This window comes from Alosa alosa, chromosome 16, assembly GCF_017589495.1.
Source record: "Alosa alosa isolate M-15738 ecotype Scorff River chromosome 16, AALO_Geno_1.1, whole genome shotgun sequence".
In the NCBI taxonomy this organism is placed as follows: Eukaryota; Metazoa; Chordata; class Actinopteri; order Clupeiformes; family Clupeidae; genus Alosa; species Alosa alosa.
Window position 1 is genome coordinate 25154447 of NC_063204.1, and position 72089 is coordinate 25226535.

General features: G+C 40.4%; 1 protein-coding gene and 1 long non-coding RNA gene across 5 annotated transcripts; one reads left to right on the forward strand and one right to left on the reverse strand.

Annotated features, from left to right (window-relative positions):
* Positions 1-8136: 8136 nt before the first annotated feature.
* On the reverse strand, positions 8137-18937 carry LOC125310018. Its single transcript, XR_007196227.1, has 3 exons — positions 18821-18937; positions 11022-11185; positions 8137-10650 (listed from the first exon to the last, which is right to left on the reverse strand). It is a non-coding gene; the product is annotated as an uncharacterized LOC125310018 (long non-coding RNA).
* A 685-nt stretch (positions 18938-19622) lies between these two features.
* On the forward strand, positions 19623-34969 carry zc2hc1a (zinc finger, C2HC-type containing 1A). 4 transcript variants are annotated; one of them, XM_048266845.1, is made up of 10 exons: positions 19626-19753; positions 20758-20834; positions 21071-21248; positions 21439-21474; positions 22807-22948; positions 23345-23496; positions 25303-25408; positions 30309-30414; positions 30965-31075; positions 33882-34969. In XM_048266845.1, exons 2-10 carry the CDS (start codon positions 20767-20769, stop codon positions 34018-34020), a joined length of 1038 nt encoding a protein of 345 aa, XP_048122802.1. In that variant the 5' UTR covers positions 19626-19753; positions 20758-20766; the 3' UTR covers positions 34021-34969. The 4 variants fall into 4 exon arrangements, with proteins under 4 accessions (XP_048122804.1, XP_048122802.1, XP_048122805.1 ...); XM_048266846.1 differs by having other exon boundaries at positions 19633-19753; positions 21132-21248; XM_048266847.1 differs by lacking the exon at positions 21439-21474 and having other exon boundaries at positions 19623-19753.
* Positions 34970-72089: the final 37120 nt, after the last annotated feature.

The window sequence follows — 72089 nt, forward strand, 5'->3', positions numbered from 1 at the left end:
GTCTAAACAAACCCAACTGCGTTTCCTAGTAAAACACTTTCACAAGTGTGTTTTTTTTTTTATCTCGTCATGTTTTTCTCCATGCAAAAGAGACACGCTGAGGTTAGCTCCTGGTTGGGAGTCTCTGCCGATATGTTTGTTTATGTACAAGAGAGGAAGAGCACAGATCTGGTCAAAACTGGACCCTAACTAGGGACACCCTAACAGAAGGAGGAGGAGGAGGAGGAGGCAGGAGACAGAGAGACAGGAGACAGAGATTCAGAGGTGTAATTTTGCCCAGAGTCGAGAGCCTCTGTTATTTTCTGTGCATGACAGATTGGATTACTCTTTATAAAGCAAACCAATCTATCTTAATGTGTGTGGTTTAAAACAAAACAAAAAAACTCCAGAAAGGAGCCTGATTTGTCATATGAGCACAAACACTTCTGCAGTGGCAGTTATAATCTCTGCAATGTATTATTGGAGACGTTTGCCTAGTCAGAGCTGGCAGTATAAAACCTTGAATTATAGACTTGCCAGTTGGGTCATGTCATGTAAAAAATATGTATTTTTAAATGTTCCAGATTGGACTCACACACACACTCTCTCACACACACACACACACACACACACACACACACACACACACACACACACACACACACTCACTGACATGGGTATGTCACTGTTTCTTATTTACTCCATGTGAGGTGGGGATGGAAGGAGAGAAAATGAAATTGAACGTTTTAATTATGACAGTTTTGATCTCCACAAACACGGGGCTTTGGGCAAATGTGAGGGAGCAATTAAAAAGTAATTCATGTTCCTTTCGCCAAACGGCGAGGGTTAATTTAAAAAGCGAGGTTTCCAAGGAGTGTCTCTAGCTCCACAGCTTTATGGCACACAATTAGCAGCGGTTACCCAACGACTGCTAGCTGTCTAAACAAACCCAACTGCGTTTCCTAGTAAAAACACTTTCACAAGTGTGTTTTTTTTTTATCTCGTCATGTTTTTTCTCCATGCAAAAGAGACACGCTGAGGTTAGCTCCTGGTTGGGAGTCTCTGCCGATATGTTTGTTTATGTACAAGAGAGGAAGAGCACAGATCTGGTCAAAAACTGGACCCTAACTAGGGACACCCTAACAGAAGGAGGAGGAGGAGGAGGAGGCAGGAGACAGAGAGACAGGAGACAGAGATTCAGAGGTGTAATTTTGCCCAGAGTCGAGAGCCTCTGTTATTTTCTGTGCATGACAGATTGGATTACTCTTTATAAAGCAAACCAATCTATCTTAATGTGTGTGGTTTAAAACAAAACAAAAAAACTCCAGAAAGGAGCCTGATTTGTCATATGAGCACAAACACTTCTGCAGTGGCAGTTATAATCTCTGCAATGTATTATTGGAGACGTTTGCCTAGTCAGAGCTGGCAGTATAAAACCTTGAATTATAGACTTGCCAGTTGGGTCATGTCATGTAAAAATATGTATTTTTAAATGTTCCAGATTGGACTCACACACACACTCTCTCTCTCACACACACACACACACACACACACACACACACACACACACACACACACACACACACACTCGCTGACATGATGCAAAGGACCAGAGTGCAGTCAAGTGTGCTGCAGACAGAAAGTGACTTGGAACAGACTCAACTCTGCGGCCTTTTGGTGAAGGAATGCAAACACACTCACACGGACGATGCACAAAGATGGAAAATAGAAATGAAGAGTGGGTGAACAGATGAATAAAGAAAGAAAAGAGAATGAGAGAGGGAGCTGAACAGAGACAGAGAGAAAGAGAGAGTGAAAGAGAGACAGAGCTTGTGAAGGAGAAAGAGAGGAGAGAGTTGAGAACAAGATTTAGGGGATGAAAGAGCGACAGAGAGGAAGAGAGACAGAGAAGATGATGGAGGCTGACACACTTCATTGGTTCCTCCGTGACCTCTTGTGCTCAGGAGGGGGGCTGTATGGTCCTGTGCTGTCCTGTGCCGTGCTCTTTTTTGGTGCTGTGCTGTTACAGTATATGCTGTGATGTTCTCTGCTGTCCTGTATAGTAATGTGCTGTGCCATGCCAAGCCGTTCTGTACTACGCGGTGTTGTGTTGTGTTGTGTTGTGTTGTGCTGTGCTGTGCTGTGCTTTGCTGTGCTGTGCTGTGCTGTGCTGTGCTGTAATGGGATGTGATGTGCTGTGCTGTGCTGTGCTGTGCTGTAATGGGATGTGCTGCACTGTACAATGCACTATAATACTGTACTGTGGTGTATTGGGGATACTCTGCGGGGTTAGTAGAGTCTCAGAGTTTAACCTTGTTCAGGCCAGCCTGCCCCCGGCCCCCAAACACACACACATACAAAGGCTAGAGCTAACAGGCTCTCAGTCAGTCTGTTTCTGCAGCCCTCCTCTGCCCTCGCGCTGGCCTTGAGAAAATGTGCTACTGCCTGGCCTGTTTCTGCTCACACAAAATGTGTTCAACAACCACTTCAGTGTGTCCATGGTATTTTCAATGGTGTATACACCGTTTGTCCATAAGCCCTTAGAAAGACCATGTATGAATGACTTGGTTTCTGGGGAACATAAATATGTCAAAGATGAGGTCAAGATTCTCTCTTTTTTCTTTTTTGTAAAATATGGTTAATAAAATAAGGATAACTCCTAAAGCTGAAAGATTTCTGTAAACACATAGACAATCTATCTGAGCACCAGGACAAACGACACTACATCGATCTTGAAAGAAATTTAGGATATACATAAAAACATACTTGTTCTTTAGTTTATGATATATTCTGTGACATCATTACACAACATCACAGCTGAAATTATCGAATGATGATTGATGATTGAGCCACCAAATTTGATTCAGTGGTAATGATTGCTGGGCTGTGTTCCTATGAGATTGGAGAATGTTGGGTTTTTGTTATACAACAGCGCATCCTAGTGGACAGGCATGGTTATGAAATAAAGGCGATTACACATTCTCTACACTGCTTCTCCCTATGAACACATGTTCTTCTCCCATGACCAGAGATGCTGAGAAGAGTTTGAGGATTTTACATTTTGTTTTGAGAGAATTTTAACATGCATTGAATGAAAACTAAAAATCCTGCTTTTAAAATCCATATTACAACATAATATGAAACAGTTCAGCATAATTTGGAATATACATACAAACATAAGTAACTCTCACAAGATCACATTCCCCCAGAGGCAAAAAATAGAACCTATAAATCTCTTTTCATTTTATGGGAAAGCATTTAAATGGAGTTTAACCTTTAAACAACATAAGCATTTGCTTTTAATATGCTCCTAAAGTCCACCATATAGAAGACCCTAAGCTCTTGAACTGATGGAGAAGGCCATTGCGGAATCCTAAAGACAGCGCTTGAACCATGAGAATCACGGCAGCAGCTTCTCTCCCAGAGGTCGAAGGTTAATGTCAGCCAATGCCCCTTATTCCTGGGAAGGAGAGATTCATGGCAGTGGCCACATATTCTCTCTGAATTTCACAAGCCAAGTATTAGCTTTATTTATGCAGCTCAGCACACAGTATGGGAATATATAGGATGGACAGGCAAGGGTAACCCGATACCTCATCTTCACGGCACGTTTGTGTATTTTCAATTGGCACAGAGGCAGCTTAATTGTGTTATCGTTTCCCATCCAGACATGTTTATTAGTGGATGGCTTATTAGTCATGGTGACTTGGGTGAGAAATTAAACAGATCATGATATGTTTTCATTGATAATATTGTACGTTTTTCTATGGGATCTTTCTCTTTTCTTCCTCCATCAACACTGGTGTCCTCCCTACTGATGCAGGAGTCCGGAGGTTCAGTCTGATTTACACAGAAATTGCTGCAGCCTCCAAAACATGAGAGCAAGCAGCCACTGTGATGGCATTCTCTAAATCAAATTACTGTTTCCTCTCTCCCTATCACATTACACCTATAGTGTTTTATTAGATGTGCGATTGTAATAAGATTAATCCACATTAATATTGTGAAATGTTTCTCTTGTGTGGCTGTGTTGAAGCTGTGGGCCCTGAAATGCAGCACCTCAAGGTAACATAAGAAATATAACAATATAACAATTTGACAGGACATAATATGTATTATAATAAAGCATATTGGAAATGTATGCTCCAATGTAATTTTATTTATTTGTAATGGGTGCATAGGTTATGATAATTATGTGGTTAGTCCTCAAAGCTTTGTTTTTGATGAATGTGTTTCTTCTCAAGCTCAAAGATTAATAACAAAAAAGTCTTATTAAAAGCATTACATATGATTTATTTGGAGTCTACTGGAAAATAATGCAGCCATGTGTGTCTATGGTGATAGAGCCATACATTACAGTAAAACACTGCAATATGCCTGAACTCTTTTTGGGACTTCTAGAACTCAAATATTTCATGCACCGATTAAATTCAAATTGTGCTGTCTGATAAATCTCCAAAAAGCATTTCTGATTTTATACAGTGATATTTTGAAAAAAATTGTGCTAAATTGCATATCCAAATACACTTTTAAAAGGGTGAGCAATGTGCTTTCACATCTTTCTGTCTATTTCATTTGATGATTTAGACAGATTGTATCCTTCTTCAGACATCTCCACAGAAAAGCATTTGGCACAGGCATTGACTACGTGTGCCCCGGCTTTGCACCGAATCTATTCCAGAATCAGCAGATTTCTGGGATATCAATCAGCAGTGGCTGACTGCACATCGGGAGCACTGGGACATCTCCTGGTGGTGTGCATGATGGTCATTCTGCCTGCCTTAAACAGTCAACTTGACCAGCACCAAAATCACCCCCATTATTCTCTGTTGAATTGCTCATAAAGTACTTGTCACATAGATATCACATGCAAATCACATGAAACCATATGTTTTCTTAGATAGAAAGGCTGTTGCAGGTATGATTACATTATGTGATGCCAGATATCAGTATCCTAAGCTGTCCTATAAAAGGAAATATATAGCATGTATAGATGGTCTTCATAACGACCAAGATAACAGCTTTAAAGTAAAGGTAGTAAAATTACCCTGAAAATCAGGTTAGCCTACAAAAATAGAGGTCTGGTGGTCTGCGTGAAAGGGTGGCCTGGAACAAAGTCAATTTCCTGGCCTGAGTTATTGTCCTACTTTGCTTTTGCCTAGCATGATTATATATCCTTAACTAGCATGATTATCATATATATCCTTAACTAGCATGATTATATATCATTAACTAGCATGATTATCATCTACAGTATATCATTAACTAGCATGATTATCATATATATCCTTAACTAGCATGATTATCATCTACAGTACTGTATATCCTTAACTAGCATGATTATCATATATATCCTTAACTAGCATATATCCTTAACTAGCATGATTATATATCCTTAACTAGCATGATTATCATATATATCCTTTACTATACCAAAGGCAGGTCGGATTGTAGGTCGGATGTCAGCAGATCAGATAATAATAGAATAATAAATAGAATACAACATACCATCACTATACATTTAAATAGGCTTTTTGGATTGTTCTATGAATTGGAATAATATTTCTGCTGATATGTCAGATCTCAGGGTTGTGACCTGGCTGTAGGGAGAGTAGACTACCTTTACACGCTCTCTCACCCCCCCACACACACACACACACACACACACACACTTTCTCTCACTGTCATGTCCATATAATTCTATAAAGTCTTCAGATACAAATGCAGAGGCTGAGGGGAACAATAACAGAACAATAGCAATCATCGTCATCAAGGAAGCAGGATAACATCTTCAACATAAATAAATAGAACATACATACATCTTTCTCTTCTTCTCTTTCTTCTCTCTCTCTCTCCATCTCTACCTGCTGAGTAACACTGAGGCGTCCCATGACCTTTACCTGCTAATTCCTGTGATACATAAATGTGATCTGCTCTCTCCCTCTCTTTCTCCCTCTCTTTCTCTCTCTGTCTCAGTCTCCCTCTCTCTCATCCCCTCCGGCCTGCCTGTCTCTCTCCACTCCTCCATCCATCCATCCTGCCCGGTTTGGTCCTCATTACTGCCGTTCCACTGTCACCTAATGTCACTGTCTAATTACTACGCATCCTGCTTTGTCAGATCATGACGTGACACCTGCAGCTCTCCACAGCACCAGCTGCTGCTGCTGCCCCTTCTGCACATACACACACACACACACACACACACACACACACACACACACACACACACACACACACACACACACACACACACACACAGCCATAGGCATAGACACACACATACTCAGTGTGGACACTCGTCTCTCTCTCTCTGTCTCTCTCTCTCTCTCTCTCGCGTTCTGTAGGACTCAATCCTGCTGTGTTCCGGAAACAGGCAGACGGGCCGAATGGTCATTAGAGAGCTAGCTGTTAACAAGCATCGACACAATGGCCAATTTCACTTCCTGACAGACCCGCAGAGCCACTGGCGTGGGAGGCTGTGTCGTCTCTCAACTTACACAACGGAGAGAGTTGCTGTTGCTCGGCGCATGTGTGTGTGTGTGTGTGTGTGTGTGTGTGTGTATGTGTGTCTGTGTGTGTCTGTCATTTGCACTCCTGTATTCAGTTAATGTTGTGGCTAATTAGACATGTATGTCAAATGGTTGACTTAGAAAAGATTATTACTTACCCTTTAAGATGTGATAGATAGATAGATAGATAGATAGATAGATAGATAGATAGATAGATAGATAGATAGAAAGAAAGAAAAAAAAGGGAGCGAAGGTCAGACAAGGGTTGGAGAGAGACAAAGAGTGAAAGAGAGAGAGAGAGAACCTTTGAGATAAATTAGAAATGATGGTATGCCACTGCCCCATCAGGCCTGAATCCATCACTGTCTGTGTGAGCTGTGTGAACGCAGTCTGTGGAGAGCTCCTCCACTTCCACCGCAGAATCCCTTTCAGTCCCCAGAGACCCAGCATCACGCTGCCCACACATGCAAACCCTCCCACGGCCCCTAGCACATGACTGGGCCCTCTCTAATGGATACATCTGAATTCAGTCCTGGTCTGGTAGTTCCTGAACAGACTGCACATATTGCATTTTTTATATAGCTGCAACCATGATAGATTCCCCAGGTTTGCGGTCCACGTGTATCATGCTTAGGAATGCAAGCGCAGAGGCATGCATAGCTGAGAATTGGAAATTTGCTAGAATTGCTGGAGCCCATCTGCAGTTTCCTAAATTACCACAAGGGGGTGGAATAGTGTGACACCCTGACATGAGCTTTCTCAGTGGTGTGGAGAATTGATGCTCTGCTTGTCAGGGAGAATATTTCCCTTCAGCTGGCATTGTGACATCCTGCCACTACACCAATAGTTGGCCTCTAGTGACCATGTGGAGATCCAGCTTTCAAAGAATGAAGAGGGAAATTGACATGGGGGAGTCTGCACATAAACAACCATGTAAACTAATGACTGAATACCTCCCCTTCCTCTGGAAAGGCTCCGAGTCTTGTTATCACCTTCAGATAAGTTGGCATCCCCCTTTCTTTAAATCTGTATAGGACTTTTGGTTTAAATCTAGTACTTAAAAAGTGGGTAAACCCCATGCAAACACTGAAAGCTGAAACATTGAGGGGCCAACTGGTGTTTTTTGACAAACCATAAATCATAATATTATGTTGTGAACGCATTTCTTACATTCACTGAGTGTTCCACTCACAGTACTAATCACTGAATAGACTGGATGGCTTATGAGAATGACAGCTGCTTATTGGTCATTCTCGTATACCATCAAAATTAATTTGAAGGTCATATAACTATTTGTTTACAGAAATACCTCCAAGAGGCAGATTGCTGAATACTGTTGCTTTAACTCCAGTTTCATCTTGGACTTGAATGCTTGGATGCTTGAACAACAGGGATGAGTATAGCCTGAGAACTGAAATCTGAAGAGAAATGTTCCATTTTTATGCAACTGTTTGCAGCCTACTGGAGTCCAGTTTGATAAATGATTAATGTGTCTGTTTCTGCCACCCAGGAAAGGTCAGCCTGTGGTTTTGTTTGGTCTGAATGCGGCAGGGCTTACATTAAATGGCAAATGTCACTTTCAATGAAGCTTTTCAGAGAATGAAAAATGGTGAAAATATTCTAGCAAGAAAAATATAACAACATAATGTTTGATTTCTATACTTTTTTATTCTTGGTAAAGCATATAACAGCATATTTTTAGGAAGCCATGAAGGAGGAAGTCTATGTCTCCCACTGTGAAAGGTATAAGCTGTCTGTGTCTAAGCATATGGGTCAAGCATCTTAACATTACAGCCTGGACTTTCAGATTAGGCCTGGAGCGAAGGCTGCAGGAACTCCACAATATAGACCTTCATATACCAACCACCTAATCGTAAAAGTGAATTTTGATTCCAAATCGTAAAAGTGGATTTTGATTCCAAATCATCTTTTATTGCCGTATTTGAATCAACTGCCTTGTGAATCCATGATATAATTAATAACATCACCCGGAAATGCCCTGTTACATATATTGAATATCATAAAACACATGGACACTGATAACTTTGAATAGTCAAAATTGAATACACACCACAGATTGCTCAATAGAAGCAGCTGGAGGCGCTGCTGAAAGCTTTATTAAGGGAGACTGTCTTAGTGTCCCTGGCCCAGATCTGGCCCTGGTGTGGCATGGCTGAGAGCCAGGTTAGGGAGCTGGTAGAATAAAGTCAAAGAGAAGGTCAAAAGCAGTTCAACGTGCATATCCCAGCGGCAGGACAGGGTGAATTCAAACACTACTGTAAAGAGGTCCCCACTCAATTCTTTCATTTTTTTGGAGCATTTTTGTATTTATGCTCAATTTTCAAAGAAAACATTGTCTGAGCACAACAAAATGTGTGCAGACTTCTTTCCAGTAGTTGGTGATCTGAAGTGTAAAAACTGCAGGTTAACTTTTTGTCCACAGGGTGGCCATGTTTTCTTGAAGACGGTCTAAGGGAGCCCAATATGAAAATCTAAAAATAGTCCCATCTAGTGGTCAAAACCAGTACAACAATAGCAGCATTTTCAATCATAATTTAGGTTAATCTTAAACCTTGCTCTCACAACAGCAAGCAGTATTCCAGCCATTCTTCCTTCATTCTGACTCACACACAATATTACACAATAACACAGAAATGCATAATTGTGAATTAGAAATTTATAACCAAAACTGCCTGATATGATAGGCCTACTGTATACTGTATGAGTAACACACAGTATTGTATGAAAATATCAAGTCAAGCGATTGTTGGTCTCTGCAACAATAGGCTTTTTACTGCACCTATAACGCACCTTTGCTGACTGGTGAGCTACTTTTCTCAGTGACATTTTGAAATGAACTACTTTATTCAAACTCCTTCACTATTAGTGATAATCACTCTTCATTATACATAAGAAGCCTTCTTGTGGATTTTAAGCACTTTTTATTACCTTTATACACAGTGTGAAAAAAAAGTATCGACCACAAACTCAATGCTTTAGCAGGAGCATCACTGTATAGCTTAAACTTTACTGATATAAAGACTGAATAAATCTCAACCATCCTATGACAGACTGAAACAGCATGAAAAACATGCCTTCTCCACGGTAGGCCTATGTCTGATCACAGTCTTGACTCTTGGTTACACGGGCAGTAGATTGACAACACTGTCAAAACTCTGACGTGGCAGTTATAGCTCTTCCATATAAAAGTGCACATGAATTTGACCTTAATAGTGTTTTTGTTTTTTCACACGATGGTACTAACACACATGCTGGTTGGATTTTTCAATGTGTTACATGGTATACTGCATACACAAAACCAGTGCAAATATTACTATATGATGGCAGCATAAAGTTAATGAATAAATATACCTACACAAAGAATACAAAAGTATTTATCCCTATACATACATATTGGTAAACAGCAGAGGGTAAGCTACAGTATGCCGTCACATACACCTACAACGCCACTGAGTGGAAAATATGTGAAGACTAACAACTTTGGCAGCTTGATTTGTCGATCAAAATCTTTGTCTAGTTATACTGTACTGTAGGTGCGGGTCAACAAGTCCAATCTGGACGACAGAACTGTCCCCCTACTGTATCCCCCACTCGCCTCGTCGCCCAAAAAACAAGTGAGCCTCCCTCGGGGACAAGTCATTGGATATCTGGCGGTGCCGCAAGCAGCCTACTGTGGCGTTTCCTAGTCAACTTTCAGCTACAGAAATGGCTGAGGAGGGGCAGTAGCAAGCCACTGGAGATGTCCACTGCGGCAGTGGAGGTGGTCATGGTAATAGCGGAAGGGTTGGGTTGTCCTCTCAGCCTTCGCCGCAGACCGGTAGCTGCCGCAGTGCTGTGGGTTCCGGCAGCTGTTTTAGGTAAAGCCCTGTTCCTGTGCCTGGGCACACAGCCAGGCGGACAGACATGGACATGTCTCTCAGCGGTTTGACCAGCGGAGCATCCATGGCCTGATCTCACAGATGAGGTTGGGGCTGGAGGAGGTTCACAGCAGGGGAAGCATAAGGGGCGGGGGGGAGATGTGCCCAACAAATGCCCTGATAGGTTTCAGTTAGCAGTTAGGTGCCCTGCTCTTTAGTCTCCTCTGGCTTCTTAGGAGGTGAGCCTGAGGAGTCCTGGCTTTGCTCCCCTTCATCATCACCACCTGAGAGAAAGAGAGAAAGAGAGACTTAAACCGCTTCATTGAACCATTATTTCAAAAGCACCTTAAAAAACAGCCAAGTCCTCATCCTGCCACATCACAATATCACCCCCACTGTTGTGCACTGCCCACCAAAGTGCAAACCAGAGTCCTCTTTAGGTTTTGGTGCATTCTCTGTACAGGTAATTGATAAATGATTGAGCATGTTCTAATTGCAGATAGATAGCTACTTTATTAATCCTGAAAGATGTTTTGGAGTGTTTAGTATATAACACATAAAGGCTTTTAGTTTTGAATGATGTGTCTAATGTATAACCATGCTATTGGCAAAAAGTGTAAAATTACACTAATTTGGTAAGAAACAAACAACCTACCAGTTTTACTGATGTTGAGCTTGGATAGTGACTCAGATAATTCGCTTGATTCGAGGTTGCCTGCGTGGATAGCATTCCTTCTTCCAGTCCTTCCTGAGGCTATGAAGTCTTCATAGGACGATGACTCCACATCAGTCATAGCTGATGCATTTCAGCAAGGTCATCTGAAAGGTAACGAAACATGACACATAATCAGGAGACAAGAAACTACAAAGAAAAATTCAAACAGTGTGGCCTAGTGCAAGGCAGTGTAGAGTAACATAGTATAGAACACTGCGGTGTAACACATATAAGGCCACGGCTTAATTATTTTATGTGTTTTAATGCAGAAAAAGACCCTGGGGTCAATTTACGCTGGAGTTACACTTTAAATATCTAAATAACTTTGCACCCCTGACCAGACGTTTCATATCGCCCCTAAGGGTGTTTAAGGGCGTGATTTTGTGATCAGAGACCAAGCGCATTGTTCGAAAGGGTTGTTCTACTGTTTCTTAATCAGTCATGGGTGCGTTTTGGCCGTGACATCTGTCATTCCCTTTAACAGCAAGCAGCCCAACTTCAAACAGCGCATCAGTATTTTGACAGTAAGCGCATTTGAAGGATTCTGCTTGCACGCGAGACAGCAAAACACGTTACTAGTAGTTTTGGCATTGTGTGCAAATGCCAAATCCTGCTGGAAAAAGAAATCAGCATCTCCATAAAGCTTATCAGCAGATATAAGCATGAACTGCTCTAAAGTCTCCTGCTAGATGGCTACATTGACTCTAGACTTGATAAAAACACAGTGGACCAACACCCGCAAATGAAATGGCTCATCAATGACATCACTGACTGGAAACGTCACACTGAATTTCAAGCAACTCTTCCTCCAGACCTTGATTTACCAAATACAAAATGTATTTTCATCTGAAAAGAGGACTTTGGACCACTGTGCAACAGCCCAGGTCTTTTTCTCCTTAGCCCAGGTAAGATGCTTCTACTTTGACACTATGAATATGACACTTGTAGCTCATTTCCTGGACATGTCTGTGCGTGGTGGCTTTTGATACACTGACTCCAGCCTCAGCCCCTCCCTTGTGAAGTGTCTCCAAGTTCTTGAATCGGCTTTGCTTTTCCTACCACACTTTTCCATTCCAGTAAACTTCCCATGAATATGCTTTGATACAGCACTCTGTGAACAACCAGCCCTTTCAGCAATGACCTTCTGTGGCGTAACCTTCTTGTGGAGGGTCTCAATGACTGTCCTTCTGGACAACTGTCAGGTCAGCAGTCTTTCTAATGATTGTTGCCCCTGTGTACTGAATCAGTCTGAAGGCTCAGGAAACTGACATTTCTGTGTTATACATTGTTTATTCTAATATTTTGAAATACTGTTTTTTTTATGTTTTTATTACTATTTACAAGTGCTATGAGCTATGGCTTGAAATGTTTCACTTTATGTAATTAATCTAGAATTGATTCATCTCCAGTTTGAAATGGAAAAATGTAACTTTTCCACGATATTCAATTTGTTTGAGATGCTCCTGTATTTAGTTCTGTAATCTGCAGACTTCCTTAAAATAGAACTACATCCCACAGAAAAATAATACTACACTCTAAAAAATAATACACTTACTCAACTTAAAAAAATTGAGGTAACAATTTGCATGGATCTTTTTAAGTAATTTCAACTCAAGCCGTTTTTGAGTAAATATTGTGAGACTTATATAGTTAGAACAACTGAATTATATTATATGATCAAATTAATATAATTAAGTTGGTTCAACTTAATTAAGCTTTTAGAGGACAAATCAGGTTGATTGTGCTAAACTAATTGAGTTCTTCTCACTATAAAAGTCTCACAATATTTACTCAAAAACAACTTGAGTTGAAATGACTTAAAAAAATTAAGGTAACAATTTGCATGGATCTTTTTTTAAGTTATAGTAACTTACTTCACTTCTGTCTGAATAAAAGCACACAGCAATTTAAATTTTCTGAAAGCATTGTTTATTTTTAAAGCAATGGCAACTGGTCCAGTTGTGCAATGAATGAATGTAGAGCTCCGCCTGAATTCGCCATTTATCTGTATAAAAAGAAAGGCACAATGTTAGAAAATTTACCTCAAGACAAACAACAAAATGAACAAAATCTACATGGTTTGCAGGGATTGACACATAATATTTCTCAAACTTCAAAATAAATAAATGTTGGCCTACCTATTAGGCCTATGTTCAGGTTAAGCTAAGAATGTCAAATGACCCACAAACCTTCATAAATAGTGACAATGTTAGGCTTAACTAGGGATCTAACCAAATATGATCCTCAAACACGCAGTGTTAGAACTAGCAATGCTAAAATGTTAAGCGCGGAATACAGCTGCCACGGTGAAATTTGAAGACACTAAAATTACACTAAATTTACCTTTACTAACCCAAATGATCAAAGGGCAGGCTGCAGGTAACTTTGAAGACGCCAGCTACCAAAGTCATCTTTTCAAATGGTTTAATTACCGGCAAGCAGCAGCTAGCTTGGAAGACACGATAGCTACTGTCTGTAGATAGCTAAAATCCATCTTTTCAAATATTCAAATTAGCAAAAGGGCAAGCTGTAGCGATTAATTTCATTTGAGTGTCAATGTGACAAAGATTTTGATGCACTGTGTGCCGTTGTTTGATAGCTGTTGCTTTTAAAACAAACACAAAAATAGTAGGCTAGACTACTTTTGCAACGCCTGTGATGTTCGATGCAGGCTACAGGATCCTGTGCCATAATTTCTGTTACTTCTCATGGTCTGGAAGGTCCTGAACGCTCAATCGTGTATTAGCTTTATAAGTTTGGTCAATTAGATTTTACAAGTTTCAGGAACTTAATACTTTCTATTGTTAGGTGAAAGCAAGACTGTGTGTTGAAAATCCATATATGAATAAGTTGAGACAGCTTTCTTTCTTTTTCAGTATTACAAACTCCTTAAAATAAATTGTCAACTCACCTATACATGTACAAGTAGCAAACTTAATTTTTTTATGTCGAAAATGTTCTTCATTTTAAGTTTTATCTACTAACCTCTGAATCATTTTTTAGAGTGTAGTTACTAATATTAGCTACTAATACGAGTATTCTCAGTCAGGAGTCAGGACATTGTCAAAAAAGCACAGTGTTCTTGAAATGCAACAGAAAGAACAACAATGAAGAGTGTCTCTCTCATGCGTGAAATAAAGCTATTAACAGGGTAGGAATTTCTCGGCGGCCACGACGGCCATGGCCGTCGTAGCCCCTTGCGTTGGCCGTGAGGCCCCTTTGAAAATCAGAGGTTTACAGGCCACGGTGGCCTTGGTGCCCCCTTCTTTCAATATTCTGCTTTGCGTCCTACTAATAGCGATTTTTATTTAGCCTGTGGCCTGTGAAAATAATCTTAGCATTCACAGCGCAAATTAATTTAGTCTTTTACGCAGTGGAGAAAGTGACAGCGCAAGAAAGAAAGTGCATCCAAATTCACCCATTCTCAGTTGAACTATTCGCGAAGTAGCCTATTCATCACACACATCACAAGTATCAAACGAAAGAGCTTTTTCTCAGCTTTTAAACGATGTTAGCCGACAATTGCTGTGTTGAACGGTTCGCGAGAAAAGTAAATAATATAATTCAATTTAATCATACATTCTACTGAAGGTTTTGCGTCCCATGTTCTCCCTACCCATTCATCTCGGTGGAATACTTTACGAACCCTTCTTTTAACACATGACTAACCATATATCAGAATAAACAGGAGACCTTACCGAACACAAAGGTGTAAAGCAGTCCCCTGTACCCGTTCCAGAGTAATCCAGTTTTGAATTTGCAGTAAAGTTCGACATACATGGATGTCTCCAAATTTGGGCTTTAAGTTTTACAATGTGTTTAAATTGTTCCACATGATTTCATAACGGGCCAAATACAAAATAAATGTTACAAATATCGCCTAGATATAGGTAAATCAGAGGACAGCTGACTAAGAGTTTGTGAAAGTAGCCTTAATGATCACAAAATGCTAAGCATGCATCTAGGCTATTTGAGTTTCTTAAAGCTGAGCTGTGCTTAAATTGTTCAATACATGATTTCATAACAGGCCAAATATAAAATAAATGTTATATATAGCCTAGATATCTGTAAATATTAGATGATTTACAGTTCTATGTAATATGTCATGTTTCATGTTTTTGTAATGTTTCATACAGTGATGCAGGTCTACTGCAGTGAATAGGCTAAATACAACTTTGATCAACTTTGATCATTCACTACTGTATAGTTAACTTTGGCCTTGGTGCCCTGACATGTGGCCTTTGTGCCCCCCACCAAATATGCCCAACTGAAGGCCAAGTGGCCTTGCCCCAGAATGGTGAAATTCCAAGCCTGGTGGTGACCCACCAATTTTTGCACTTCGGATCTTTCTCATGGTATTAAAGTGCTGATTAAGATTTTAGGCTTTTTAACTTTTATTAAAAAGGACTGTGAAGAAATGACAGGTAAGAGACTGGGAGCGAGAGAGGGCATGTGGGTTAGGGAAATGACCTCCGGTCGGATTCGAACCTGGGTCCTCGTGGCCACTTACACCCAAATGTGGTGCGGGTGCGCAACAGCTCCCCATCCCAACCCCCCACCCAAATAGTCATTCAAATTAGGGCCCGGAGAGGTCTATCCTCTCAGTGGCCATACTTCTAATAGCCACTAGGAGACAACATTTATTTTTATTGATAACCATGAATAAACAAACATGGCAAAACACAAAAAAAAAAACATTTACAAAGGTTGAGCAAAACATGATAAAAGACTCAGAGCAGGGTTATTATATTATTAAATTAAATAAAGAAGAATAGTGATAGTTATCCTTTAAAAACAGTAGAGACTGTTCAAGATCTAAAATTCATTCTGCCAATGAATTATACAGAGTGCCATTTTGAAGGAAACCTATTTTACCAACAAAGCTATGGCAATGACAGCAGATGCCTGTGTCAACAATAAAGTTTAATCTTGCTAATTACTCACATCTCAATACTACCCGAGTCATACCTTTAGAGCCTGATAACTCGAATAGACAAGACAAAAAAGAGATCTCTAACTGAAACTGAAAGAGTGTTTTCAAGGCAATCCCCTAAAGGACAAAAACAAAACATAACTTCAATAATCCAGGTTTAACCTACTTTTTATTGTATTAGCCTCAGTTATTATTTTAGTGTGCAGAAAGGTTAATATGTGTAATCCCAGTTGGGAAAGGGCCAAGGTTGAAAAAGGCATGGTCCATGTGTGCAATAAGATATGCTTCAGGCATGGGAATGCTATCACTGTCATCACAATGGCATTGCTTTGTGTGCTACATCTCTTTCTGTGTGTGTGTGTGTGTGTGTGTGTGTGTGTGTGTGCGCGCGCACATGAATGTGACAAAACTGGCCCCAGGTTGCAGTCAGAGTATGCCCAAGTACAGGAAAAGCACAATGATTATTTCTGTAAGTGCATCTTCGAAGCTTTGTTTCCTCTGGCATTGACACAAAGATGCACTTACAATCTCACTGAGAATAAAAGCGCTGTAGAAATCTCATATTAAGAAAAACACAAAGCATACCTGACCATTATGTTTTATATATATATATATATATATATATATATAAAATGGATACCTAATATTTACATTATTTATCAATAAAATGTCAACTGGAACATGCTAACGAGTTAAAACAACAACTTCTCACGTCTTCCTCTTACCTGTCTACATTTACATAAAATAGCACTATGTTCATACAACCTCATTATTTCATTGAATATACTATGTAATTGACTGGAGGTTTCCACGTTTGTATCCCTTAAGAAAGTGTATTGCTCTGAACTCTGCTCTGACCTATTGTGTGCTTTGTATCTAGCTTAACAGAATTCCTTGAAGCATTAGAGCCTGCGAGATATGCTCAGCCAAAATACAGAACAGCTGAGCTATATTTAGTCTGTGTTATCATCTCGACTCTGTCAGCTGTTGCATTCAAAATGGTGTCACTCGACAGGGTAAACATAAGGAGGTCACCACTATAAAGTCGACCGGCCTGTTTGGGCTGTATGCATATCTAGTAGACACATTGAAAATCTTTGATACAGACTTCCTTTCTACCTCCCTTAACATGATAAGGAGATGACTGAAGAGGTATGTTGGATAAGGCATAAGCAGATGGCTGTCAATGCTGTCACAGGGTCTTATGCCGAGCTTTTGCTGAATAATTTAAAGAGCCGCCTACATTATTCAGTGGCCAACTAATATGGGAAACAATGTCACTTGACCAGGGGAAATTATATTTGAAAACCCTTAACTACCCACTCATGCCATACAGACAATAAGACTGTTTATAAAATAAGGTCAGTTCTATGACCAGAAAATGCTTGACAAAATTGAACTAAAAGCAACTGCAGTGGTAAAGTCAAGGCACAAGTGCAGGGGCTCTCATACTTCCAGGGTCCTCTTTCTTCAGATCCACGTCCAGAAAATCAATATGGACAGTGGGTGGGTGGGAGGAAGCCCACGGGGAAGAGAGACAATTGTGAACATCGTCAGTGAGTACGGTATGCCTGGTTCAGCTGTGTTCAACAAGGCCTTAACAGTAGCCTACACCCTTCCTTCATGGGAGTGCATCTGCTGGAGCACAACAGGACTATTTGACATTATTAGACTAGTTAACAAATGGTCTTGATAAAGCTCATCTACTCAATTCCAAATGTACTCTGAGTAAAAAAACAAAACAAAAAAAATCCTGGCATGATAGCCAACTCTATGGACACGAATGAGAGGAAAGTGACAGGTCAATTTTACCAACTCAAACAAAAGAAGATTGCCTGACCCTACTGTTTGAGAAAGGGGCCGCAAGACTTTTTCAGTTTTCCGATTGCATATTACAGTTACTACTTGCAAGCAGGGATGTAGTGAAGGCTAAACGCAAGTAGTTTATCCACCTCTGAAATTTCAGAGTTTATCCACCTCTTATTAGAGTTTATCCACCTCTCAAGAAGTTGATTCACCAATTGCAACTTTTAACTTAAAAAAATTACACTGTATTATCCACATTCACAATATGTGCACTAACCATTTAATACCACTGGTATTGTTATAAACATTAGACAATAACCTCCACCGTCATCAAACATGTTCTGAATGCTTAAAAAAAAAAAAAATCCAATACCGTATGGCGCAGTCCACCTCACCGAGATTACAGAATTCATAGTTTACTCACCTCTTATTTTACCACTACATCCCTGCTTGCAAGCTGAAGGGTCTGGAAATATGCAGGCCTAATGTCACCATTTGAAAGCACAACAACAAATCAGTTTGTCATAATGTATTCTTCAGCACACTGCCCTCCTAAGTTGCTGACCTTCATAATTGCCCATTTACTAGTAAAACTCGATTGATATTAGACACTGACACGGCTAGCTCGTGTAATCTGCAGCCAAGCTGACCACCGAATCTGTCACTTCACTTGTTTCAGGCTAAGTGCAGCGTTCCAAGCACCAAATTGTAGCCTATGCTACAGTCTCTCAATAGTACGCCATTGAGGCTGGCATTGTTTTAAAAGGCGAAGCTATTGTTATTAGCCTACATAGAGCTAGCTACATTAAATAGCCAGCTTCGATGATGCGTATTTAGATCGATGTCGATGTAACAGGCTATATAAAATTCCTTTGTTCAACATGTCTGAGTAAGATGCTACTACCATACGCATGGATCCGTTATTCTGTGATGAAACGCATGATCAAATATTTCCTACTTCCGACTTAAAAGCTGCACAATTCATTCTGACAACTCCTACCTGTTTTATGCTTTGAGGTATCCGAATGTAGGCATGCAGATCGGCATCAATCAGTTGTCGCGTTCGTTTACACTTCAGAGATATGACGGGACACTTTTAGTGGTGCACACTATCTTGACAGCATGACGTTACTGTACTACATGCTGTCAACAGAAGGGACAGTGTGGGTTAGTGTAGCTAGGCTGTTCCAAATGTTTTTATGTGCCCTACTGTATTATTTTAGCCCACAGAATATTTTTCTTTTATTAAGGTGACGTAGAAATAAATAATAACGGCTATTGAGTACATTGAGGCTCTTCAGTCATTTGGGTTTGATTAATAAAAAAAGAAAAAAAAGAAAAGTTTTTGCTCACATCACTAACATATCATTAAACTGCATTGCCACAGATAGCCAAGCAATATTGGTTCATGGTCAGACAGTGAAGGCATTGTTGTCCCTTGATGCTGACATGGACCCATGGCAAAAATACTTCCACTCCATAGAAAATAGCTCGCTTGTTTTGCAGACCACAAACAAACACATGCCGATTGTTTCTAACGGATTGCATGCATGGGAAACCGACATATGCAATATGCCAGCGAGCAGAGAAGCCAGTGCATGCTTTTTAGAAACAGCTTCTTTGAGTCCCTTTTCTCAGTTCATTAGACTTCAGGCTACAAATTCAGTCTGCCTGTAAGGATATTGATCCCTATTAATGGTATTTGACATTTCGTTTTCAAAATTAGAATGATGTGGAGATTTACTTTTTTGCACGAGGGTAACTAGACCGTATGCGCGTCAAAGAGTTCTTTATGCGCGTCCTCGCCGCCGGAGAAAGAACGACCAATAACATTTCTGGATGTTGGAATGCGAAACGCCTTCTGGGACAATCCAGTTGAAGTATCATCATCGGGGCGCTGTACAGCCAGACTGAGAGATGGAGGATTTTGACGGTGAGCTGATTTTTAACAATAGAGCAAAGTGGAAACGTGAAGTTAGTATTACATGACATTTCACTTCATTTTTAGTTTGGGGCATTGCATTACTGGAATGTCATGACTTTCTCGGACACTTGGATGTTTGTTTTCATGTCCCTATCTATCTAGGGAGACGACGGTCGACCTCCATCTGTGTTCCAATTTATCATCAGACCATATATAGACTAGATGTAGAAATCAGTGGAAGTTAAGTCCACAAACACAACAGACAAGCTATATTTCCAATCCTCAATGGCTGTTCATGAATTAAAAATGAGAATGTCCTAGTGTTGTGAAATCGTAGTTGTGGCAACCGCTTAGCAGTCTTTCAATTGGTTTTGTTAGCATAGTTAGCTATCCGTGGATACCTAGCCAAGGTGTGTAACGTTACATGCAGTAAACCTTCCAGTTAATCAGTCATTCTGTCTGGTAAGGGTCACATTATGTATCTTGTGATTAATTACAGGTCTGGGTGAACATATACATACATGCACGCTGTTTAGTAGAAGCGGATATTTGGGCCAAGAAAGTGTGGCCTCTTGTCCTAAATGTCTGCCATGGTTAGCGTTAGCTTGCTGTTTTTATTGACATCTATATGCTAACATTTGTTATGACTGAAAACGCTCTGCCACAGGAACATTTTATTCTGGGGCAAGTAAGGCCCTGATGTGGCACAGATAGACACTGAGTGCTTAGATAAACACTTGACTGTCGTGATTATTTTGACAGAGCCAATGTGCCCCGCCCAGATATGCATACATATATTCATAAATTAGTTTGAAACCAGATCAGATAAATACGATATTGCAGATAGTTTTGAGCTGTTGTTACATTGTGGAATGATAATTACGCTACTCACTGCCATATGCTGAGCTAGCAAATTTAATAATGTTTTACAGATAGAAGACGTGTACTATGTGAGTGTCCTGTTAACCCATAATTTGGTGATGTGCATTGTGCACCAATCTTTTATCACACAGATCCAGACTATGTCCCACCAAATGATGAGATGGCTCCGTGCAAAATATGTGGCAGAACCTTTTTCTCCAAAGTTCTTGTAAGCATTGTCAAACTTTGCTTTGCCCCTTGTATGTTTAAATGCACTTAATCTGTCATTTAGAAAGTGTAGCATCCCTTCATCTATGGATGTTGTTGACAAATCACTGTAGCTGTTTTGTTAGTCTGCACCACAGCCCCTGCTTGTTTAGTGTATGTGTTTGTTTGAAGGTGGAGTTTCTTTACTTGTCTGTTGTAATGCCTAGCAACCAACGACACTTCACTATAAACACACAGCAGGCCGGTTTCTGCCTGGCTATCTGTAATCAGCCCTTCCCACACTGCCATATCCTTGCAGAAGAAGCATACGCCCATCTGTCAGAAGGCAGCAGCCAAGAGGAGGAAGGTGTTTGATTCTGGCAGGCAGAGGGCAGAGGGAACTGAAATCTCGACTGTAAAACCTTTGAAGCCTAAGGTAAGAGGATAGACAGGTCACAAGGGAACACATAAACAAAACAAAATATACAAACAAACAGCAAAATACACACTAAAGCAGCTGTTTAAAATGTGATGCCCCTGCCAAGCCCAGTACCCTGGTATGGCCCCAGTCTTTACTTTGCCCTGATGTCATGTTATCCCTTAAGCCGCCTTTGATTATATTTCAGTCACAAAGCACATCCAGCACTCCTAAGTCTAATAAAGTAAGTTGACTTTTTTTGACATTGTTTTCATGATTTTAGCACATAAGCCTAAGTATGGCATTTTAGAATGTTTTAAGAATAACACATTGTGATCATCTTAAGATGATCTGTATGTTTGTCTTTAATATTTTACATTGAAGATAGTAGATGGCATATTGTGTAGTCTGCTTCACCCCGTTTTGCAGCCGAAAATGAAAAGTAAACAGACAATGGAAAAGTATGTTTGTAAACATTTAGCTTACCTCAGACTAATGTTACGTACACCTCCCTCTGACAGAACCGTTATGCATCATTTGTAAGAAGGTAATGTTCTAAAGGCAATTACACATGCCAAAATCTGTTTAGGTTTGCTTTGAGAGTTTTCTCTCTGTAGATGGCCCTGTAGACTCTTTTAAAATGATTAGAATTGCCCCGTATTGCTGCTTTGCCTCATACTGTAGACAACTACACTGCATTTGATTGTCCCAAAATACCAATCATGTTAGTGGCTTGATCTTAATAGTACCACTATGCAGGGTTTGATTTTTTGGGGGGTGTTTGCCAAAAAGAAATTCATGATGATGACAAAAACAATTGGTAGATAGATGGTCCTAATATCAAAGACAGAAGTCTTAACTGTCAAGCTCATGGACCAAACATTATCCTCCAATACCATTATACTTTATGTATATTTTCATGTTTTGAGAATGTTGTTTAGTACTAAGACATTTCCAGCAATGGCCTGTAAAGTCAACTTGATCAGCCAGCCATTAATATATGCCATGATTTTACTGCAGCACGCCTTCTTGTTAAAGTCAAGGCTCAATTATCCTTAGTGGTAGTGAAGACATGGAGCTAGACAGAGCTAATTTGAGGTCTTAAAGGAAGTCACATGACAATAGACAGGGATGACACTGGACCTGAACTATTTCTGTCAGTTGCTGTCAGTTTCCAGGGAGGGATGTTTGTTTTCAGTCTCCAGATCAGGTCCTCTTTTATCATTTTCCGAGAGTATAGATTAAGCAGCTCAGGAAATAGACACTCTCCTGTTAGCACCAATTGGTTTTACATACTATGCATACATATAGAATTTACATGGATTTATTAAAAGCCAGATATTTCCAGATATAATGTGTTGTATACTGTATGCTTCATAGAGTTTTTTGTGCTCTTTGACTTCAGATCCCCAGAGAGCAAGTTAGGAGGTTAATATTTTAGGCCTCACAGTACAGTCTTGGCCTATACCCTCTGCTTTCTGTGCATGATGACTCGGTCTGTAAATATTTGAAATGTGTGTGTGTGCACATGGGTGGGCACGTGTATATCTGTGTCTGTGTGTCTGTGTTTCCATAGCCGGAGCCGCCCAAGAAACAGTCCAACTGGCGCAGGAAGCATGAAGACTTCATCGCAACGATCCGAGCAGCCAAGGGGCTCACTCAAGTGATGAAGGATGGAGGTCCGCTGCCCCCTCCACCTCCTCCATCCTATGATCCAGGTAAATCAGGACGCCTCAGGCATGTCAAGGGACTTGATGTTTTACATAGATGTAAATCTATACATCTAGGGATGTTTCAGACTTTATTTTTAAACTTTAGTAGAGTTTATGCTTCAGGTTTGCTAAATATTTGTGGGTTCAAACCAAACCAAAATGGGGTAGGTTTCTGAGCCTGATGCCTTATGCCATCTGGGTGGATAAATTCAAGCCAAAGTAATTGAATGTTTGATATGCACCTATTATTTTATCGGTTTGAATCAATGTTTTCAAATGTTCCAGGATGATGCTTATGACTTCAAATGTGAGTCTGCCTTAGCAACTGGCTTTGGTTAGGAATATTTGGCAAGTAGCGACATCACTTTGCTGGAGAATTAAAAACATCTTTCGCTCACCTAGATTACATTCAGTGTCCATACTGTCAGAGAAGGTTCAACGAGTCTGCTGCCGACCGACACATTAAGTTCTGTAAGGAGCAGTCTGCAAGGATCGCCAATAAGGCAAAGCTTCCAGGAGGTGATGCCAAAGGGAAACTCCCGGCTCGAAGCCAGGTAATCATTCTGACTCTAATCTCTCACAAGATTTCAGTATCAGATTTGCCAATGGAGATGTGTGTGTGTGTGTGGGGTCAGAGACACAGCTAGTGTGGACATGGCCTCAGATTGGTCCCTGTTGTGAAGAAGTTGTAGTTGGCCAGTAGGTCTCTTTAGAATGGTCAGCTTTGTCGGAATGCTCTGGGCAGTCAAGTGTTTTTTGGCTGGTGAAATGTTTGGTAATTTTACATAATGATGGTCAGTCCTGTTGAAACTTGCTACTGTTGTTGTTGTTGACAACAATACATTTGTTGATGCAGAGCGTTCATTTGGCTATACAGAGCAGTTGTACGATTATCACTTTTGTGACAATGCCATGCTAAAAAAACACCTCTGCTTCAGAGACAATTGTCAACCCAAATTGTTTGTTGAAACATTCTGTTTTAACTGTTCCATAATCCTAAAACCCTTGAGAATATGCATATAATTGTGTGAGCCATTACAGGGTTAATTTTTTCATGTTTTGTTGATGTTGCTAACAAATAATTCGCTATATAACCTCTTACTTTTGTGAGTGTGTTTACAGTTTTTTCAGATTGATTGTAACTATTGGCTATTTTTGCAAAACTACACACAAATGGGAAAACCTTTCACCAAATCAGCAAAACATTGTAGTTCTCTTGCAAAAGCTAACACACCTTGCTTAACTCTTCACACCTTCGTAAAAATGGTGTTTTCGTATCAAACAGTAAACACAAGCCATCACAATAATAAGCACACAATGTGCCAACTACACACTGATGGTATAAATAAAAAACACATCTGGTTTTTGCTTTCTCTGTGCACAAGGTAGGCTATGTCAGTTTGAGGTCATACTTTTGTCATAGTTCTGTAAACATACAGGGATCCAAACTTGTGTTACACATCAAAACAAACACAAGTGTGTTTTTCCAAGTCAAAACACAAAATGGCAATTTCACTGAGAAAAGAAAAATCAGTCTACATCGTGTCGTCTCTATTTCATTTCATCTACATCACATGCAATGTCCTCTAGTCCAAGGCACCGGGGAAAATATTCTGGAATGCCGTATCCAGGCCTGACATGATTCCTGGTCAATATCTCCGCATGTAGACTGATTCTTTTGCCTGTAAAAGGCCTATTTCTTACTCTTCTTCCCCTTCCTCTTCCTCCTCCTTGTCCTCTTCCTCTAACTTCACCTCCTTGTCCTTGTCATCCTCTCCCTCTCGCTTCTTCACCTCTGAGTCCTCTTCCTCCTCCTTCTTCACCTCCACGTCCTATTCTTCGGCCTCCTCTAATTCTTACTCTTCTCACTCTTCCTGCTCCCTCCATTGTACCCATTGTACATTACCTGTGGCTTATAGTGCTTAGGCTGATTGCAAAGTGAACTAATTATATAACAGTTTTCACATGAGAAAGTGTGCCAGAGAGTTGGCAAAATAGTGTAAATAATAGCCATACATGTGTATAGATTTGCTAGGAGTGTGTTGATCATTTGGAAATTGAGTGTAAAGCAGTGAGTTGTGTTTACAGTTCTGCAAAAAGAGTGCTGTGCAGTGGATTGTACCTACAGTTGTGAAAGTGTTACACAATTGCAAACGGAGTGCAAAGCAGTGTTTGTGCTTTTAGTTTTGCAAACTCAGTGAGTGGTTTTGCTATACAAATTAATAGTTTTAGAAATTTTGCTATAAGAATCACGGTTAGCATTTGCATTCAGAAAAAAAACTGTAATAAGATTAATTCTTTAATTCATTATTGATTCATACTGAGGTCCCTTTAAAATGAAGCCGTGTGTTTGGTTTCAGTGCAAGCCCCCTCCAGTGAAGAAGGCCAATTCCACAGTGACGTCCACTTTGCCTGCCTCTTCACGGCTACCACAAAGGTCCATGTCTGGTCCCACAGCAGGCACAGGTACAAGTGTGGTTGCATTTATGCCATCCAGGGATGTAGTGGAGGCTAAACGCAAACAAATGCAGTTTATCCACCCCTGAAATTTCAGAAATAGATTTTATCCACCTCTTATTAGTTTATCCACCTGTCAAAAGAGTTTATTCACTAATTGCAACTTTTAACAGTCAAAGATTACACTGTATTATCCACATTCACAATATTTACACTCATCAACACTCTATGAACCATTTTTACCATTGGTATATTATAAACATTCGACAATAACCTCAACCATCATCAAACATGTTCTGAATGCGTTTTAAAAAATCTGATACAGCATGGTGCAGTCCACCTCACCGTGATCACAGAATTCATAGTTTACCCACCTCTTATTTTACCACTACATCCCTGATGCTAACCTCTCCTCTAAAGCTTCTGCTTGCCATGTATTTAAGGTTGAATTATCCTTGGACGTCTATTTGGAGAGAATTACTACTGTGTGTGTATGAAGCTTTAGCCTATCAAACTCGTGCGCTCGTTGTCACTTATATTTGTTTATTATGACCGCTGGTTTAGTCAGATTTTTTTTTTTTTTTTTTCTTTTTCGCATGCCCAAATTTCCGTCAATGATTCCCGGGACACTGAAAGACCGGGGTACACGAAACTTGGTGGGCATGTAACCCCACATGGATAGCATGGAACCATCGTTTTTCGTTTTGATCTGTAGCCCCCCGCTGGACTGGACCCCCGAAGGAGGGTAGGGCAGACACAGTTTTCTGTGAATATCTCAAAACCGTAGGGTTTAGGAGGACCATTTTTTTTGTATGTTGATCTCAAGGGGCCATGTCAACCCATTCCATAACCACTCATTTCATGTATAGCGCCACCTAGTTAAACACAAAAAGTAAAAAATGAGGTGTTGTAATTGAAGGTATCTGTGACCTAACATAGTCAAAACTGCGAAATTGGAATTGTAGGATCATTATGACACCCTCTGTATGCACGCCAAGTTTTGTGGAATTCCGTTCATGGGGGCCACACAATAAATTAATTTATGTTACTATACACCAACTGGCCTGTAGGTGGTCGGAGACAGTTTTCTGTGAATATCTCGAGAACCGTAGGGCCTAGGAGGTCCACCTTTTTTTATGTATGTTGGTCTTAAGGGGCATGTCAACCCATCCCATTACCACTTATTTCATGTATAGCCACCTAGTTAAAAAATTAAAAAGCAAAAAATTAGGTGTTTTCATCACAATATCTCTGGCTGACAAGGTCAAAACTGCCACGAAATTAAAAGTGTAGGATCATTATGACACCCACCGAATGCATGCCAAGTTTTGTGTACTTTCGTTCATGGGGGCCTTACAATAAAATAATTTATGTGTACATTTAGTGGCGCACACCAACAAGGATTCCCAGGACACTGAAAGACCGGGTACACAAAACTTGGTGGGCATGTACCCCCACATGGATAGCATGGAACCGTCATTCTTCGTTTTGATCTGTAGCCCCCAGCTGGACTGGACCCCCCGAAAGGAGGGTAGGGGGCAGACACAGTTCTCTGTGAATATCTTGAGAACTGTAGGGCCTAGGATGACCAATTTTTTCCGTATGTTTGCCTCCAGGGTCATGTTAACCCATTCCATGTGCACACATGTACATAAACAGATACACACGCGCACACACATACATTTACAGTAATCATAATTATGACACATACTCACACAGTAGACATATGCGCATGCATGCACATGCACAAACACACATACGCAGGCAAAACACACAAGCACATACACACACACACACACCCACACACATAAACATAAATTTGTACACGCACACATGCACATAATTCAAGAATTTTTCCGTCATCTACTCCCTGAATTTTTGGTCATTGATACCCAGGACACTGAACCACCGGGGTACATGAAATTTGGTGGGTATGTAGCCCCACTAGACTTTTACGGAAAAATTTCATTTCGCACCGGGGACCACCACCTCCCCCCCACCCCACCCCGGCTGGGCCCCGAACTCAAAAAAAAACAGTTTTTCCTAAATAACTACCTGAACCGTGGCACTGAGGATGAAGAATCTTTTTATGGTATGTTGGTCTCAAGGGCCCACATCAACCTGGCTCATAATCTCATTTGTGATTTGCACCCCCACCCCCAGTAAAAAATGAAAATGCAATATTATTTTTGCTTTAATTGCCCCTATCTTCAGTTAAGATGTTCAGAACTGCACCAAATTTTATGTGTATGATTGACCTGGCATTCTCTGGGGTATGCCAAGTTTCTCATTAGAATTTCATCCATGGGGGGTCTAAAAAAGTGAGGTTGTGTGTACATTTAGTGACTGTACACTCATTGGCCTGTAAATGGCCGGTGCACACATATACACATGCACACACACACAGGCACCCACATACTATCGGTATTAGAACGGCCAATACATAATTACAAATTCAGTAGGATTAAAAGAAAGCCAAAATAAATATTCATCATCATCATCATGGCTGCATTTTCAGTATTGGCGATAAGTAGTCGTTTGTCCACTAGATGGCGATCGTTGCAGTGAGACGTAATTTTGTTGGAAGTTAAAAGTGGGTTGAAAAAAAACAATGGACGCTTCCTACAAGGACTGTAATTTACCCAGCGGACATCTAATAAGGATAGGACGATGTTCACATGAAGTGTAATTCCCATTTCTTCTTGAAGCGAAATAAATCTGAGGATGTTTATCGGACATGCTTGGTTTTACTGCAGGCACGTTAATCTTGTAATATCAATAAGGACCTAGGTAATGTTACCCCTTAGCGTTAATTGAGTGATGGAGGCATTTGATTGATTGCATTTGTAGAAAACTATAAATGCGGTTATACCAAGCAAATTGATAGCAGCACTGTTTGTATCTTTCGACTGTCATTTATTGCACGTGCTAAAAATCATTCTGTGCAATGGAAGATTTACCAACGCTATAACGGGTCTGATACAGTTTTGCCTATACATGCGCGTGAGACTGAGACGCCTGTTTATTTTGTTTTAAGTGCGTGCATGGTGTGAGAGGGGAATCGATGTGCTTTGATTACAGCTTGGTAGTTGTAGTCTTGTGAAATTAAAAAGCACGTGTGTGTGAAGTATCCAAACAATGACACCTTCATTTCATTATGGCTGCTTTAGCAACACACCTTAAGCTACTGTGTAGTGGGTCCCATCTAGAAGTGGCTACTTCATTCGCGCTTTCCTTGACTCATGGAGCTGCTTGAATCTTATTACAAATTTTCGCCACGATATGGCAGTTTAAGTCCGCTTGATACTGTAAGGCTTAAGCCATTGGTTTCCAAAGGAGATTTTATTTGTGTCGCCAGCATAGCCTATTGACAATTTATGTTGTAAATAGGCCTACCTTATCCTACCTGTAGCTTAGGGAAGCTAACAGCTTTCTATTAGGATCTAGTTTGTTAGTTACCGTTTTGTCATAACTCCCTGATGCATTTTTGCATTTAGAATAGCCAGAGCGTGTATATCTCAATCGGAAAATTAAACAATATCGGGTGCCTGTGGACTAGGCTGGGTGAACCCAGCCTGATCTGCCCGTTATTTATTTTTTGATTTCTTAAAAGATTGAGCTTGGTCTGATGAAAGCCAGACTAGCCATGGACCTCAGTTACACAATGCAAGGGAACATGAATCGGCCTATATTTGCACGAACAATAACGGACAAAAGCTCTTCAACTTTGGCCAGTTAAAATGTGTATGAACAGTCTAGCGACGCATTTCATCAAGGCCCATTTGGACATGTCAGTTATTTGCACCACTGGTTAGATGTAAAACAGCATTTCGTTTCAGACTAGGCTACTGTTACTTAATTTGTGCATTAACAATAACGTTTCAGACTACTGTTACTTAATTTGTGCATTGACAATAAAGTATTACATGAACTAAAGATGACTAAAATCTTATGTAGAAGAAGAAACATTCACAAAAAATCCATCCATCCAAAATGACCTTTGTTTTTTGATAGCTGTTGAAAACGGCATGGAACTGACAGAGATGTTTTTGTTTATAAATACACAAAAAAATAAATAAATAAATAAATAAATAAATAACATTATGCTGATACCTTTTGCTTTTCCCAAATACAATGTAGCCTACAGGTGTAAGTGACCTTTCATCAATCCAGTTGCAATGGATGAACTGTGATGAACTGCCCTACTTGTGATTGTTTAGAGATTTTAAAGGTTTTATAACAATGCTACATCTTCTTTGGCTATTCTACAATCTATTCACCTTTTCAGCACCAGTAGGCTACTTTCTGTGCAGCCGCACACACACACTCAGGCATGCCAAACAAGCATACACAAAAGTTTCAAGAGTGGGGGATGGAGTAAAATATGGAGACAAATTGAAGTGTGATTTATTTTCGCGGAACGGATGTACAGGACTGAGCGGCGGTCATATTTTGTACCGCTATGCGGTACATCTAGTTTGTTTTGAGATAGTTGTGCAGAAAATGAAGGGATGGATGTCTATAGATAGATGTATGGATGGCGTTGCAAAGAAGGAGGCACACTTCAGTTTGGCATCCAAGCTACATTGTCTAGGGGTGATTTAAGATAGCAGCCTCTTCCTTAACTTAATCAAACAACCAAGAACGAAACCTTTGCTAAAGGACAAACCTACACACTAGCCCTATGTGATGTGAATAACTTGAGAGTAGTAGTGCGTTCATGTGACTGGGAAGTGGGAAGGCGACATTGAAGCCCTTTAAGCTACCATATGCCTAACCTATCCTAACAGTAGGAAGAGGGAAGTAAAGAATCCATGCTTGAACAAACACAGAAACATTGAACATATTAAGGGTAATACTGAAGCTTAGCTGAAGCGAAGTTTGTTCATACATGTATGTCTTTGTCCAGGCATTCCTACAGGCAAAGCATCTTCTGCTGGAGCAGTGAGGACTGTCGCATCTGGGTATGGGCAGATTCGCACCGGACCTACAGGACTGACAAGCCCACCGTCTGGGTAAGAAGGAGCTTGTATCTGTCTGGACTGGAGACAAGCATGGTGAAATGCGGTCTCGATTCGGATGGGAGGGGAGGGGGCATAATGCAGCATTAAATGTCATTTTAAATGACTAAACCGCGAAAAATGCCTCCTTAGGACAGGACTAGCAATAGGATCTGAAGTCTTTCATTACAGAAGGTAGAGTAGAGGGGTATGCAAATGATTGGGGAGGCTCTTAGAGAAAAAGGAAGTAGACTTGCCACACACACACACACACACACACACACACACAAGTTGTTCAACAAGTTGTCTCCAGACTGTTAACTCCTGTCATACCAGTGCTAAAATCACATCTGACTCTGAACTATCATGTGGGAAACGGACTTGTCTAAATGTACAATTTCTAATTAGGTTTATGTTTCTTAGCAGATGCCTTTGTCCTAAGCAACTTCCAGTGTCATCAATAAACATTAAATTAACATTACAATTAACAGTTTAACAGTTCAACTTATATAATATGCAGACAGTGTGTTCTTAATCATCCAGTTGCTGTTCAAATTCCCTCTAGAATTAACCCAAAACCCAGAAGTGTTGGAACAGCAGGATCTGTCAAGAATGCATCCTCTGGGATTGCAATGAAAAACAGAAGAGGCTACAATTCAGAGATCCACAATTCAAGGTATTTTGATTTCTAAGCAATTCTTAAGTTGTATCATTATTTCCAATTAGAAGCTGTATTTTTGTCATGTTTCATATTTATAAATGCAGTGAAATTTCTGACTGGGAACACATTCACTCCCATTGACGCAATGCAAGTAGCAGTGTAATGTGGTAAATGAAATGGCCTGTAGGATTTGTGGAATATTTGTTTTTCCAGGTATCTGTATTTGTCTACTTCTTGCTGAGCAAAATGTCATGCTTGACGTGATCTGCATTTATAAGCCTAAATATAACAGATACAGATGTCTAGTGCTGCCACTAACGACTGCCACTAATTAGTTCTAACGACTAATCTTTCAACAAATTTTTCAATTAATCGACTGATCTAAAAGACTAATTTTTTTTTAAAAATCAAGAGTTTGTTTTTTCGTTGTGTCCATTTTATTTTGAACTCAACTGAAGGGCCAAAACAAAATATGTATCACCCTACTTTTGTTAGGAGCTCATAAAGTAAACTGTTCAATGTATGGAGAAAAAAAAATCACCCATTTAAAATGCTACCCTCAGATCTAATGTCAGACCTTTACTTTGATAGACTTTATTTGTATGCCAGTCGTTCCCATGGACATAGACAATGTTTGCGACAGGTCATGTTAGACATAATTTTAGCATGGCAGAATATGGCAAAATTACCATGAATACTTGAAGAATGCTTTCACTTTTGTTGAGGACAAAAAGGAGCAGAAACCACAGTGTGTGGTGTGCAGTTAATTACTGGCACATGAGCGCATCAAACCATCAAAACTAAAACGCTATATGGAAATGGAAACAAAACACCCTACTATCATAGACAAACTGTCGAGTACTTTGAAAGGCGACAGGAGTTGAGGACTTTGCAAATGAGCCTAACATCAGCATGTTCCAAACAAGTTACAGGCTACAGGCACTTTGTTCGTCTTACCACATAGGTTACCTCACTTTCAGTTGGCTTGAACGCTAAAAAATATGGGTTGTGACTAGGGATGTAACGGTATGAAAATTTAACCTCACGGTTATAGTGACCAAAATTATCACGGTTTTCGGTATTATCACGGTATTTCTAAAAGTGTGTTCGATATGTTCAGAAAGCACTGATAGGCCTACACAAGCTGAAATAGTTTCAAAAAGTGTTTTTCTTTTTTCTTCATGTTAAATTGGCTATGTGCTTATAGCTTAAATTACCCTACCATAACTTGGAGTTTGCTATTTCTGTTATTTGGATGCAATGAGTGAGACCAAAGTAAGCATTCAAAATAAAACTTTAGGCTACTGTATTGTCCTGATAACGTGAGTGGAATGGATTTAATGTGGACGTGAACATAAAAAGAAGCAGAGTGGCTACATGATACAGTGCACATTTTGCGGTGAAAAAGTTCCGCCTTTTAAAATCAGGTGTAGCCTAATCCGAATTGTAGTTAAAACCATCAATTAAACAACAGAATCAGTAGGGTACCAGTTTTGTTCCATTGTACCAGGCCTACTGTATGTCAAAAGCAGGCTCGGATGAAGCTGGGAAGGATTAAACACACGGTTTCCATAATCGGTAATCAACAGTGATAATCATGATGTTTGAAATGAAAACGGTAATTATTATCGTCAACATTTTTATCGCGGTTTACCATTATACCGGTAATCGTTACATCCCTAGTTGTGACTTATTGACCATGGGAAATGATGCGCACCTTGATTGTTGATATCACGGGCGGCGTCATGTTTCGTTTTAACGTTTTTTTGTATGAATGAATAAACGACACGCCGTTGCGTTGTCAATGTGAAACACTCTTCACTTCATTTATTGCAATTTCCACAATACTATATTAGTCAGAGTCTGGACTGTTTGCGACGGACTGTGCCTAGGGTGATGGTGGTTGGTTAGGGTTTTTATGGTTATGGTTCAGTCCGCATCAACGGGATGGGCCAACCTAGACCATGCCTAGGCTGGTTAAGAGTATTTTGGGTATTGGATATTTCAATGTGGTAATATGGTGGCAGCATGGAGGGGAGTGTCTCCAGGACGCTGGTTTCACTGTTAAGCCTTCATGAGGTGTCGTGGGCCTAACTTAACGAAACATCGGTGAATGAGGGTGCCCACTTGATAACCCCAATGACATGCCGCATACTATATACTGCTGTTGGATGGGCCATTTGTCTTGTGTTTGTGACCATTTGTTGGCAGATTTGTGGGTAGCGTGCTTTTTAAAGTTAATTTGAGTAGGGACTTCTGAATTTTTACCTTGGATTTTGGCACAAGGGATTTTAACATCTAATCCTGTGTATTAATGTAAAGTCAGAGTCTGGACTAGCGTAACCCACTATGCTCCCCCGCTTAGATCGGCCTAATAATGAATCACGCTGAAAGCAGGCAGACATGCAGCTTTGCTGCTCGCAACACTTTCTTCGTCACTTGGTTTAAAACATGACTGCCAGAGTCTAAGTAGCCTGTTTAACATCCAAAGGCAGTCATTGTAATTCTCAAGCGTTAATAACATTACAGTGAGCCGTTTGAGACGGGAGACCAAAAATAAATAGGCGGTCAATAGTAAAACGACTCGTCGACTAAAAACAATGCCATCGACTAATTTTCATGGTCAATTACGGCAGCACTACAGATGCCATTGAACTTGTTTTTTTTTTCGTTTCAATTGCTCTATTCAGTGCAATTCAGTTATTGTGTGAAAATGATTAACTTTAGAGCTGAAGCCATGGAGGTCATGAGAAAATAGTGAAAAACACAAAGACTTTTCTAATATTAAAAGGCCGTTTTCCCGTCTCTTTGCCCTCCTCAGGAATGATGCCCAGACTGTTAATGAGGTGGACAACTCAATAGGGCAGCTGACAAAATTCTGCCATGAATGTGGCACAAAGTACCCCGTGGAGTGCGCCAAGTTCTGCTGCGAGTGTGGGGTGAAACGAATGTGCATTTAGCTGTGCGAGGCGAGCAGAATGGGATGGGTGCACATCGAAAGAGACTCAAGTTGCTGAAATTAATTACTTAAAATACTAAACTCGAATGTGCTAGCACATTGCTCTCATTCAGACACTATGAAGCGCTAGACAGATCACTCCTTTTCTGAAATTTTAACCTTCTCATTTTTTGCTGAAATTTAATTGCTCCCATCCCATGATTCCATAGCTAATGTATTGAGTGCAATATGATTGACTACTGATCAAAATAGTATTTTTTGTCCAGGTTGGTGGGTGGACCTAGATATGAGAAACTTTAGGTCTAAATTTCAAATGGGACCATGAATTATATTGAATTGTATGCCCTCATGTAGCAAACGTCAGTTCTTTTCGTCTGGGATATGACAACTGTTTGAATTAAGATGCGGTCAACTAAGTTATTATTTATGATATTGTTTCACATTTATATTTTTAAACATATTGTGACAGATAAATGATTTCATATTCAGCTTACCAATCTTATTTTGTATATATACGTTTTGTACCATTTCTTTATGCTATGTTAGCTGATATCTGTTTTTATTGTACCAGTATTGCAAAACATTTCACAATGTTTACCCTACATTTTCCACACAAATGCTGTCCATCAGAAAGCCTTCCTTGCAATCATACATAAGCCTAACTTTCCCACAGCTACTGCTCACATTTCCAACAGAAAGACAAGTCGGTTGAGTAACTGACTGCATGACTGATCACAATTACGCTTTTTTGTGGCAACTTGGTCCAAAGAGGTGATGGAACTCAAGCGTCAATTTGCTGTACACTCGTGTAACCTTTGTAAGTTTGTGGTATCTGAATTAAGGTCAACATGCTTTCATGGAAAAAAGATGGCCAAAGGTTGAAAATACACTGCATTTCAAAAAATCTGTTATCACCATAAATAAAAATAAATAAAAAAAGATACACATACTGTTTGCTTGTTGTGTGATGCTGTCTGTCATATTTACTAATTTCATACTTATGATTTTCTTGCTCACTTTCATACTTTAATTTGTTGCACTGACTGGAATTCTTTGCAGATACTGATGTTAAATAACAATTTGGTTGAGGGCCGATGCTGATACCAATGCTATTTTTCATTTGTTTGGTTACTTTATTATTCTTGTTAATTGTACCCTTTTAAAACCAATATATAAAAAGTAAATGAACCATTATTAAGTGTTTCAGCCCTTCATAGCACATCTCTGAATGTGCCAGTCTGCGCATAGCTAGTGCAAAATTGCTATATATATTAGCCACTATCAATTTTGATGTTACACCATTAGTGTTCACATACTGCAACATTTTAGTCTAGTTTCAAGGGTCTTTTTGACCCTGACCCTTGAAATGGTTCATGTTTTGATGAGTAGGCAGAGGTTTGGCATCAAGACAGCATCAAAGAATCTTGCTATATCATGGATTAAAAACACATTTCACCTAAGCAGCCTAAAAGTACCAAAAGTAACACCTGGCATATTAAGTAGCCTGAAATGTGCCTGAACTTGTTTTAAAACAATTGATGTACTTTGGATTTTATGGTATTGCGGTCATGAACTTTGTCTTAAAGGAGAATTCCGGTGTGATGACCTAAAGTGTGTTGAAACATGATACAGACATCCCAACCTGCAAAAAAGGGTCATTTAAAAAAACAAACTTTAGGCCTATTTAGAGACTGAAATACCCCCCATTTTTGTTCAATGTCTAGTCAGTACACCAAATAATGAAGATAGAAATTGTGAAAATAAAATATGTACATTTTTTTAAAAGGCCTGAATATAGAATAATATGCACATGAATTGGCACTAGTTAAACTCACCTCAACATGTCTTTTGCAATCATTTTACCTGCCATGGGCAATGCTAAAGTCACTGTTACAAACAGTGCAGCGTGCAAGACTAGGCCTATCATTATTTTTTACTCTTATGAGACCACGGGAGACTCCCGGAACTTCCGGGAGATTTGGGATGTCTGCATGATACCGAGTGTGAACGTATGTCTCATAGCTCATCTCGGCTTGTCCCCTGCACTCCGAAATCTGGCGCTAGTTAGCCGATGCTATCAACAGGTTTTCAAAGGGGGTGCCTCGGGCATCGGCCTAGCCATGCAAATAAATCACCATTTACGAGGCTCAAAGTAGCTCCACACTTCCGAGGGCCCTGACATTTAAAACGAGACATTGAGAACTTTGAAAAAGCACTGGTAGTTTATTTACAAGACAATTTATACAGACAGTACCTTCAGGAAGTTTACCGTTCGCCGCCATCTTAAATTTAGTCACGATAAGTCGAGCGACGAGTACGAATGAACAGGTATAAGGGATCAGATTCCAAAATTAATTCTGTGGAAATGCATGGATTCCAGTTGCTGCTACTGGAAACTGCTACTGCTTATTAACTAGCGCCAGATTTCGGAGTGCAGGGGACAAGCCGAGATGAGCTATGAGACATACGTTCACACTCGGTATCATGTTTCAACACACTTTAGGTCAATATCACAACGCAATTCTCCTGTAAGCGGGAATGCCAGGGCTCGTGAACATGTCCCCAGAGTGTAGCACTACTCTAGCTGCCTGGTAGCTCTAGCTTGGTAGAACCGATTGTTTTCATTTTTACTCGTACCATCAGTAATCAGTGTCCTCGAGTAACAGACATTTATATGAAAAATCACTGGAATTCTCCTTTAAGGTATGTATTCTGTATTAAGGAATCCGAAGCAATGCCGCCAGCCCCACCTTTGAGATAGGATTCATAAACCTTCAGTCTATGGTAGCTATGTTTTATTGTTTATAGGAGAGTCCATTTAAATTACTGTAGGACCCAGTGTATTGCTTCAGAACAGAACATTTAATCACAATGCATTCTCCATCATGTGTTTTTCTAATATAAATCACATGGACTTCTTCATTCATGGTAGTGTGTGACAGTGATCTGACTATAGAACATGAGAACAAATATGTTGAACCTCTCTCTATATACAGTAGGCTATGTGTTTTTCAGTAATGCCGTGTTCATCCCCTCCTGTTATTGTACATCTTTTAGTTACAGTCTTAACTTATCAACTTAACTTAAGTCGGGCTTGATATCCATCCTGAATGGTTCTGGCAAGATTAGGCTGTCTCTACACTGGTTTCATTCATAGTAAAGCATTTTCTTGGTGGAGTGGTCCTCAGAGGAATATACCAAAACAAACAAACAAACAAAAAATGGCGGCCGTTACACTAAATTCCCTCCAGTCAATAAAGCTCCTTGAAAAGCTGTATCCATCAAATCACACTGGTAATGTGCATCCTCACAGCCTTTGTCACCAGAAGCTTGAGAAACGCGGACTCTCTTTTCTCCTCTCGGTCCAAGTGTCCTTCCCCTGTCCTTGAGTAGTGGAGGCACTGTAGAGTTACACTGGAGCTTTTACAACTTTGAGTCATTATGACAACACCTTGCTGCCCTGAGCTCAAGTAGAATTGAACTGACTGTATAGGTCCTTTATCTTCTCCAGCCAGTGTTTCAGTATGCAAAGTTTCTTCCTCGGCAAGCGAGATTGTGGACAGGGACTCCGTGCCTGTTGCTGTTTAGTTGTTTAAAAAAGAGGCAAGTGTTTAATTTGGGGGGAGGGGGGCGACATCAATTTAGAAAGTGTGATACATTTAGCGTGCAGGCCTACCTTTTTCTTAGTGGAGTGCTGTTCCTTTTCTTTGCATGAGCACCCGGGTCCTAAGGAAGTATGAACTAATTTCGTGAGCTTCTTCACTTCAGAACTCATAGGGCAGAATTTTGTCGGTGAATGTTTACAGACTCTGTTCAGAATGTGTGCTGTTGAGACATTCTGCAACTCCTGCAAATGAGACAGCCTCTATAAATAAAATATATTAAGCGTCTTATGCTTGTTCACCCTCAAGCACATTGGACTTTCTTAATTTCATTTATGTAGTGTATTTAGTATTTAGTTTTGTTAGTTTTCTTATCTTCTACTGTCTTTATTGTACAGTGGAGTTTAGTTATATGTTTATACTTATACTTATGTTTACCATTTCTGCTGTAAGTACATGTTGTGTGTGATGTCTTTATGCTACTGAGACCCATGAATTTCCCCTTGATAGTCCATGAGTCACAGGGGGTCGTCACTACCACTTGGGGGGGCAAATTCTCACTCTATTTGTCTGAAAGCTACATATCTCTGGAGTATAAAATGGTATGATAGCAAGTTGGATCTTGTAGCTTTGTGGCTGTACAGGCCTTCAAAGTTGACCTCTGATTTGAAAAAAAAGGAAATTCCGCCTATTGGCTTTTTTTGTTAAAACACTCATAAGAGCCCAGAAAATAATCCAAATCTTATTATTACTGATGCATATGTGGTGTTTGATGTTGGCATACATATTTTGACTCATTATGTGATTTTGCTCTTCATTTTGGTTGATACAATTCAAGATTTATGTGCAAAAAAAAGCTAATTTGATTTTTCATGTCATGGCAATACCTGAATGCAGACCTTATTGATCATTACTATTCTACCTTCTTTACTTTCAATTGCGAGTTGAAATTAATGTTAAATGATGACATACATAGGTCTGCAGTACAAATGTTTTTTAAATTGTAGCTGAAACGAGTACAAAGGATCTTTAATCTATTCATTGAATTCATCGTCAGAACAGGAGCACAGAGGATGCCATCTCTATGGCACTTCACTCTGCCCTGTCCCACCTTGACAATAGCAATTACGGCGGTTTAATCCACCTGTCAGTTTTTTGACAGGTGGACTACACCTCCTGCTGTCAGTCAGCTGCACCCCAGGATGGCACTCCAGGTATGGGAGAGCATATATGCTCCCTCGTCTCTGTTCATCGTCTTTGGGCTCCGCTTTCCTATTTCAATCGCCTCCTTTATCCAGCGGTGGTATCGGTTGTTCTCCTGCTTAATGACTCTGGCATGCAGGAGGTGTGGTCCAACTGTCAAAAAACTGACAGGTGGATCACACCTCCGTAACAACATCAGCTGATAAAAACACTACTCCACCGTGTGACCTTTTGATGAAGACGGAAGTATACGTCGAAACATGTCAAGGTAAAGAAAAAACATCTACCAATATATGTGTATGTGATAAAAGAAAAACCAAACTTATGGATTCTGGACTTCCTAACCAACAGACCTCAGTCTGTTAGGTTAGATAATTGCACCTCCTCAACCATCGAACACCAGTGTACCACAGGGATGTGTGCTGAGCCCTCTCCTCCCTCTTCACCTACGACTGCACACCTGTACATGGCTCTAACACCATTGTCAAGTTTGCAGATGACACTACGGTGATTGGGCTCATCAGCAATAACGATGAGACGGCCTACAGGGAGGAGGTCCAGCACCTAACATCGTGGTGCACTGATAACAACCTGGCTCTCAACACCAAGAAGACCAAAGAGCTCATTGTGGACTTCAGGAAGTCTAAAGCTAGCACACACACACACACATTTTCATCAACAGGACTGAGGTGGAGCATGTCACCAGCTTCAAGTTTCTGGGTGTCCACATCTCTGAGGACCTCTCTTAGACCCTCAACACCTCTACCCTGATCAAAAAGGCTCACCAGCATCTCTTCTTTCTGGGGTCCATCTGTTTCCTCAGATCCTGGTGAACGTCTACCGCTCCAACATCGAGAGCATCCTCACCAACTGTGTCACAGTTTGGTATGGCAACTGCTCTGTCCACGACCGGAAAGCACTGCAGAGGGTGGTGAAAACTGCCCAACACATCACCGGTTCCTCACTCCCCTTCATCGAGGCCATCCAGGGCAAGCGATGCTTGCGTAAGGCGTGCATCATCAAAGACTGTTCTCACCCCAACCACAGACTGTTCACCCCACTCCCCTCCGGGAGGCGTTACAGGTCTCTCCGCATCTGAACCAGCAGGTTCAGAGGAAGCTTCTTTCCTGCAGCTGTCACCCTACTGAACTCTAGCTCTGCATCCCGGTGACATCCAACAAACTAAGCCCCCCCATCACCCCCTGCCCCGTCCCTGCCTGATGCCTCCTTGCCTGTGCCTGTTGAGGTGTCCACGACCATGGCAACCTTGACAGGGACAACAAGGAGGCGGACATCCCCTAGCCCCCCCCCAAAACTGCACTACCCTATCCCACCCATCTATCCCATCCATCTATTTATTTACAAATGTACATACTGTAATTACACTTATACTGTACATAGCCATATTCTACTGCTTTTCATCCTGCACATACACTTATTATTAATACTATTGTAATGTTACTGTTTCTGCACTACAATGGTACTGTTACCACACTGCACATAGTTGTACTGTACCTATCTGTCTATATGGTTCATACTAAATATCCATATTTATTCAGTTTTTCTGTAATATATTCTGTTAATACACTGCATAAATCTATATTGTTCTTACTACTACTATAATGGTACCGCCACTACACTGCACATACCTGTACATGTTGTTCATACATTATTCATATCACAGTACATAGCCATATTTATTCTGCTCTTATAAGGTAACTGCTAATACACTGCACATATTTATATTTAATTTATGCTACTCTAAACCACCTTCTGCAAAACAACTGTATACTACTGTCTACACTGCACTATATTTCTTGTCCTGTCTATGCACCACCTGCCTATACTGTGTATATCACATTGTACTTTTCTGCTTTTTTGCACTTCTGGTTAGACGCAAACTGCATTTCGTTGTCTCTGTACTTGTTCTCTGCACAATGACAATAAAGTTAAATCTAATCTAATTTAATCTAAAAAATTATCTGCCTCTGCTTTGCCTCTTTACGGATCATGCTATGAATAGCAGCAGCAATGTCTGCATAAGTTGAGACATTGTTATTGACCTTCTGGACCAGAGACATTCCATCAATGATTGTTGCTGTATTATATTCATCTGGAAGATTATCTGATAGTGATGCAAGTTTCTGCAAATGCTTTGCAAGTGCTGCTTTAGAGGTTTTCCTTGGGGTCCCCTCAGGTGTAAGCCAATGACCATGGTTAAGGTCCAAAGGGTGACAAAAGACTTCTCTCATGTCCAGTCTTTAACATGATGGTCTTGCCATGTGCCTGTGTTTTCTTTTTTGACTCATGCTCGTAAATGTATTTAATTTTTGCTTTGTCAATGTATCATGGAATTTGTGCTTAGGTGTATCTGACTCCAGCCTCTCTGTCATGATATTTGCCTGTAGTATGAGCCTGAATCAGATCATCCCTAACCTCTTGTGTTGCTTTGCCTGCTGTAGATATGCAAATGAACTCATGTTCCTCTGAAAATGGATTGATCCAATTTCAGTTTCTGTCTCATCAGATGTAACTGTATAGAACTAAATGTACAGTATGTACTTGTAGATCAAGTCTTGGAAAATAGTTATTATTTCTTTTCAATGGAAATTATTTTAACATCAGATGAAAGACAATTTTAAGTATAATAATAATAATAATAATTGTACATAATGATAACAATGTGTAAAGTATGAATATTTTCACCAACCAGTTCATCTACATCTCATTCCCACATTCTTACTAGTCAAAAGTACAACTGAAATGTATGATGTAGATCATTTTAGCACCTGTGATGCAATTACCATAATTTCCCAACTATTAGCAGCAATGATTTTGCAAAATTTCTTCAGCTATGAGGTTAATACACGGGGGCAGTTAATATGGTATATGGTTTTGTTTCTCTTGACTTGCATAAAACACTGTCCTGTGGCTTATACACAATACGGCTAATACACAGGAAATTACATGTATTTCATGTGCCCTGGACATTATAAAATTATAATATTTATGTTAAGCTGGGTACATGTGGTGATGTGAACAATTTTAATATGGTATTTCTTGAATGTAAAAGTAATATGTGATTGGTAATCATGATGTCTTGATCTCTTGGAATATCTCTTATGGGTAGTTTCAATAAAATACTAATTTACTGAATTTTGGGGTGTTTCCGAATAGTACATTTGCAAATAGTAAATAGCATAGCAATGCAGACCTATGTAATCATTTGTATTTCAAGTCTCTGCTGGGAGGTAGGAAGGTATAAATACATTGATTAATGAGGTAGAGGGCATTTCAAATAGTGCTGCAACACATTGTGTCTCTGAAAACGTAGATTTGCTCATTATTATATATACATCTTGAATTTTATCAACCAAAATGAAGGGCAAAATCACATAATGATTCAAAATATGTATGCCAACATCAAACACCACATATGCATCAGTAATAATGAGGTTTGGATTATTTTCTGGGCTCTTATGAGTGGATTAACAAAAAAAAGCCAATAGGCGGAATTTCCTTTTTTCAAATAAGAGGTCAACTTTGAAGGCCTGTACAGCCACAAAGCTACAAGATCAAACTTGCTATCATACCATTTTATACTCCAGAGATATGTAGCTTTCAGAAAAATATAGTGAGAATTAGAGAGGTAGTGACACGCCCCTTTTTGGGCCTGTAGCTCATGGACTATGAGGATCAATAAAGTATCTATCTATCTATTACATGTAATAATTTGAATGACCGTCAGAGGGCATCAAATAGGCGATTCCTGTGTCTAGCATTTAGCCCACCGTTGTATTCCCGCTTCTGATGGTCTGTTTGCAGGTTCCATTCATTTCGTTGACAATTTTATTTAGCTAAGGGAGAAATATATTATTATTATTCGAAATTGATAAAGATACTTTAATATAGATATATATATAAATCAATGCATTCTACTCACAATGGTCTCCATATGTTCTTGGATGACATATAAATAATCCTTTGTAATTTCTTCTTTGGACTTTTGGCTTTTGCAGCAGAACCCAAGAGGTAGTAGAATAAGAGACCATGCCAGAGTGCACAGAAGATGCTTAAGGCGAATAAACATGCATTGAGGAAAAAAAGGTACATTAAGCTACGCACTTCATGCAACATGTTTATATTTCTGTCCAACAATATGAAGCGATTTGACATTCAAAGACGACAGTTGTAGGCTACATTATGCTAGAGTGGTTTCTAGCCAATCTGCCTCGCTAACGTCGTATGAATTAATCAGTCTTTCAAAACAGTGTTCGACAGCGTCATCAGGTGCAAAGGATAAGCTAACATTTTTAATGACTTTTTTCACCTGGTCATTTCCCCAACACCTTTGAGTGAATCATGCTGAAGGAATGTAATTGTTCTACAGGAAACTGTAAATCAGCTTATCAACAAACTTTGCATGGAGAATTTAACTAATTTGTTTGCAGCCAACAAGCAGCAATACACGAAGTTATTGCGTAGGGGACTTGGCTCCCAAAACCACATTTCCAGTAGCTTTATTTGTTTGTACATTTTTGGGAATTTTACATTCACTTTCCAAATGCTCTCTCCTATCCCATAAATCAATTTGGTTTCATTTTGACAAGACAAATAGACTAAATAGCCCCTGGAAAATCCCGCCAGAGACTATTAAACAGAACTGACGGAAGAGTCGCCGGTGCGTGGTGGAGAAGCAACGTGTCTTGATGGTTCTACTCTCAAGTAAGTCTGCATTAATCGAAATGTCCTTATATTTTATAGCCTATTGTGTTTATTAATGGGATAGATCAAAAGAGAGTAAACATTTCGATTGCTAAATAGCTACCAGACCTCAGGGTACGTAACAGAAATTGCTTGATCTAGAATGGGGAGGCTACTTACCATTGGTCATTTTTGATTCTGTTCATAGTCGTAGAGAACCACAGTTTGCCATGTTCGGCTCTTCAGATCAAGTCAAGTTCGTGGGTAGAAGTGCAAATAAGACAGTTTTAAAAACAGCCTATATGCCAGTCGAATACTTGAATCGTAATCTCTGTGCGTGTTCATTTGAATCACTTTAACCTGCGTCAGCTTACTTTCACTTCGTCGGTCACTTCGTCGCACTCGTGTTTCCCCAAACGTAACATAGCCTCCTCTCTGAAAAGTCTGCAGGAAAAGTAGGTCTAACACTTGGATGACGGCCATTGACCGTAAGGGGACGAGTCCGCATTTTTATCGAGGAGAAAACGAAAAAAAGGAAATGCTTGCCGTCAGTCTATGCTACGTGAAATAGACAATTTGAAAGTTATGCCACCCACCCCACACCCACACCCACACACACACACACAAAAGCAATCCTAAAACACTGGATAGCCTACTCACGATGAGTCAGTCCAATCAGGAGAGGACGATAATTGATAGACAGCTAATGTTCTTGAATAAGAGTGTTGACCTGCTCAGGAATTGCATGGTCTTTGAAATGTTTGATCTGCGATTGACATGGTCGGTCGGATGTCATCTTGTCCTGGTAGCCTGCCTTCTACAGTAGATACAAAAGTGACTGGAGGTAGGCCTATAGTTTCTTCACATCATCTCTTAGGCCAATATTTAGAATCCATTTGCCACACAGTTCCCTATACAGTTAATTTGTGCTCAATTTATTGACTCTTTTAGACTCCATTAATTTATTTGCCAAACATCTTTATTTAAAGCACTTTACATGTCAGAAGGCAAAACAATCAAGCTAGGACCTATGTGCCTTAGTTAAGCGGGCCAGTTGATTAGCCTACAACTACTAATACCAGGGTTGCCAATTTGGCCAGCTGGAGTGAGATTTTCAATTTCAAGTGAGGGCTTTTGTCCGCCAATGCATTTACACAAACTTAATGCAAAAGTATTCTTACCTTGCTGTAGTCACTCTTACTGTGGCTAATACAGGCCTGGCTCTATGGCGGTTATATCAGTATAACTCTTCAGTCAGGTACACCAGCTAGAGATATCACTGTGTTAAGGTAGAAACAGACTACTTAAGTTATCCACCTCTGATAATTAGTCCCCCAAAAAAATCTCTGTGGTAAAAGCTTCCAGTTTCCACACACAACGCAACTGGCAACCCTCTAATGCCAGACACAGACAACATCAAAGTCAAATTTATTTGTATAACATGATATACATTATTATATATTATCATACATGATCATCATTCAGTGTGCTTTACACAGACAGAAACAAATAAAATGGAAATAGCCCAAGACACAGACAGAACAAACGGATGACATAGCGTTTGTGTAGTGGAAAGGAATAAGAGAAAATAAAAGAATATGAAGGAAAAAAATAATAAATAAATACATTTAAAAGAATAAATAAACTATAAAACTATCAATATGGCCTATTAAAAAAAAAACTTTTATTTTAAATAATCAAAGGCAGTAGAAAATAGGAGCCATTGGAGCAGATGTCCTTGTTTGATATTGACTCTGGGGACGATTAGCTGACTGGTCTCAGCAGATCTATGATCTCTAGCAGGTGTATTTTATGATTACTGATTTATGTCAGTAATTCCATTCAAAAAGTGAAACTTGTATATTATATTCATTCATTGCACAGACTGATATATTTCAAATGTTTATTTCTCTTAATTTTGATGATTATAACTGGCTCAGAATCTCAGAAAATTTGAATATTCCTTAAGACCAATACAAAAAAGTTTTTTTTAGAAATGTTGGCCACTGAAAAGTATGAACATGAAAAGTATGAGCATGTACAGCACTCAATACTTAGTTGGGGCTCCTTTTGCCTGAATAACTGCAGCAATGCGGCGTGGCATGGAGTCGATCAGTCTGTGGCACTGCTCAGGTGTTATGAGAGCCCAGGTTGCTCTGATAGTGGCCTTCAGCTCTTCTGCATTGTTGGGTCTGGCGTATCGCATCTTGCTCTTCACAAAACCCCATAGATTTTCTATAGGGTTAAGGTCAGGCGAGTTTGCTGGCCAATTAAGAACAGGGATAACATGGTCCTTAAACCAGGTACTGGTAGCTTTGGTACTGTGTGCAGGTGCCAAGTCCTGTTGGAAAATGAAATCTGCATCTCCATAAAGTTGGTCAGCAGCAGGAAGCATGAAGTGCTCTAAAACTTCCTGATAGACGGCTGCGTTGACTTTGGACCACAGAAAACACAGTGGACCAACACCAGCAGATGACATGACACCCCAAACCATCACTGGAAACTTTACACTGGACTTCAAGCAACATGGATTCTGTACCTCTCCTCTCTTCCTCTGGGACCTTGATTTTCAAAGGAAATGCAAAATTTACTTTCATCAGAGAACATAACTTTGGACCACTCAGCAGCAGTTCAGTCCTTTTTGTCTTTAGCCCAGGCGAGACGCTTCTGACGCTGTCTCTTGTTCAAGAGTGGCTTGACACAAGGAATGCGACAGCTGAAACCCATGTCTTGCATACGTCTGTGCGTCGGGGTTCTTGAAGCACTGACTCCAGCTGCAGTCCACTCTTTGTGAATCTCCCCCACATTTTTGAATGGGTTTTGTTTCACAATCTTTTCCAGGGTGCAGTTATCCCTATTGTTTGCACACTTTTTTTCTACCACATCTTTCCCTTCCCTTCGCCTCTCTATTTATGTGCTTGGACACAGAGCTCTGTGAACAGCCAGCCTCTTTAGCAATGACCTTTTGTGTCTTGCCCTCCTTGTGCAAGGTGCCAGTTGGACAACTGTCAAGTCAGCAGTCTTCCCCATGATTGTGTAGCCTACAGAACTAGACGGAGAGACCAGTTAAAGGCCTTTGCAGGTGTTTTGAGTTAATTTGCTGATTAGAGTGTGGCACCACGTGTGTTCAATATTGAACCTTTTCACAATATTCTAATTTTCTGAGATACTGAATTTGGGGCTTTCATTAGTTGTCAGTTATAATCATCAAAATTAAAAGAAATAAACACTTGAAATGTATCAGTCTGTGTGGAATGAACGTATACATTATACAAGTTTCACTTTTTGAATGGAATTACTGACATAAAACAATTTTTTGATGATATTCTAATTATATGACCAGCACCTGTATCTATGCCCTAGGCTATATCACACAGTTAGGCGGGGATCACACTGGAATAAACGAAGCGGCAGCGGTAAGTGTATCACAACGCTCAGACCATAACAAGTTCTATCTCGTTCCTAAGTAACTCAAACGGTTTGCCTATGTTGCACTTTGAAAGTTGAACCAAGTTCAACTCTCGTCGCCGGCTCATTGGCTGCAGCAGCCACGAGAAGTAGTAATTGGTCGCATGCATGAAATGCCTTATGTTGCTGATGTCTGGGTTACACAAAGCTACAACAACACAATCATTGGGTTTTCTTAATGACCAACAGTTTAGTTTATAAATAAAAAAAGTTGAGTAGACCTATTACTGTTAGAAGTGTTATGGAAAGGCCTGATTACATGCACTGTTAAAGCGCAGTCATTGTGCTTGTTTTTCATTTGAGTTTGGTGCAGTTTTAAAATTCATGTAGAAAAGTTAAAGTTAAAAAGTTAGTTCGATTCCTTTTTGATCGGCTCAGAGTTGATGTCATTTGGGCTGTGTCATTTGTTCACACATGGACAATGATTTTGTTTACTGACAGTGGGAGAGAGGGCATGATGTTATTGAGTTTTTCCGAGATAATGGGAACAGTGGCACCAGGAAGACAGTGAGTAATTACAGTGCATGAAAATGCACTGTTCTGTTATCCGAAGTCGTCTTCTTCTTCTTCTTCTTCTTCTTCTTCCCACCAAATTTCTGTGTCTAATTCAGCTTTAACCGTTTAACGTAGAAACTTCGTTCAAACTTTGTAACGTAGGTCTTGAAAAGGACACGTGGGGAATGTATTTTTCACTTTTGTAAACTTTATACTTTTTGAGATATTAATAAAAAACAAGCTTATTTTTCCCCATAGACTTTGCATTAGCACTATGACATCACAATGGGCTAATTAACTTGATTTGCACCTGTATCAACTTCCAGCTGCTCACTACTAGGACCCATTAAAGGGCCAGTTAAACTGATTGCACCTGTATCAACTGCTTTCTGCTTAACTAGGCCAACTCTCTCTGTGTCTCTCCATTCTACAAGGATATAAGGCACATTCCATCCAACTTTCTATACATTCATCCTCTTCAAACCATTCACTCATCCACCCATTAAACTATACATCAATATCCATTAAACAATCTGCCTATCAACAGCCATTCAACTTTCTGTCTATCAACATCCATTACACTATCTACATTCAACTTTTAAACTATATACTCTGTCTCAGGCTTTAAGCATACAATCTGGCTCTCTTAAGACTACTATTTCCTCTGCCCACAACTGTTTCAAAATAAATGTCCTCACTACAATAATTCACTATTAAATAATGTAACTATTTAAACTAATCAACTATTTAACTGTTTAGCCATTTCAACTGTCAGTTGTTATCAACTATGACTCCTGCCAACTGTTTCCAAATAAAAGTTTGTTTGGCATTTTATACAGTATGTTTATATTTTCATGCACTGGTAATTTCCTCGAAATTACATTTTCTAGTTGCATCAAGATAATGCACCTTTTTGATTATGGAGTCACCAAGAGAGTGGTCGGGGGAAAATTGACGGAGGATAGGCAGACTGGGAGCTAGGCTGGCATGCCCACTCAGAACACATGGAACGTGGTGGTTTCATCCATGTAGCTGATATGGGGCGGTATGCAGGCTCTTGAGTCGGCATGGGCCCACTTGGCTGCTCCATTGGCAGTAGGGTGGATGACTCGATCCTTGGCGATGGCTCCTCCCGGGTGGCTGGACAAGGGAGGCTTCCTGATCGTCTGGTCTGCCCACTGCCTCCTTTAGCAGGTTGCGCCAGGTAGTGGAGCAGGCACCCCATTGATTTTGGGAGTGCTGGTTGATGGCAGCAGCTTGATTTCCGTCACCACCAGGAGGAGGAAAAGCCGCCCCGCCTGCTGCAACCCAGACGGGGGCTAAGCCAGCTTGTGGTAGATCCAGTAAGGCCTCGGTCGGTGGCACTGCCACGGCTCAGGCTGAACAGAGGCTACGGCTGCTGGCTGGACAATGGGAGTCACTGAGTCAAGCTGAACACCCCCGGGGGCCATCAGCTGGAGATATCTGTTGGAAGGCATCCATGGCTGCTGGGTCGTCCGGTTGAGGTGTCTGTCAGGGGGTTGCTTTGGCAGCAGTGTTGTACGCAGGAGATGTCCGTCAGGTGGTAGCCACCCTGTCATCTGCTGCAGTCGACTGCCGTGACATGGATTCGGCTGCTGGGTTGTCCAGGAGAGGCCTACTGGGTCTTAACTTGTTCTCAAAACTGCTGTCAGTAACATTTCTGTTTCAAGTGACCCAGAATATATACAATCATTGCAATCAAAGTCAGTGCTTTGTTCCCTGCTGCTGCTATCAGTATCACTGCACATGCATTGGTCTGCAATATGAAGTGCAAAATTAAGGTTGCTTAAGAGAGCCTTCTGTAGAGATAAAAGGGTAGAGATGCCCTGTGATTTGTGGGTGCTGTAAGTGTTGGTGGGTGCTGAAGTGAGTGCTGAGGGTCTTAGGCTAGTAAAAAACAGTAAATAGGCTGGAGATTATCTGGGTGAGCTACTGACGGTCTTAGGATAATAAAAAGCAGCCTGACAATCTGTAGCAGACTGTATGCAGGGAACTTCAGGTAATTTGATGCGGATGGTGATGAGAAATCTGATGGGGAGTTGGGATGGGATATTACTTCCACCTCTACATGCTCACAGTCTCTATTACTGCTGAGGGAAGTGTGGGAAGTGTGACGCAAGGCAATATGGGAGACAAGTTCTGGAATGACATTCCAGTGAGGTGCAGTAGTTGGCTAAACATTTGCGCAATACTGCATGAACCCAGCATCGGCGTGTCACATAAAACACAAATTGAAGCATCAGATTGACCATTGGACAATCCTACTGCAAAGCCTAGACGGGCCTAGGCCCATTCAGGCCCGTCCGTAGCTACGTCTATGGACTATGCTATACAACAATATAATGCATAAAATTGACTTAGAATGTTGGGGAGAGGTGGTGGAGGGGGGAACTTGGCCATAAATGGAACGCCTGGGAGCTAATTAAAGTGCAAAAATAGGTATAATGATGATTATAGATTTCTGTGATTTTCTCATAAAATTTGAGTATTTTCAACATACAGAAAATATGTATGCAACTAGTGTAACTATCTATAAGAGCAGCAAAACACGTCAAATTATTTGGTGCTTATTACAAGTTTAGAGCTTGCTATAATATCACTGTATTTTCATACATTTATCTACTCACTACTGCTGACTGGAGGCATTCTCATCAACAATGATCATGGCAATTTACTGCTCCTGCAGTATTCACAGACATTTGTATTACCACTGAGAAGGGGGCTTGTTCTGGTTATTTATCATGACAATATCTTATTCAACAGATTTTTGCTGGATGCTGGATTTTTACTTTCTTCCACGTGTTGTTCTGAACAGTCATGGGAAAGGACAAGCCTTTCTGACAAAGGGTGATGGTGTTGAAATATGAACTTTGAGTTTGGCTTATGTTCAGAAAGTATGAACAGGAAGGGCCTGTGCAATTCAAACTTCATTTTTTCATCACAGACAACCATGGTATTGTCATGATATATTTTCAGTGACTATAGACTTAACTGCAAGGTGCATCTCTTTCATGACACTATTCATTCGTTCATTTAATTGGGTTTCATAGGTGATTTTTTTTTTAAATGCCTCGTGCGTGGTGTTTTTAATAAACTGTGCTAAAGAAGAGTTGCAGTCTCTCTTGATATGATATGATGAAAGTCTAAGGCAAACCGCAATGGGGTTTGCTAATTTTTAATTGTGGCATTTTGTCCATTGCCACAAGTATGCAGCATATTACTCAGGATTGACTCATTAATTGTGTGGTTGGCAACACAAACATTAAGCAGTGTGCCTGATATATGCACAAACTTGTTCCCATGTTCATGACACAAATAAGGGTTTCCCATGGTATGTCTGTTTGAGATCGTACACAGGTGGATGAGACTTAATCAAGTTTTTACAAACTATAGTAACACTAGGCTATTTACCCACCATGAGAAAAGTGTGTTCCCTTTGAAAGACAATGTGCTGGGAATAGAGAACATACCTATGACTCACTAAACAAGAACACTCCTATCCCCAAATGTTATGAATCATATAACAAATATTTCCGATCTCACTTTCAAGAAACACAAACAACTTTTTAATTTTTGTATACTTTGGAAGTCTTTAAGATTTACGATTTTTCGGAGTAAGCTGGTATATGCCCAGAAAAAAAACATTCTGTGACTATAAAGCACAGCCGGGGGCTAAATTTAACCTGATACGCAAAAGTAAATTCCGGTCCATTCTGTTAATTTTTAATGTATTGTAGGCATTTCATTTTATTTTCTTAAAACTTTCTGAAAGAGAATTCCATGATCACAGAATTAGTATTGTATATTTATTAATGTTACTGGTAACACTCTACTGACAGAGACTTAACAGATCATCTGTTCAGTAGAATTGTTTTTGAACAATTATGGCACTGAACATCACCAAAACCAAATCAAACCCCTAACTTTAAACCTAACCATAAGTTGGGATCACTCAGGTTCACTCAACATTAACCAATGGGACGTCTTCCTCTGATGTCACCAATCTCCAACAGCCCTTTTCAGGGATTTTCATGGCCCATACGTGCATCAATATTGTATACCCTAGAAGTATTTTGTCAGTGTGTAGCATCAGGGGCGCCTTAATACCACCCGAGGCCCCTGGGCTATATGTTTTTTAAGGCCCACCTCCCCCAACCGCAAATATCAATTATGATTAAATGATACCCGGCCCGCGATCTACCCCGCCTATTTACATAGCGTGCGGTTTTGGTTAGTAACATGCAGTGTAGCCTATTATTGAGCCTATGTAAAACCTTTACATAAACAGGAACAGAAAGTCCTCGAATCACGTCAGCCAACATCGCTTATCAAAAAGGCTAGCCTACTGCACGAAAACAAGCGTTGAACTTTTACAACACTGGCTGTAGGCTAAGTTAAAATATGGGTACACAAATATGGACGTTTAAAAGCTTTTTAAAAGTGCATGTGTTTGTCGTGTCGGGGGGTTCCCCAGGAGTTTTTTTTGAAATTCTGTCTACTTAACACACCAGTTTAACGCAGTTTGGGAGGGACATAAATACTTTTAGACTACAGAACAAGCTGGCTCATGTGACGTGAACATGCATTATCACTACAGTACATGCCATATCTCACGTTAACAATGGAGAAAACATAACAGGCTATTATAGACCCTTTCAACAAGGTAAACAAAAACAATGCTTGAACGTTCTATTTGGGCCCCAATCTACTTCCTCTGCATTAAGATAACATATGGAATGTTAAAAAGGAAGTCTTGTGGGGCCAACTATGATGCTGATAATGGAACTCTCTTGAAAGGGTCCATATGTGCGAATGGGTTAGCACAAACTTAGCTGTTGGTGAACGGAGATGCAGATCACTAATTAATTTCTTTGCGCCACAGCCCATGTTCTGTGTTCACTCCAATGAGACACGTGAAATACATGTTTTTAAAGCCGTTTCATTTCCAGGCTATTTGCTACGATATTTACCTGCTATGCCTTCTGTTTTCATGGACAGTTACAGGAATCCACGTCATTCGTTTATCGTTGCTTCAATCCTACCCACGTTATCTCTTGAGTTTGTCAGTCAGTCAGCCTCTCCTCTAGCTCCTCTACACCCGTTAGGATTTATTACGTTTTGTTACATGTTGTTACACTTTGAATTGGAGAAGACAAAGGGGGCCTCTGCATGGATGTAGCCTAATTGTAGAGCAGTACGATGTGCTCAATTATTTAGGCTAGCTCCAGAGTAGGCTAATGACGCCGCGAATACAGACACGCCGTTTATTATTAATTATCATTATTATTATTAGGAGGCCCCTCATTGGTCGAGGCTCCTGGGCTGAAGCCCAGGTAAGCCCCTGCATTAAGGCGCCAGTGTGTAGCATAGATGTCTTGTGGATTGCAAGGCATTTAAAGTATGAGAATGCTATGATAAGTGGAGATTGATTTACGTCACCTTTTACAACTACATCCTGTGAAGCAAATTACTCCCTTATATTCTCGTTCGTCATACTGATTTACTGCATGCTAGTGATTTTTTTAAAAAGAATAATATAAATATTATAATGTAATAATAAAATAATAACAAAGAAATGCTTGCATTGCTTAACTTTAAGCAACCCCATTTTGAAAACAAATGAACAAATCCTCTGCCTGCTTATGTTAATCCTTCAAAATGGCATCAGCATTGCATAGACACTGGAGATTCTCCACCACAGTGGAATGTCTGTAATATGTAGGAACTTTGGTAATTGCATGGCTTCCTTTAAAAGCTGGCATATAATCAATCAACATTTGGTGTGGCATAAGAGTTTATGACCGTAATTATACTTATACAATAGATCTGAAAATGTACCCTACTCTGGCACTAGTTCTGTATGACTATACATCTCATCAGAGGGTGTCACCTTAATACTTAGTTTAAAACAGTGGTGTTTGCACACATCGCTCTGAGAATGGAAGCCAAAAGTTAAACAGCTAGCAGACTACTATGTTATTTCAGGAGCATGAAGGGAGGGGTGTAATTTGACAGCTTTGGCTCAAATATCCTGTCTGCCAGGAACGCAGGTTGGATTATTTAAGTCTAACCAGTTTCAAATGACACAGAAAATGTTGTGAACTCGTTATATAGTCATAAATGAATGTTTGAATCAACGTCTTACATGTATACGAGCAAGAAGAAATGTGTTGGGTTTTCTTGCTCACATGGGAAACTATTTGAAAAAATGTATAAACCTCAGGCTGAGGTTATAATGAAATGGTGGTAGAAATGTGGTGGAAATCAATTGATGCACTTTTATTGATTAAGTGCAAGTCAATCAACAGGAAAGTTTCATTTCATTTGAGGATTCATACCCCACCCCCGTTCAGCAGTGTTTTAGGATTAGATTAGCCATTTTGGTTGCAAACCTACTACAAACCACACATCTTAGTTAGATAGATAGAACTTTATTGTACCAATTGAGAAATTGGGTTTGCCTCACACACACCCATTTCACTGCATGGTGTCACACATTTTAAGGCTCTGTGTCATTCGTTGGCAAAGATGCTTGACCCTGAATTGCGCGTGTTTATTCAGTTGCTGTTACTCATTGAACGATAATGGGTTGGCGGACATTTTTTTCTGCAGCATCTCTGATTTCACCTATGAGAAAAAGGTGACCATTTGTTACTTTATTATATGAACACTTGTCTCGATATACTTCTCTTTTTTTACTTTATGGGGTATAGTATATACACACACACTTACATCATCACTGTCATCACTTCACATACATACAGCACACTGCTTGCTACAGTAAGCCTCCTCTACATACTTGCTGCACACTGCCCCCCCCCCCACATACACAGCACATTGTCTTCAGGATCTTCTCCAACACACATCCTCTACATACTTACAGCACACTGCCCCCACCTACCCACCTACACACACACACACACACACACACACACAGTCACTGCTCCACTCCCCTCCCGCCCCACACACACATCTTCACTGTCATCACTCACATACATTACACACAGTACTCTGCTTGCAATAGTAAGTCCCTACCCCCTACATACACAGCACATTATTTCATCAGGAAGCTTCTCCAACACACATCCCCAACATACTTACAGCACACTGCCCCCCAATACACAGCACATTGTCTCATGAGCTTCTCCAACACACATATTGCACACTGCCCTCTCCCCACATACACAGCACACTATCCCATCTCCCCTGTCATCCCCCAACACACACACCAAGACCCCTGGCAGTTGGGTTAGCCCCTTGAGCCGTGGATCTGCCCAAGGTTTCTTCCTTGGTAAGGGAGTTTTTCCTTGCCCCTGTTGCTCTTTGGGTGCTCCTTGTTGGTGCCCCCACCCAATCCCAATCCTCCCCACCTTTTTTTTTTATGCAGCCCTTGCCACTTAATCTACTAAACCCCTCTTCTACTGCACTTTTTACCCCCCCCCCCCCATTAATGCACAAATAGGCTGACACCAGACATAATTTCACTGCATTTCTTACTTCCAGTAACTATATGCATGTGACAATAAACTTCCTTGTATCCTTGTATCCTTGTATTGGGTTTTTTCTTTCAGGTCCTCCTAGTTTTGACACATGAGTGCATTAATCGTTTTGAGATGAAAAAATCAATAAACATACTCCATTAACAATGGAGTACAAATCTTACCACTGTTCTTCTAAATCTTTAACTTTTTTGTGAAAAGATACTGTAAGTCTAATGCCTATAAGGTCATCAGACTTCAGACTTGTGTGAAGACACAACACAGATGTCTGGTCCAACTGGGTAAATTCATTGGTGGAAACAGCCCTAATAACTGCATGGGCAGAAAATACCTCATGTTATTGTCCTAAAATTGCATCAGAGCTGAAGCCACCGACTGATAAAACTCTGTTGTGTGAGTAGGTTGTGTCGGTCAGTCGCACAAAAAGGAAATTAGATAGCGTTATCACCAAAGCCTCTGACATTGTGCCCTCCCTCCAGTCCACGCTCTGTACTCTGAGAGAGGAAGACAGTAGTAAGCGTGTCTGTGGGTGATGCCGTACCATGGAAAACTGCGGTGGAGAACTTGTGCTGTAGGGAAGTGAGTGTGTTTTGGCTCACCCCATGACCAGCAGATGTGAAATGCCTCACTCAGCATCCAGGATTTGAGGCATGCTGCTAGAATCTGTTTGTGCTATGCACCGATAGATCGTCTGGTGACCGGAATTGGCCGATTTTCACGTGATCGGCCATCACCGGCGACCGGCCGGTCAGTCTGATACACGCTGACTTTATGCCGGTCAAATGCACTCGTGCGCCGCAATTGTAACAACACCCAGCTGAGTTTGCAAAGTTTGAAGAAGCTAGCAACCAGGCCAACACTCAGGACTGGATGTAGGGCTACAAAGAAAGCGCTAATAGGCTATTGAGTTTTTCTATGCAGCAAACGCTGTGCTTTCTGCGTGGAATTTACTAAGCTGTCACTTCATTAGGCTACGTAAACATCGCTCATCACCGCCCTTCACTGCTGCTAATTGCGTGCCCACAGCTGAACCACAAGCGCTGATGAATGGAGATAACCGATTGCGACATTAAAAATAATCAAAGTTTAGCATTCATATGCTACATGATAATAAGATGTCAACAAACAGCGACATACAGTAGCCCTAGTAGTTCTACTCCACTTAAAAATTTACTGCATATAGACTAGGGCTATGCCTTGAAATACCCTAGTCTAGCATATTGAGAAGTGGATGTTGTGAAAGTGAACAAACGATAACCTATTAAGGCAAACAAACGTTAAAATTGCTTTTGACATAGTAGCCTATAATGAAGAAAATTGATGCTCTGAATACTGAATCAGCTGTCTCTGAAATTTTCTAAAGCCTAATTGATGCATTGAACTGGAATTTGGATTTAACTTTCACCGCAAAACAGACGTGCGCTGTTTTATCTGGTGGAGCACCTAATCCCTATTAGCACTTCTCCCCTGTGTTTGTGTGATAGCCTACTCCCACTTTTCCCTCATCCTCTCATAAATTCATTAATGCATATAAAATATGTTCCATGGTAGCATGTTCAAATGTATCATGAAAATTGTTCTTATATCTTTAGTTGGATATTGGATGTGAGAAGAAAAAAAAATGGGTGTTCAATGTTTCCCCTAGAAATTTTTCCAGTAGCGGTGCTATTATTTGGGGGTTGCACATTTTTTTTTTTTTTTTTTATATCATACCTTCGTGTTTCTTTTGTGGACATTTTCAGCTTTCTTTTACATTATTGGTTAAAAATGATAGAAGAAAAATGAAATGGCACAACCCACAAAAAGATTATTTACAATTTATTTAAATTTGTCTTAATGGCAAAGGCCACACCCAATCTGCGAGCACTTAATTTTTCTGGGCTTTTCAAAGAACATCTCTAAGGCTCTTTGGTAATTGCAGTGGCGGTTCTAGACTCAATTACTCCCCGGGCGAGATCCCTCTCCTCTTCTACTTTTCTTTTTTTTCGGAACTGGGCACCTGATGGCTTTGACCGCTTTCTGTCCATCGTGTTTGGCACTCGACAGTCGACAACAATCCACAAATTCCCATGATCCACACGCGACCACAGTCAAGACCAAACCAATTCACCTGGGTGACCTCTTAATCGTTTTGTCACCTATTTTTATTAGCCATTTCACACAGTTAATTAAATGTGCAGGAATCATAGGTCTGCATTCATAACATTATGAGATGTGCGTTGTTTGGAAGAAAGTCAAGGTGTGACTGATTTTAGCCCACTAATAGACTGTTGTAGGCTACTATACAGTGGATCCCCATTCATCCCCCCTTTCCCGTTTCATTAAGGAGACCCAGAGGTGAACTGCCCCCCGCAAACCCCTCCCTTCGCCCCTTCCTCTGCACAGTGCAGTGCAGTAGGCCTACCTTCTGAGCAACAGGGGCGCCAATTCCCTAATTCCTCACACAAGTGATGGATAATAGAAAATCGTTTTGTAACGTTTATTATTCTTTTTTTTTAAGCGCTTGTGCCGCCCCCTACAAGATGCCGCCCCAGGCGACCGCCCGGTTCGCCCGTACCTAAAACCGCCACTGGGTAATTGAATTGAATTGTTGGGGGGCCATTAATGCTGACACGCATGCACGTAGCCAGATGCTCTCCTTGTAGTCTATTTCTCAGTCCCAAAACAACAAACCCACGTAAAAAAAAAAGTAAATACTCACTTTTCTTCTACATCCTCCGACAGTTACCATACAACTCACTCACAATTAACTCGAAAAGGACCTAGGCTACTTGATTGAAGTGCGACCGTTAAATCTCACCGTCAAGAGAACGCTGAAGTTATGAGAACACGTCTTTCTGATAAGAGAATGTAGGCTCCTATGTCTAATGCCATAAACGTGAAAAAGGTCTGTTTGTGATAGCCTATTACAGCTAAGTGGACAGAATTTAGGCTATAACGATATGCCAACATATGCTCATATTTCCTTTAACTATCAGAAAGTTTAAACAGGCCTAGACTGTGTTCGCCTAGCTTTCCCATGCAAACATTACATGTAGCCCTACGCTAACGTTACAAGTCTAGGCTACAATTAACGTTAAGACCATACACCTTGTAGCTCATTGGTTTACTCTATTGCATTACTTACGTTTTAATAATTTGTCGTTGAATGTTGATGGAGGCTCATCTTTGGGAAATCAGCTCTCTGGATAAAATTGTCAACCGGAGCAAGAGTTCTCAGAGTTGACGTCACCGGACGTAAATCCAATCAGCAGAAAGAACCGCATCACAACAGTAGGCTAAATCGCAACAAACTTTTCCCCCCCCATGTTAAATTCATTTCGGTAATCATGAATTGGTTTCTTTTATTTGATGTAGGCTAGGAGAGGAGGATGCATGTTTCACATTAGTGTCAATGTGTCAAAGCAGGCTTTGGATCAGAGGAATTGCTCAAGCTTAACATATGGCATAGGCTACAAGCGAATCCACGGCATACAAACAGCTTCGTGATGAAATATAACTAATATCATTTTTTATTATCACCAGGCCTATAAGTAGGCTATTTATTGTGTAACCTACAAGTGAACGATGACACCATAGGCTACACTGTGGCGGAGCAAGACCCCATCAGTCGGATAGCTAAACAATGTAACCGTGTTCAGAACGTAGGCTAGCCATATGGGCTGCAGACTTGTCTTTGGGCTTGTAATCACCTGACACATCATGCCGCATATATGTCCTGAATAATGAGAGGCTAAGTGCGGATTTGATGCACTTAACTTACTCAAGACTTTCAGAAAACAATTTCGAGATGACGTTGGCCGTTGTGCTTTTACAGTGTGTTAAGTGAATCTCGTGATGTTATGTTGCAGCGGCGCTGAAAATCCAGCGGCGGCGCTGCGCCGCTGTTAAATACACTGTAGGGGAAACACTGGTGTTCCATAACTTAACTTAATCCATAATTTGATACTGCAGCTGAAGTTAGACTTGAAGAAGAATCTGTCTGCTCACCGGTTCCATTTTTTGAAGTTGATTACATTTCTATATTAACATGTTCTATCAAAGAAAAGATAGAAAATAACTATTTGTGTGTCTGTGCTGTAAAATGGTTAGAAGAAATGAAATCGGAATCGGCTAAAATCGGTATCGGCAGGTCAAACTTTAAAATCTTTTTCCCATCTACGTATATGTTTGGAATAGTACTTTGTTAAATCTATTTTGATGACAGTTTTATCAGTATTTAATGTGAGACAAGAATTGTTGAGCCACTTTGTGACTTTAGTAAATGTTTGTGTCAATTTTCAGGGCAACCTGTCCTGGCTCTTTGCCATGTGTAAACAGGACTGTGTCATCAGCATACAGTACATCAATATCTCCCCACCGTCACATACCGATCCTGTGCCTCTCCAGGTAGATCCACCTGTGCCTCCTTCACGTGAGCCTCGTCTTCCCCCTTCTCAGCCATATGCTGGTGAACCTGGTACATGCCGCTCTTTTTTTATCCCAGTGTACTTTGTCCATGGAGTTACAGGCCTCTGCATATCCCACGGATCGCTCTCGTGTAGCCTATGTCATCTCCCTCCAGACAGGGAGGGCACGGGACTGGGGAACTGCTGTATGGGATTCTGGCGCACCTTTTTGCTCCAATTTTAAGAATTTTTCTGATGAAATGCTTAAAGTGTTTGACCGATCTTTGAGGAGAAGGGAGGTGGCTTGAGAGTTAATGTGCCTAAAACAAGAGTTTGCCATAGAGTTTCGTACTCTAGTCGCTTCTGTGGATTAGAACCCAAGTGCTTTGATTGATGCATTTTTTCATGGTCTTAACAATTCTGTAGCTAATGAGATTACTGCTCTTGAATTGCCCAGCAATTTGGATGGGCTAATTGACCCAGCTGGCCGTGTGGATTCTCATCTTAAGCCCTCCTTACACTGACAGACTTTGGAAAGATTTGCAAAGATTTGGAAAAGATTTTTGAAAGACTACAGTCTTAGACCCTCTCACATCTAAAGACAAGTAGTAGTTTTAAGTCACAGACTATGATTTTGCAATGACTAGGGATCTTGCAGGGTCACTATTTACAAGATTGCAACAAGATTCCTTTAAATTATTACCCATTGTGCAATAGATAAACAGGAACTGAAATGATAGCCTACTAAACTCAAAGTCGTATTTTCGTGTTTCTGCAGTATTGTTTCATGCGTGACATCCCTAACCGATATAGAGTTGTTCTGTCACGTGGATGAGCCGACTAAATATGTATAAGAAATGACAAATTTTATAAGAATAACAAATAGGCTACAGCTGTCGCCTACCTACCTCTGCAACTGGCTACTGGACTTCCTCTGTCAGAGGCCTCAAGTAGTACGTGTTGGCAACAATATCTCAAGCAGCATCACACTGAGCACGGGGGCCCCCCCAAGGCTGCGTGCTCAGTCCGCTGCTCTTCACCCTGCTGACGCATGACTGCACTGCAACCTACAGCAACAACCACATAGTGAAATTTGCTGACGACACAACTCTGGTGGGTCTCATCACCAAGGGCGACGAGACTCAATACAGGATGGAGGTCGACCTTCTGACCACGTGGTGCAGGGACAACAACCTCCTGCTGAACGTCAGCAAGACCAAGGAAATTGTTGTTGACTTCCGGAGAGGTCACACCCAACACCTGCCACTGACCATCGACGGTGCTGTGGTGGAGAGAGTGAGCAGCCCCAAATTCCTGGGGGTGCACATCAGTGAAGACCTCTCCTGGACCACCAACACTGCATCACTGGCGAAGAAAGCTCCTGCGGAAACTCAGGGCGAGCAAGTGCTCCACCAGCCATCATGACCACATTCTACCGAGGCACCATTGAGAGCATCCTCTCCAGCTGTATCGCTGTGTGGGGCGGAAGCTGCACTGAATACAACAGGAAAGCCCTGCAGCGCATAGTGAACACAGCTGGAAGGATGATTGGTGCCTCACTCCCCTCCCTGAAGGACATTTACAGTACACCTCCCACCTCCGCAAGATTGATCAACTGCCCTCTGGGAAGAGGTACAGAAGCCTGCGCTCCCGCACCACCAGACTCACCAACAGCTTCATACACCAGGCTGTTAGGATGCTAAACTCTCTCCCCCCTCCACCCTCAGCCACATAACATCCTGGACTTTTGGACCCACAATGGCTGCCTTGCACTACTCCACTTGCACTACTCCACTTGTACACTTGCACACTTTGCAACTTGTTGTTGTTGTCCTGTTGTCCTGAAAACACTTCTGAACACACTTCTGCTGCTCTTACATAACTTGCACCACTATGCCACTTGCATACTTAGGTGAAACAGAACTACCTCAGCCATTTATTGGCCTGACTTTTGCACTATTATATTGACTGTCTACTGTATGCACAATTGCACAATTTCAACCAAATTTTGCTGCTCTTATTTCTTCATTGTATGTGCCTTCTTATTTACTTTTTATATTGTTTACTTGAATATTATGTTTGTCTGTGGACCTAATTGGTTAAAATATGTTTTGTCTCCACCGTGGGATAGTGGGAAACATAATTTTGATCTCTTTGTATGTCTCGACATGTGAAGAAATTGACAATAAAGCAGACTTTGACTTTGATCTGAGGTGCTGCTGTTCGCGGGTTCGAGTCCGGGCGTGTGCAGGGCTGAATCGCGCAGGTTCAACACAACGCAGGTTACACATGCTAAAGGAATAAAACAAATCTTTTGGAAATTGATCTTAATTAAATAGCCCCACATCACACTAGAGATTGGCATGGTTTTATTACAGTTAGCCTAGTAACTGGCTTGATTTGCATTGAGAGATGATCTTATGGAAGGTATTACTGGATTTACTTGATTTTATCATGTACATTGGTTGCACAAGAATGAAATATCTAGAATTAGTCCAGCATTTCTCATTCGGTTTACAAAATTCATGTTGTGAAAACTCAATTTGATCAAGTAATTCCAATTAAATTGATTAGGCTTAGGCCTACATGAAATATTCATGTAATTTCAATGTGTTATACAGGTGGCATGTACTGAGAGTAGGCATTCAAATGAGTCCATAGTATTGCAACATCAGTGTTAAAGGAACATAACTTAGATATTGAGGACTACAAGATGAAACATGCTTAATATGTTGTGCCACGGTATTCAGAAGCATTCATTATGGTTATAGAAACAAATGCCATGAAACCACTGATACGTTGTGCCTGCTCAATACCTAACACACTCATGGTGGGAACAAAGCATGATTCATCTCAAAGCATATCATAAGATCTAAACACGCTCCAAATTCTATTGGTCTCTATAACCCTCTTCAATAAAACTTTCACCAACACTGTTAACTGCATGATTTTCTCAGTGTTCTTGCAAAGGCTTAGCCTGGAAAATCCAGACCCTGGTAATATAGAAAGAATAAGGGTCTGTGGCCGGTTGCACAAAGCACCTTTAGTCTTAATTTCTCCTTAGGTAACGGATTTACTTAAGGGTGTTGCACAGAAAACCTTAAAATGTTTCCTTAGAAACTTTAAGCGATTTACTGCATTGAAAGGGATTTTCCGGCAGGAAAATTCTATACATACAGTCGGCAACTAGTCATAATCGTGGTTACCGTGGCTGAAAAGCCCCCGAGGGGGAAAACATTCGTTTCGATTGCATGTAATCTAATGGAGGTGCAGCGGCTTGAGTGCAGAAAGCACCTATAAAAATATTAAATCTTTTAGCAAACATCACTAAACGGCACAAACATGTTTCAACTGAGAGTTATCTGTGTGTCATGGAGGTTAAGGGTAATTAATATTAAGTTCCCTCATTTTGCGAATTCCAGTTAAACGGCCAGAACTGTCTCGAGTGTACTCATTGTAGAACTGCTTTCAATGGCCGGACTGTGTGGCTCGGTTTAGCAAGCTAACCCTTTTGCCTTAACATCACATACTCGTAAATTGCATCTAAATTTATTCTCACATGAATGCACATTCCCTACAATGGCCGTGGGAATAGTTTTAACAAGTAATGTGTACCAGTTGGTTATGTTACACTGACGATATAAAGTTAGCCAGTTAGCAACCTAATGATGCTACCATTGAATATAGCTTCCAGAGAAATTTGTCGTCAACATTGGGCAATCGAGGGTGAATTAAGTTGTTAGCATACACTGGGCAGTTAAGTAAACACAATTCCTTCAAATTATTGTGTTCAGAAACAAGCAGAACTCCACCTGAATGTAAAACGAATGTATAAAGTCTAACTGTTAGCGAGTTCGCCCATTGACTTCCATTGTGTGAGGTTAGCATGCTTTCCCCCTCGTGGGAGGCGGTTCCGAACATCTTAACCGACTGTATGTATTCATAGGTGCCATCTACGTCACTATCAAATAGAACGCCGCCATATTTACAACCGATCTCGCCCAGTATGGCCGCCCACACTGCACATTTGAATGTGTGTGAGAGAGAGATATTGGCTTTCCGCGATATATACAGTAGGCTACATATAGCCTACCTTGTTCATAACCCCTCCCCGTAGGTTACAGTGGAAGGCATTCAAGAGTAGGCTAGCCTATAGGAGAGCTGGAGCGATTGAAACACGGGACGAATGAAACATTCCAGTTTTCTCAGAGTGTAGGCTAATGATGATAGACAAATGTCCTTCGGTCAAAACATAGAGCATGTTAACATCCTTCTATCAGCCAAATATCCTCCTGCTATGTCATTGTATCAATGGAGTTACCGGGCTAAACGAAGTTTTGATGCTAAAAGTAAACTTCATTAGAGGTTATTTTTGATTGTTAGCCGAAGTATTTTTCATTTAAAGGTTCGACTTCATGCTTATTCAGTAGACCATTTAGTTCTCCACAATCCCAGACTTTCATATCGCATACTTGTTTACATGGAAAGCAAAACAAGCTAGGCCTAGTGATAGGCTATGTCTGTGTCGGGACGATTGAAACAAGCTTCAATCGTCCCGACCAGGCTGTAACTCCATGTATTTTAATTAAATGCACAAATATCTGTGTTTAAACAATCATTTATGGAGGTGAGACATGGAAAAACAGTTTTAGGAAGATGAAAATGCATTTGGGCCCACAGGGGTCGAGTTTTCCCATGTTATCCATGGAGACTGACGGCCGGGTCGTTAAGCCTATAGCCTACCTACTTATGTGCCGTGGCCTAACCCACGTAAAAACCTAGTGAAACGACATTTCCAATATATTGTTTCCAACAATATAAACATGATATAAATGGGAAAGCCTACCGTTCTAGCTATAAACATCGCAGAATCATCCACAGGGCATGATATTTCAAAAACCGCACAAACTGCTTCACGATGATGGCATGTTATCAGACATGCACGAAGAGGCTAGCCCTGCAACAATCTATCTGAAATAACCCCTATTGGGAGTAGGCCTACCATTCATGATATGTAGTAAAATTTTGAAGTTGTGGGACGTTTTATATTATTGTAGTCTTAGGCCTATGTTCATTCGTCCCCTTATGTTGTTTCAACTGGGATCGGGAGGAATGAAACGCACGTCCCACTTTTGCTGTAATAGGCCTAATTCCTGAACGTTTTTTCAAAGTTGGAAATGCATTTGTATTTGACAGAGGACAGATGTAGGTTATAGTGACCAAATATTAGCTTTCAGTGTGGTACGATCGGTTTGTAGGCTAAATTACGTTTATACCTAATTAAAAAGTGTTTCAACTGCTCCCTGCCTATCAATATGCGGTGCACTGTAAAAAATAACACTACATCTTACTGCAGTAACACAAGTATACTTTACTTACTATAGGCTGACCTAGTGTTCTTACTAGAGTAACATTAGTAATGTGCCGAACTTGCAACAATGGGGTCTAAAACTTGAGATACACGAGTAAGCTTCACAACTCAGACCTGAGTAAACTGGACTCACGCGAGTGCACACGCAAGACAGTTGCAGAGGGAGCATTCTGGATTCCACAGCCAGCGGTCGGCAGTGTTACGGTGTGGCTGACTTTTGGGATGGGAGTGTAACAGCTTCACCAGTGACTTGCTCTGTCGGTAAGTTTACAGTATGTATTAATGTGTCAGATGTTTACAGTATAGGTTGAACTAACAGCATTTGTGCAAAACTGTACATTCGGTTTCATTAACAACTGGGGTAATGTTAAGTTCAACTTGCTAAGTGGCCGATATATGCGCTAGCTGCTAACAGTTTGCAGCTAACTGATAGCAGCTATGCGAGTTAACACCAAAGATCTTTGTTAACACTGCCTCAGACCATGCTGAGCAGAAAACAAATATTCTAGGTATTCAAGCCCTTTGATATTTTTGTTATGGAAGTTATGAGGAAGTGGTGGGGGCCAAAAAAAAAAAACTAGGCTGTATAAATTTGCCAATAGCAGTTGTCTTCATGAGCTCTCTTAATGAAGTTTAGTTCTAACGTTAGCCATTTCTCATGAGAAACGCTTGCTAGCATGCTAAGTTGATTCAAACGTGTAAAGATTAAACTGTGTATGGTTTACGTCGATATTCCTACTGTATTGATAAAACAATTGGGATAATTGGACTCATAACCTTACTGACTGAGAAAGCCATGGTCTTTTATCTAAAATCTTTCGTTGTGATTTAGCAAGAGGACTTAGGTTGCAGTGTGTGGAATTTGAACGAATGTGCCGTTATTGAGGTGCAAAATGGCATCATATAATTCCAACGTATGATTGACATTTTAAATTCTATTGTGATAAATGTACTAGGCCTGAAGCAATAGAGAAAATTAAGTTGCCAAATCATAATATTTTTAGCTTAACAGTATTAATTAGGTCTCTGGAGAAATAATTTAAATTAACATTTAATGTGATAAACTTAATCAGCTGTTTTAGTTAAACATGGCCAATAGATGCATATTGATAATAATTTTGCCCTCTTTTTCTTTTTGCAGTTGGAAAACTGAAAATGCAGAGCAATGAACTGGACATGTAAGTTGTGCTTGTTTGGATGTGAAGTCAGAGGTCAGTTGCTCAAACACTACTGATTGAAACATGGAGGTTACACCAGAATACGACAAAAAAAAAACTGCAGAGGGTGGTGAAAACTGGCCAACGATCACTGGTTCCTCACTCCCCACCATCAAGGCCATCCAGGGCAAGTGATGCTTGCGTGAAGCCAAGAAAGCATCATCAAAGACTGTTCTCACCTCAACCACAGACTGTTCACCCCACTCCCCTCTGGGAGGCGTTACAGGTCTCTCTGCACCCAAACCAGCAGGTTCAGAGGAAGCTCCTTCCCCTGCGGCTGTCACCCTACTGAACTCTAGCTGTGCATCCGGTGACAACCAACCAACTAAGCCCCCGCCCGATGCCCCTTGCCTGTGCCTGTTGAGGTGTCCACCATGACCACGGAAACCTTGGACGGGGACACCCACCCCGTGGACAATTGCACTACCCTATCCCACCCATAGTGTTCTATTTATTTACAAATGTACATACTGTAATTACACATATAGCCATTCCATTTTCTACTGCTCTTCATACTATTCATCCTGCACATACACATATTCTTACTACTGTTATAATGTTACTGTTTCTGCACTACAGTACTGTTACCACACTGCACATAGCTGTATACTGTACATATATGTCTATATGGTTCATACCAAATATATCCATATTTATTCTGCTAATACACTGCACATATTTATACCTAATTTATTCACATTGCATTTTTCTGCTTTTTTTGCACTTCTAGTTAGATGCAAACTGCATTTTGTTGTCTTTGTACTTGTACTCTGCAAAATGACAAAAGTTATCTAATCTAATAGTGCCAACTATTTGTGTATATTCTGCAAGTAAACTTTACTAACCAACATAAAGTACCCTTTACAACTCAAAGTAAGGGTAACTCATTTAACAGTAGTAAATACAACTTTGTTTCAAGTAAGCTTTACTTGAGGGCATGAAGTAAACTTTACTAGTTGGAAGTAAGTAACCAGAACTTTAAAGTCTTAAGTAAGGATAACTTCTTCTAAGTAAGCATTACTTGTAGACATCAAGTAAACATAACTTGAAAGAGAAAAGTTTTGTTTACTTAACTTATTTAAGGCAACGAGTTTCCACCCTTTTTTCAAGTAACCATTACTTATTATTTTTTACAGTGTGGCTGGATGGGTCAAAAACGTGAAAGTGCGGCACCTGGCCACCAAGGATTTATATTTAATCATGGGAAATGTAAGTATTATGTAAAAACAATTCAAATGTATGATTTTGGTGGTAGTTTACTTACTAGCCTACATGTAGTGAGTTCTAAGATAGCAAGCTAGCCTACCACTCATTAGTGTCATTTAGCTCACAGCTAGCTGTCATTAATCTGGATAATGTCCTTTTAATGTAAGATGTGTTTACGTATTTATACACTCCATGGTTTATACTCATTGAAAGAACATGAAGGGAAGGGAAACGAGGCGATTGTGACTTTATGGGAACAGTTTGTGGTGGGTTATCAGCTGTTAGCTGTCAGACGGTCAGCAGTTTGTGTGACCACTGGGCGGCTGAGTGAGCTGCCCGAATCGGTCGTAAGGATGGCGGCGTAAAGCTACAGTGACGTCATGAGACAAACGAATAGACCAGTTTCAGGTCCCTAACAACCGTAGTCAAGAACGAACTCGGAGGACAAGCACTAGTTGTTTACACTGACAGCGCATAGAAAACAAGCAGGCTGAACTTGATATAAGATGAAGAATAAAAACATATTGCCGAAATATTTCGGTGTAGCCGAGTCTGGATTGTTTTCATCTAGAGGTGTAGCGGATTTACCTATGAAAAAGCAACAGATTTTACCAAGTAGGAAGGTAGCTTCTAGGCTAAACATGTGGCCAGTCACTGTAAAGTTAGGTTAGGCTTAAGCTAATGTTAACGTTAGGGCTTCGACTGCAGAAACAATTAGTTTAGATTTAGTGAGAACATTACCTACTCAAAGGGTACATAATGACAGGGGGGGACAATCATTTCCCCCTGAGGTAAGAGGATAATTACTTTGATAAAGTAGCCTATGCTGGCCACACATTGAACGATTGACTGAAATAACGTTACAATGCACAAAATGCATTGTGCTGGATGTTAACTGACAGGACAGGAGCCTATGACGGATTAGCTATAAACTAGGGTACCTTATATTAGGCCTATGCAATAACGTTACTTGCAAGCCCATGTCTTCTTTTCTAAAACAAACAACTCAAATGGAGTGTCAACTTTAACTGGTCATTTGCGTGAAATGTAGGCTAACGTTAGCCTCCGTTCCCATGGATCATAAGTCTCATTAAAATGATATGCTGAGGAATATGATAAAAAAAAAAAAAAAACACTTTGTTAACGTCACTACCCTATCGTAACACCCCCAATTATCACCACTTTTGTTCAGAAATTCTAAAACAACGATGTTTTTTAACACTTCAAAATAATATTTACTAAATGAACCTTACATTTTTCAGTAGCCATAGTTGTGTAGATTTGAACAAAATCTGGTTTGGTTCCTATCGGGAGCATTTACTGCCTGAAATATCCGATTTTGTTTACCACGCTCGGAGTTATAGTGCTGGCCTGATGGGTTGCCTATTTACACCGTTTCAACGGCACATTAACGGTTAGACCGAGAATTCTCGTCGTGAAATTAAAATTCCACTGGAGCTCCAAGCGGTTGTGACACACGCAGCCTTACAACACTGTTTACAGCTCCTCGAGTCACGGTAAAATGTCATTTTTGGTACATAGCTAATTTAGATACACCTATGTTGTGCGTGGTTGCGTTTCTATAGGAGTCCGCTGTCTTGGTTTGTATAGAAATGGATATTAAGTGACACATACACGCAAGACGGTGGAAATACGGGACCGGTGGAAATAGGGGGAGTTACGATATGTTATTTAGCCTACATGACTTGAGTCTTTCCTCTTGAGCATGAAGATAACATTTGTGGCATAACTTCGTAGCTTCATAATGCATGCTTCGTATCCAAATGTCTAGCACCTAGGCCTGCCTACTTTATTGGCGTTTTAATTTTTTTTAGCTTTAAACGGACACATCACCAAAAAATGAAATGTCTCCTGTACCACACGGGAATTTCCGTCTGCTTTTCTCTGCCAAAAGTTAACAATAGGCCTTTTCACACAGAGATCACGCTAAATTTGCTGGAAGAGGGGACATATTTTTGCCGTCTTTTTGTGTCTGAAAGCAAGGTGAAAATTTGCCGGCCTGCTGATCTGTTCACATGATGCGGCATTTTGGGGAGCCAGGAGGCAGGATCAGCTATAGTAAATTAAATTGTGACGTGCAACAGGGGGCGTGTAGAGTGATAGTTGTAGGCCTTATGTGCGTGGGCATTTAGATACAGCAGGTGTGTGATTTCAAAAATCATGGCGGGAGAACCGACTGCACTTTAGTTAGCTTGCATTTGCTTTGCTGTTGCTGTTAGAATGTTAAATTCTTGCGATAGATGTCTTCAGACAATAAAACATAATTTGGAAGGGAAATTGAAGAGAAGAGTTGCCCCTTGCCTTGGCCGTACAATGTACTGTGCGTACAATTTATTCATGAAATCGTTCAATATTACAACAATAAAAATAGCTTGTGTACTGTCTTAATTGAAACATGCTTCGCGCACAAATGATAGCCTATAGGGCAAAGAGAATGGACATCTCAACATAAGGATACATTAGAAGATGATGATTAGTGTAAACTTTGTCACACGACGTGATAGTTTAAAAATGCAACGTTCCATTCAGTCATAAATCATTCCAGCATAGGCCTAGTGCTCTTCATGAAAAGAAAAAAGCAGCTTAATATTTTTCAGGTGTTTAACAGTAGGCCTAGGCGCACTGTTAGCAGTTATGCCGAAGGCAGTGAGATTATTAGGGCCCGAGCACCGACGGTGCCCGTCGCGCACCGAGAGGTGCGAAGCCCTATTGTTTTTGGAAAGATTATTATTATTATTAGGGCCCGAGCACCGAAGGTTTGGCATAGCGCCACCAACTGGCAACAGAAAGAATGACAATTATGCTGATTTCACATGATCAATTTGAACATACTCCTCCTAGACGGTTTGTCCAGAACAACCAGTTTTACCAGAGACTAAATGAGGAGATCTAATGAGAAGATACAGCACTCAAAAAATCCTCCATAGTAATGCATGGGGTTAGTTTGTAATGCCAATATGGCAGTTGTCTACACATATCACAACCCTTCTGCGGCAAAACGTTGACATATGAATACATTGAGCCAATCATGTGGTGTGTTGTGAATACATTGAGCCAATCATGTGGTGTGCTGTGAAGACATTGTGCCAATCATCTGTTGTGACCTCGCCGCTGGAGCAAGATTGGTGTCGTGAAGCCTTACGCACATGCATTTCTGCCGAAATACATGCCCGATAAGTGCCCAAAAAGCGTTGCAATATGGCCGCCGAGTGGAGGTATTTGCCTAAAAGGACTTTGGTCCTAGCTCGAGTTGCTGCAGCCAGCAGCTAAGGCAGCCATGTTCATGCTCCCAGTGTGTAGCGCTGTAGCTGCAGCAACTCGAGCTAGGTAAAACCGAGTTGTGTTCATACCGACAGTACTCGGTGACGTTGAGAAATGGAGATCTATGTGAGAAATCACCGGAGTTCTCCTTTAAGTTTGAGCAGTAGTTGATTTTTAGTTAGTTGCACTCATCCTTGGTCGCTTTGCAGTGAACAGTAATCCAGCACACAGGCAGCTGAGGCAGGCAGGCCAATGTTGAGTTGTAGAGAGTTTTTTTATATTTGGAAACAGGCAGAAGGTTCAGCAGATTAAAGGGCGTCGAACTGGGGGTGAGAAGTATAGGGCCCCAATGGAGGAGAGGGCCCTTGAAAAGTGGAATACGGAGGGCACAATATTTTCACCAGGCATTAGTAATAACTCAGATAATCCACACATAAAAAATCCAAACAAGTCCATAAGTAGAGTCATGTGTAATGAAGTGGAATAACACAGGGAACAAGTATTAAACACGCTAAGAAAAAGCACTATAAAGGCAAGGAAAGGGAAGGAACGAGCTGGAATCTGTAAGTAGTTAGAGAGTAGTTATCCTTTCTATCTGTGCAAATGAATATAAGCTTGGCCTACATATTGATGGGCTATAAAAATGTTTTTCATTACCAAGGTGTCACACAAGACACATTTCATGATGGATATAAGCAAAAAGCTCTCCCAAGACCTTTTGTAACCTTATTGTTGCAAAACATATCAATGAAACTGGTTACAGATGCATTTCAAAACTTCAGAATCTTCCAGTAAGCAGCATGGGAGCCATTATCTGCAAATGGAAGGAACATCACTGCATCATCAACCGGCATGCACAGGATCTCCTCGCAATATTTCTGACCAGGGAGTCAGAAGGATAGTCAATTCCAAGGGCTAAGGACCACTCGGAGAAAGCTCCAGAAAGAATTGAAAGCAGCCAATTCAATTAAACAGTTCTGGAAGTAATAAAGATCAGGATTCACAAGAGGGACCCCTGGAATCTGTTTAGAACAATGGGCCAAAATCATACCTGATACTGTGACTAATAAGTTTTGTCATACAGGAAATGTCTTGAAGCTGTCATTACAAACAAAGGCTTTCCCACAAAGTATTTAAGAAATTTCAGTAGGCACGTTCAATACTTTTTCATTCCACTTTATTACACATAACTCTTATGTTTGGATTTGTTATATGTGTGTTAATATAATGTGTGGTGAAAGTTTTGAATAGACTCACTGGAAGTTTAGGCTAATTACTGAAAAAAAAAATAAGCGTTCAATACTTATTTCCACCATATATTTATTTTACCTGAATATTTTAACTTCCAAATTAAATGTCAAAATTAATGTCAGATGAAATTTAAAGTTTGACTGACTGGATTTTGTATTCAAAACATAGTGAAAACTGTCTAGGTCCCTCTCACTCTCCCTTGCTAAAGAGCTAAATGGTTTAGTCCGCCTGCACAATTCATAAGATAGTCTATCTTTAGTTTATTAGTTGAGCATCGCTAATAGTAGACCGCTAATTGTTGTGTTGCTGGTGCAATATCTTTCTCCAAGAAAGCCAAGTCAGGTTACCAAAAACAAAGGCCAA

Coding starts and splice junctions, on each gene's coding strand:
- zc2hc1a (XM_048266845.1), top strand. CDS start 20,767: ATGTCCCACCAAATGATGAGATGGCTCCGTGCAAAATATGTGGCAGAA. Junction 25,409..30,308: donor TGGTCCCACAGCAGGCACAG/GTACAAGTGTGG, acceptor GTCTTTGTCCAG/GCATTCCTACAGGCAAAGCA. Junction 30,415..30,964: donor CTGACAAGCCCACCGTCTGG/GTAAGAAGGAGC, acceptor AATTCCCTCTAG/AATTAACCCAAAACCCAGAA.